General features: G+C 35.7%; 4 protein-coding genes across 9 annotated transcripts; 2 read left to right on the top strand and 2 right to left on the bottom strand.

Annotated features, from left to right (window-relative positions):
- Positions 1 to 4,767: 4,767 nt before the first annotated feature.
- Positions 4,768 to 9,929, bottom strand: LOC112287887 (uncharacterized). Its single transcript, XM_024531484.3, has 5 exons — positions 9,525 to 9,929; positions 7,242 to 9,001; positions 6,952 to 7,109; positions 6,467 to 6,853; positions 4,768 to 6,317 (listed from the first exon to the last, which is right to left on the bottom strand). Exons 2-5 carry the CDS (start codon positions 8,629 to 8,631, stop codon positions 5,721 to 5,723), a joined length of 2,532 nt encoding a protein of 843 aa, XP_024387252.1. The 5' UTR covers positions 8,632 to 9,001; positions 9,525 to 9,929; the 3' UTR covers positions 4,768 to 5,720.
- Positions 9,930 to 22,532: 12,603 nt separating this feature from the next.
- Positions 22,533 to 25,774, top strand: LOC112287260 (oligopeptide transporter 7). Its single transcript, XM_024530106.3, has 5 exons — positions 22,533 to 23,169; positions 23,444 to 23,541; positions 23,763 to 24,326; positions 24,433 to 24,688; positions 24,856 to 25,774. Exons 1-5 carry the CDS (start codon positions 22,654 to 22,656, stop codon positions 25,651 to 25,653), a joined length of 2,232 nt encoding a protein of 743 aa, XP_024385874.1. The 5' UTR covers positions 22,533 to 22,653; the 3' UTR covers positions 25,654 to 25,774.
- A 797-nt stretch (positions 25,775 to 26,571) lies between these two features.
- LOC112287261 (uncharacterized) lies at positions 26,572 to 31,607 on the top strand. The gene is made up of 14 exons (XM_024530108.3): positions 26,572 to 27,217; positions 27,575 to 27,690; positions 27,829 to 27,933; positions 28,084 to 28,233; positions 28,391 to 28,507; positions 28,657 to 28,767; positions 28,928 to 28,987; positions 29,266 to 29,392; positions 29,620 to 29,702; positions 29,838 to 30,054; positions 30,224 to 30,351; positions 30,513 to 30,587; positions 30,880 to 31,000; positions 31,178 to 31,607. Exons 1-14 carry the CDS (start codon positions 27,169 to 27,171, stop codon positions 31,282 to 31,284), a joined length of 1,566 nt encoding a protein of 521 aa, XP_024385876.1. The 5' UTR covers positions 26,572 to 27,168; the 3' UTR covers positions 31,285 to 31,607.
- A 1,597-nt stretch (positions 31,608 to 33,204) lies between these two features.
- Positions 33,205 to 36,316, bottom strand: LOC112287983 (chaperone protein dnaJ 20, chloroplastic). 6 transcript variants are annotated; one of them, XM_024531694.3, is made up of 4 exons: positions 35,823 to 36,298; positions 35,490 to 35,612; positions 34,688 to 35,209; positions 33,205 to 33,970 (listed from the first exon to the last, which is right to left on the bottom strand). In XM_024531694.3, exons 3-4 carry the CDS (start codon positions 34,944 to 34,946, stop codon positions 33,600 to 33,602), a joined length of 630 nt encoding a protein of 209 aa, XP_024387462.1. In that variant the 5' UTR covers positions 34,947 to 35,209; positions 35,490 to 35,612; positions 35,823 to 36,298; the 3' UTR covers positions 33,205 to 33,599. The 6 variants fall into 6 exon arrangements, with proteins under 6 accessions (XP_024387462.1, XP_024387465.1, XP_090109855.1 ...); XM_024531697.3 differs by lacking the exon at positions 35,490 to 35,612 and having other exon boundaries at positions 36,166 to 36,316; XM_090253729.1 differs by having other exon boundaries at positions 35,490 to 36,298.
- Positions 36,317 to 54,128: the final 17,812 nt, after the last annotated feature.

The following is a 54,128-nucleotide window of genomic DNA, read 5'->3' as shown; positions in this document are numbered from 1 at the left end:
TGTCATATTAGGTGCAGTAACCACATATTAAAATACACCAATGGACTAGGATTCTGTAGAAAGTTAGTATTTATTGATTTTAATAATTGAAATCTTATTTTTTCTTAAGGTTCGTTTTAACCAAGTTTTCCTTGATAGTAATAAATTTAATACTAACTAATATTTGAAAATTAATCAATTATTACAAAATTATAATAAACTGCAAAGGTTTATGCTAAAATTTACTGCAATTCTAAGCAACTGCCATTTTCTAATTAAGCACAATGGTTTCAAAATAACATAATTATTTGAGTGGGTTATTCATGGGAGTTACTTTTATACTTACAAATATCATTTTTGGGCATTTCAATATCCAAATTTTCATATTCAGTAAGTTTTAAAATATGTTTTTAAAAGTCATTATCAATCAATAAGTTCAAGTTGAATTTACATTCTGGCGAAACCATATTCAGTTCAAGCTCACAATCATCCACATTCGATGAGATAATTTTTTTTCGTAATATTCAATGACCATTTTTTATTGGGAGTAAATATGGATAAATGGATTTTTAATTTTCAATTCTTGTTTCATTTAGTTAATACACATTAAAGATCAAGCTATAATTTAAAGCTTAGAATTAATTCTAAATGTAGAATCTAAGATACATTCAACTTAATAAATTGTCTTTTGCATTATCAAAGAACTCAAAGACTAATTGTTTAAATTCTTCTATTACTGAAGATAATGTTTTTGTATTAGATGTAATTAATAAGCTAAATTACAATAATAAAGGTGGTGAGGTTTTTATGAGCTGAATAACAAATGAGTTGTGCTTTGAGCTTTTGCAGCTAATGTGGTACCAGTCTAGCCAAATGTGGCATGTGAATAGAAAGATTAGTTTTGCATTTATAACAAGAATTTGTATTAGAAGCATTAGTCACTTAAGTAGGTGATTGGTTTTGTGTGATGTAGCTTTGTTATCCTTAAATAATTGATAGATTTAAAGGCAAATGACTTGTATTAGATACTTCAAAATGATACTATTATCATAGACTTTGTTATGTGGGTGTGCTATTGAAGAATAATTTTTTTGCAATATAGCTTTGATTTGATTATAAAAGAGACTTAATGGAGGTTATTGGTCTATCATAAAACTATTTTAGGTGAAGATTGGTATGCTTTAATTGACCTCTAAATTTTTTTAATAATCCATAGCAATTATTGTAATTAGAGTGTCTTGCTTGGCTCATCTATTAAGTTGTATTTGCCTTAGACCAAAATAAAGCCCTTAGAGTCTACTACTAGTTGTACCTTATTAAGTAACTTTGGGATTTCATAAAATGGATGCTTATTGTCTAAGAGGACTTTTCTTTTTGGTGGTTTAATAGGTTGTAGTAATAATATGGAGTTCTATAGACCTAATCATTTTTAGATTGGTAATAGTTTGGCAAATTTTTGTCCTCTAAATTATATGCTATTTAAAAAAAATATATAGAATGATTTCAATATTTTTGATTTTCTTTTCTTATTTTTGTAGAGAAATTTTTGTATTGAGATTAAAAGTCTCATGTTTTGGTCCTTATAACATTCAAATATAATGTGACATGTGGTCTAATGTGGCATGTGCCAATGTGATATATAAGCTATGTGGTATTTATAGGAAGCATGTTTTTTAATTTTAAATATATAATTTAATTGTATAAAAGTTTTATGATACATATGTTTTATATTATATATTTTAGAGAATTTATAATAGATTTATTAATATAATATGAAAATCTAAGATTTAGATATTGAGTCTAAAATATAGATTTTAGGATTAAGATTTGAATTAAGAAATATACAACACTTAAGATAAAAGCATCAAAGTTCAAATTCTACTCTCTTATGATGCAAATACCATAAGATAATCTAGAAGAATTAAACAATAGATATTTTTTTACAATTTTTATGTATTTAGTTTGAAATATGCTAAAAAGATCTATTTATCTTAAAAATATATATATATATATATATATATATTCATTCTATATTGAAAAAAAGAATATTCTAAAGAAATATATAAGGATTTAACATCTACAAATTTTTAGAATAATCATGGATCATTTTAAAGAATTAATCTCTTATTTTACTACTTTAACAACATTTTTAAGAATACAATTTAAATATTAAAATACCAGACATCCAAAACTTCTAATAAACTCTATTGAAAGTTTTTCTTAAAAATTAATTAAAATAATTTAATTTATCTTATATTTTTTAAAATTAACTTTTCTATTAGTGAGCCTTTTTAAATATTGTGAAAGAACTAGATTACATCTACAAAAGCTCAATTTATTCTATATTATCGTCATGTTTATTCTTTTTTGCAATTGTATTAGCAATGTCTTTTCTAAAGACTAATTAACTAGATGTATATTTTAATTATTCTAATGTATATATTTTATTAAATATCAAGCCTAAGTTTGCATTTATTTTGATAAGATTTAAAAGTCTTGTGTTCCTATTCTTCAATGGTTTTATTATGCTTTTTAGATTCAAATGCTAAAACTAAGGTGAGATTGATTAACAAATAAATAAATAAATTAGATTGAGCCACTAATACTAGATAATAGATAATACTGGATAATAATGATAATAATAATAATTCTCATCTAGATAATACTAGATAATAATACTAGATAATAATAGATAATAGATAATACTAGATAATAGATTAGTAATATTAATATAGTTTTTATATTTCTTTAAAATTTAAATTATTTAAAATAAAGAAATTATGATAACATTATTGAAGGATAATTAAGCAAAAGATCTTTATCCTATGATTCTATTTATGGATGGTAATGTAATAGGTCTAAATAAGACTTTGAAACATAAAAAATGTGGCTTTTTTAAAAATGCTAATTGTGCATTTTATAATTCTTTTTAATTTAATATTATATTTATATTAATATTTTTAAATTTTTCTTACATTAAAATAGTCTAAGTTGTACATATTTCAATGAATCTACTTGAATGAGATTGAAAAATAATAATCTTACTATTATGGGAATATATACAAAATCAAATATGATAATAATATTATAGCACATGAATTCTAATAATATTAAACACACTATTAATATTTTAAAAATTAACATATTCAATAACTCATTATTTCTATCATTTTTTTAAAAAAATTTGTAATTTATTTCAGAATACCTTCCCTTTAAAAAAAATAGATCATTTTAGCTGATGATATCTACTTATTCAGTATGTTTTGTTTCAAGTAACTAGTTGTAAAAATACTTCCAATCTTTTTTTAAATAGTTAAACTATTGAATAAATTATACATTTTAATTAAAAGAATAAAATTATATATATATATATATATATATATATATACAAATACATAAACATATTAGATTTTTTAATTTATAAAAAATATACTTAAAATAGGTAAATTTATGAATATTTAAAATTTAAAAAATATGTTTCAAAAACATCATATTTTATTATAAATTTTATATAAGAATTTAATTATATAATAATTCTAAAATATGTGTATTGAAGGTTTAAAATTTGATCTAAAATAAATTCGTTTAATAATACTTATATTCTATATATATATATATATATATATATATATATATATATATATGTATTAGTTTGAAAATATCATATAGCCTTATCAATAGATATGATATTTTTAAAGTCTTAGTTTTAGTGCCTAATGTGTTTAATTAGTCTCCACTTAGATTACTAGTAGGTTGCTAGTAATTTAGTTCATGCCAAATAGGTTATTAGCATTTGATTATAGTTGAAACAACTATAATACTAATTAGTTAGGTAATCCCATTAGGAAAAATACACTTAAGTTTCAGAGATATCATTAACCAGAAAGGGTTGGGAATTTTTTAAATGAATATATCTTCTTTCTTAAATAATGAGTTTTTTCATTGTGTTTATGTTTGTGTTTTAAGCTTAATAGCTTAGGAAATTCACATGGTTGTCCAGAAAGGCAATATTGTGACTAGTCGGATTGTGTGCCTGAAGTTGATAACCATGGTGTTTATTCTTGAGAAGACAATATTATAAGGTCAAAAGTTAAGAGGTCATCCTATTTGTATTGTTTAGAACTCAAGGTTCAAATTTAAGTTAATGCATTTTGTCACTCAACTGGTTTTTTAGAAAATTGTTAGAGTAGATTTGATTAGATTGATGTTGCTAATTGATAGTTTTGCATATAAATAAAGGTTACTTAAGGTTGTATTGACCATTAGGCAAGCTAGTTTCTACGAAATTTAAACCAGGTGGTGTAAATAACTATTATTGAGGTTGAATTATGGTAATAACTATTATTGTAAATAACTACTACTGTTAATAACTATTGTAAGTCCTGTATCATTTATCTGAAGTACTAAATCATTAATCATTACTAAAAAAAAATTAAAATTAAAATAATAGAACAATTTGTATGAATCATTTTAACATTTGACTTTTATTTTTCAATCTCAACGCGCCATTCAGTTACAAAAAAACCAAAACTGACTACTGCAACTTAACAACATCATATATTAATCTATTTCTTTCAATTTCCCAAAGTTTATTGTCTTTCAAAACTTTGAAAAGACAGGCATGTCCACCATCTTACACAATTTTAATCTCCAATATATCATATATGCTACAAGTGACCTGCAAAAAATCCACTAGGCTACAGGAACACATTATTCGAAGTAAAATGTTATCAACATCTCAATAATCCAAAGAAAGACTATATACGAATTTTTCAACCAAGTGGGATGTTCTCGGTAAGATGTATGTTTCGTTGTGGAATTCAAACTATAAGTATAACAGGCAGCAACAGACGTTCATATACCGCAACAAGAAAGGAAAACATGCTAGAAAAGCCAGATACTCATACGTGATACAACAGGAATACATCGAGCATCTCCGACATCATCTAACATCGAGGTTGAACACTCCACTAGTGCCTGCAATTAGTAGAGCCTAGTGTGTAATTTGCGAGGTAATCGTCTACTGAGTTGCCGTCAATAATCTCTTCAACAGAACCATTTCGAACTTGATGTTGAATGCCACCCTCACCGTTAACCAACACCTGATTTATTGTATCATAAGGATTGGAATGACCGCTTGGAGGTACCAGAGTAGCATGTAGAAGCTCGGGACTCCCCATAGCTGTCCCACCTTAAACATGTCCCTCAATTGCCAGTCATACCCCCATCGCCTTCCTGATGTATGATAGAACATAGGTGAGCAGCATCAGGGTTGGATCTCTGCGTTAAATACGAGTCGATGTGGTACGCCAGTGCAGGTCGGCAAGAGGAGAGTCTGCTCAAGGGTGTAGAAAATTCCTGGATTGACGCAGCATGTCGACAAACCGGGGCTGGCGTTCGTCGCCTTCGTTACCTCTGCTGAACGGCGTGCGAGAAGTAGTTGATGTAGAGTTTCAGCTCCTACGATCAGACAGGCCTTCAAGAGCACCTATTACCCTGCCGCTACCCACACCTATTCCGACCCCCCTAGGAACGGGTAGTAGTAGCTTATAGAGCTAGTCGTCGACAGTCAGCTGGTGTCTCTCTCCTGAACTGAATGTGGCCGAACCCAAAAAAAATCCAAGTTGAAGGCTACTCATCACTTCCGCTAGGCTGTACACGACCAATCTCTAAGGATTAACCAGCTGAAGTGCCCCAGTCTTATTCGCGATGACACGCTATTGTACAGAGGAGCAAGGGTCTTAGAACTTCTTATCCTCAACGTTGGGTGCGAAGCTGACTGTCTTGCCAATTGGCACGTAGTCCTCTCCACCGAGATTGACAGGTTTGCTGTAGCGACCAGGTGGAGGGGGTGGGGCGCCCATAAACCCACTCATACCATTATTGGGAAGGCCAGACCTCGGGGGAGCATATGAAGAGACTTTCTTGCTACTGCTTCTGTACGCACCAGGAAAGTCAGAACTCTCCTTATCTGGATCGTATTCACCACTTGTGAATTTCGGGGGATGGAATTGTTGGGTGCCAAACACAGGTGGCTTGAAGGCGTGGATTCCCGAGGATTCACTCCTAACGTACTCCATCGTCTGATCATCAGGTTCTTCAGCAATCGAGTGTTCAGCGCTTTCAATCCTCGGCAGATGGTTGGCGCCTTGCTTGTGAAATGGACGAGGCCCCGAATTGGAACTGTGATCATTCTGATCAAACTCGCCACTATCACCTCCATATCTGCTGGTCCCACCGTACTCACTGCCATACTGAGAATCACTATCCATGCTCTGCCCAGGTTTCATTCCCTGGTAAAGACCTGCTCTGTCTTCACTTTCAAGTGCTCGCACAACCTGGAAATCAACAGGCAAGCCCACACCGAGCTTCACATAGGTGACTGGCGAATCAAACAATGAAACAGAGATTGTGATTGCTCAGATTACAAGCGGCCTAAGATGTGTACTGATGTGTAATGAAAGCAGTGTCGGTTTGGTCCCCATACCTGTGCCATCCTTGGACGCTTGACAGCAGAATGTCGCACACACGCAGCTGCAGTTTCGATGACACGAAACATTTCGTCGCGGTCATAGTTGCCGTCCAAGTTAGGGTCCACGAGATCCTCGAGGTGTCCATCTTCAAGAATGCGCATCGCCACAGGTCTTGCCCATTCCACCAAACTCTCAAATCCTGCTTCTTGGCTCATGTCTATCGGCCTTCTCCCGGTTACCAATTCCAACAGGACAACGCCGAACGAGAAAACATCTGATCTGTCTGTGAGCTTCCCACTAGCAGCATACTCTGGGGCCAAATAACCGAATGTTCCCATCACTCTAGTCGATACGTGGGTGTTAGTGTCAGAGGAAAGCTTTGCTAACCCAAAATCTGCGACCTGGTACACGTCCACAACAGCTCAGGTTAGCTTAAGACGTTCTAGAAGTCAAGTTGTAATTAAATGTACCTGACGGAGTGCCGTCACCAGAAACATACCTTAGCTTCAAAATTCTCCTCGAGAAGAATATTGGAGGATTTGATGTCTCTGTGTATGATTTTAGGGTGGCAATCCTCGTGTAGATATGCAAGACCCCGAGCACATCCAAGACCAATCTTCAGCCTTGTACTCCACTCCATAATGGGCATGTCAGTATCTGCAAAAAAAATTTGGGGATTAGATTCTCAAATTGGATCAAGTATATCAATATAAGTTAGAGAGCAATCACGTCTGAAATGTAATCCACGGAGCTTCAAGAGTGAAAAATAAAATAAAATGAGGTACTTACTATGCAAATTGTTCTCTAAGGTACCATTCGGTACAAATTCGTACACAAGCAGTCGCTGTCGATCAGCCACACAATACCCAACCAGTGAGACCAAGTGGCGATGATGCACCCTGCTGATAACTTCAACTTCAGCCCGAAACTCGCGCTCGCCCTGACCTCCACCGACAGTCAGCTGCTTCACAGCAACAACTGTCCCATTAGGCAGTATCCCTTTGTAAACACGGCCAAATCCACCTTCACCGAGTAGGTTGTCCTTTGAGAAGTTGTCGGTCGCGACAGCAAGTTCGTTGTAAGTGAAGTAGGATCTCGAGTTGCCCATTTTGTCTGAGCCCGAAGGCGGTGGAGGAATGTCAGATCCAGTACCAGTGCTGCTGGCAGAATGTATACCCCATGCATCGGATGGAGCATCTGAACTTTTGAATTGCGCACCCGTAAGAGGCATCGTGGCAATGGATGAACCCTTGTATGAGAATCCATCATCACTTATAGCTGACTTCCTCTTCTTCCTACAACAGCAAACCACAACACAAATTGCAACGAAAAGAACCGCAACTGCCCCGACTGCCCCACCAACGACCAGGGTGGAACTGGTTCCCTCTGATGAAGGTGGCGGCCCAGGAGCAGGTGGAGATCCTTGGGTGATGAACACAGGAGGGGGAGGGGAAAGGTCAGGAATCGTAGGAATCGTCAGAGTAGGAGCTTGCGATGGTGGCGCTTTTGGAGGAGGCACTGTTGGGGGCGGAGCGTTTTTTGGTGGAGGGGCCGGGGGTGAAACTGAAGGTGGAGTTGACCATGGCGGAGGAGGGGCTTTAGAAGGAGGACTAGCATTACTTGGAGGGGGTGTCGCAGTTGGAGGAGGTGATTGAATTGGCGGAGCCACTGGTGGCAAAATTGGGGGAGGGGCTTGCACTGGCGGGGGCGGTAAGATAGGTGGAGGTGTAGCTACTGGAACTGGAACAGGCGGGGGCACTGCTGGAGGTATAGCTGGGGGTGGGGTAGGCAGAGGAGGAGGAGCATATACTGGGGGTAACAATGGTGGAGACAGAGCAGGAGGTGGAGATGTCAGCAGTGGCGATGAAGGAACAGGAGCAGGAGGAGATGTAGCCCCGGGCGCAGGAGGAGGTACAATCCCAGGTGCCGGAGGCGATACAATCCCAGGTGCCGGAGGCGATACAATCCCAGGTGCCGGAGGCGATACAATCCCAGGTGCCGGAGGCGATACAATCCCAGGTGCCGGAGGCGATACACCATTCCCGAGGGGAGGAGGAGCTGGTGGTGTCAAGGCAGTGGGTGGAAGACCTTGCCCTGACGGAGCCACACCAGGCGCTGCTACAGGACCATTTGCAGCTGCCTTCATGTAACCGCTTGTGGTTGCAAAGGCTCGAACCATTCTGGATGACCTGTATCTGGTTCTAGGGATCTCTCTACTCTTCTCAATTTCTCACTACGATGTTACAATGCTTTCACCAGCATGGTACAATTGTACGTAGAACTGTGGACGAGACGGGAAAGAATCTGCACAGCCTTGGTATTTGCGTAGGAACTCAACGTGAACTGCCACTAAGAACAAAAACGCGCAGTTCCTTAGCTGTGTCCCATTCCACCATTTAGAACCCCTAAATCTGCATTCGCTTGAAAGTCAACCCCTGGGCAGAACCAATCCTGGTGAAAACATCACCCTTGATAATCGTCGTTGCGAAGCTTCTACATCTCAGTCGCTTGCTTCTTCACCGAGAAACCATGTTGCACGGCTCTGTAACCTGCGCCACCGTCACTTGTTAAGAGCGATACCCAAACGTGTTGTACATGCGTTTTTTAATGAGCGTGAAGACTCCGTCAAAATCCTCAAACCGCAGCTTGTTGCTCGCTTCTCATTTCCGGCCTCCTCCCGTGAAGTTCGAAGAAAGCGTTGTATTCCAATCTCGAATAGCCTAGTTTTCAACCATTAGACATCCGAGAAGAAAAAAGTGCATGGAATGTGACTGTGTGTGTAAAGCCATGCCAGTCCCCACCATTTAATCACGAACTCGATCTAACTGTCGAGGTTCTGCTTGAAATTGGTTCTATTTGGAAGCTACCTTTCGCGAGTGCAGATACAGGAATGTGGCCAAACGAAGTGAAGAACCGTTGAATCTAATGCGTCGATACTATAAGGACCACGAAGCTAAAGCGAACAACTAAGTTCCAAATGGAGTGACAAACTATCGGATCCTGCGCTAGACAGTCACCTTGCGTCCCTGTTCGACCGAGCATTCCCGATCCATCACCAGGCAGGCTACTTACCTGGCATCCACAAGTCTTTCACAGACCAAAATCTCAGCACAAAGCTGCCTTGCTGCTGGGAGACGTCAAGCAGCCTGTGACGCATACACTGATTCCGCAGCAGCGACAGCATCCAGAGTCCGAAACCCAAGCTTCATTTCCCTCCAGCTAAGATCTTCAATGCACCCCCTCACCAACACAGCCACTCGAGTCCAGCGCTGAATGTTGGGAGAATGCCGAGGGGCCGTGACGCAAAGAAAACCCGGGAAATCCCGCATCCCTACTTTGAGGTTCACGCAGCTGGAAGCCCAAAAGCAACTTGGAGGGTGCGCCACAAATAGCATTCAGATCACCACTTCTGAGGGAAACGAAGGCGGAAATACAAAAACAAAAAGACAAAAGAAACAAGACTGCATCATGCCCAATTTCGGAAAACCGCGTGCCATTTCAACCCCACACTAATTTTGGATCCGCACTCCCAATCAATGCATGCGATTCTGCCCAGTCGCGCGATTGCCCATCCGCTGTGCTCCCTCCCCGCATTGGTTCCGCGGTCTTCGTGGAGCTGTTATCGGCGCAACTTTCAGCAACCTGCATGCAATAAAATAAGCACGTAAAAGAAAAACCAAAACTGCAGAAACATTATTTCGAATGGGAATGGGTAGAGCGCACTGATGACACCACCACCACTGCAGGTCAAGCCTTCCAAAGTGTATCCTCTGGTGCTAACTGGTCCGGCTACAGCGTATTTCCCTTCTTTTTCTGTTATGCCCCGAGCTCACGTGTCAGGTTCTTTGCAGGTTCGGTCCGCCTCGCTGCTGTTCGCCGCTCTAACAATGGCGTAGCACGAGGTCTATCACCGTCTGGCATCGCTGTGGTGATAACGGAAAAAGTCAATTATGGCTCCGAGGCAAGCTCCCCTGCCCTGGTCCCATGCCATGGAAAAGAAACACAGCGGTTAACGCCCACAACAGAAAAACAACAAACATACCCCCACACACACACACACACACACACACTCAGGTTTGGACTTGGTAAAAGACTTCCGGTTAGAATCCATGTTTTTGGAGAGTTGAATGGTGGTTGTGTTAATATGCTTTCTTTTGTTCTGGATGATCGAGACAATTATGCAGTTTGAAGGTTTCTGAACTACGACATTGTGTCACTTTACTGTAATTAAATATAGTTGTTGCATTCTGCAAGAGTTGATATGAGAAAAAAATACCTTTTTTTTATTTTTTTATTCCTGTGGTGAGTTGGAATATGGCAAGGGAAGCCGTGTACAATGATTTCTTTGTTTGAGTAGCTAAAAATCCTGAAACTTTTGACTTACAAATGCATTAATCTACAAGCCCATTGTCTATACAAGCTGGCTTTGTCAGAAGTTTAGTCTGTCGAGCCATTCCAAATAATCCTTAGGTTTAAAATTATCTTTAAGACTCTATCCTTATGTCTCCACATTGACATTGATTCATGTAATGTTTTTGCATTTTGCTAAAGACTAATGGCATATTTCTTAGGCTAGTCTTGGTGTGACTTGTAAAACACCTGGCAAGGTTGATTTGAAGATTTTTTGAGGAATATATTGCATGGGTTAAGATATTACCACAAATATCAATATATATATATATATATATATATATAGACATATAAGAGATATTTTTTGCTTAGAAAAAGTCATAACAAATAGAGTTATGTAAATAGTCAAGCTTTGTGGTAAATCTGTGGTTCTAAAAACCTTTGACAAATGGTAAATCTATACTACTTGCATTCAAAAAAACTATATATATCTTCATTCATATATTATTTTAGTATGTTATACCAAAATAGTAACAAGCCATGTATGAGTTGGTAAATTTTGATATTATTAAAGAATTATCAAGTAAGGTATTGAAGGTTGAGATATTATCTTTAAAAGTTGTTTTCTATACATTATTGTTTTATTTTATTTTATTATGATCTTGTAATAAATAATAAAACAAATTACTAAAATAGTATTTGAAATTATTCCAATAAATGATCTTACTTAAAGTAGATCTCAGCACTTCTCTTTAACATCCATTTAATCAAATTGAAAGAAAAGTCATGGAATAATTTTATCAAAAATTATATCTTTTTCAATCTAAAAACAGAAATTTCTTAACTAAAAAAATATGCATGTTTTTGTTAATATGGATATATTCAAAGTACATAAAGTCTAAGGAGATCAATGCTTTTGCATAAATTATGAAATCAAAATATTTATATATTAATTGCATTGACATACCAAAAATCTGAGCAATTACAGTGAATATATATGATCAAGGTGTTGTGTTAGAACACCTTTTAATAAAAAGACGTAATTTAATTTTTATTGAGAATAATATTTTAAAAGTTAGAATTGTAGCTATTTTTGAAGAATAATCTTTACCATATTAGATGATTAAAGAAATCCATATTTATTTTACTGATATATGTATATAAGAAAATATAAAACAAATATAAGTGGATGTTTATTAACAAGAAACAAGAGAATTTAGTTAACAACAAGGCAAGGACAAGAACTCGATGAAAAAAGTAATTCAGACAAGTGAGCCTTCACTCAAAGAAAGATAACAAAATATAAATAACTGAGTATGTATATTGAAAGAGAAACTAGAATGGCTATTGCCAAAAGACAAGAAAACTAGAGACCCTTGAAACTAGACTAGAAGCAAGAAAGAAGTTGACAAGAGTGAAGAAGGCTTCACTCTTGTCTCTATATATACTATCTAACTAAGAGCTACGTGGCGACGTTCTATAGGACCTCCAATATGTGTTGACTTTGTACGACACATGCCTTGACTTACAAGGCAAGTTTTTCTACGTGTGGGCCACATAGTTAGCTTCATCTTCAAGTTAACAACATGTGTGGCACATGGCCAACTTATTGACCACGTTTCTAATCCAAAAAGTCAATTAAAGATACTTATGAAGTCAAAGCAGCGTCTATGAAGCTTCTAGGAAGCTTCTATATTAAATACTATAGAATTAACTTACTTTTACCTACTTTTATTTACATCCACCTATTTGTATATGTAATTACTAGCTTACATGAGTATGTCCGTGACATTATCCTCTCTTCTAGAGACGAGTTCCATGAGTAGTGGTCATCATATGTTGAGGAAATCAATGATGCGACGAATTGTATTCGCCACATACTCTGATCTTTGTTCTCTTCGAAGATGATTGATAGGCCCTCTTAACCATCGGTAGTGTCCCATATCAGGGTGGGAATACCACCCAATTATTTGATCATTGTTGAGGCCTTCATAACTTCCTTCGAATAGAACATTTGGAACACCATCAGGAGTTGTTCCTACCTCTAGCAAAATCACCAAACATCGGGAGTCCCTTCCCAAATCGTGATACCAAATGCATTATATCTTGCCATCTATTCGAGGAAGAACATGTCGTTCTTGAAGATCTTCATCTCCATTGCGTCGTCTTGAAGGTTGTGACAATCGTAATGTCTCGTCTAGTAGGTCAACAAATGAAGGTTCTTGAGTCGAATCCACTAGTTATTGATTTTCCATCTCCTGAGCGTCACAACTACAAAGAAGCTACGAACAAAGATTGAAAGTAGAATGTTATCTTGTCTAGATGTTGTTTTTTTTATAAAAAAAGTTTTCATCTTGATTTTGATGGATGTCGTCGATGAAAAGCCTCCACCACCTTTGTTGCATTTACAAGATTCTTTATTGGCTCTCATGTGCATTCACTAATATCATATCCACGCCAATGGACAAGATATTCTTATTTATTTCAACACTGCCTTGAATCTAAGACTTCTTCTACTTCAAACTCTTCATTATTATTCACGTCTATAGGAGGAGGTGGAGCTTGTCGTCTTTTTGGTATGTCCACTATCTTGTATGGTTTAAGAAGAGACATGTGGAATATTAGATGGATTTTCATTGACTCCGGTAGATGTAAACGATATGCAACTGGATTGATTTGTACAAAAATAGAAAATGGTCCAAGTCTTCGATAGTCCAACTTGTCACAAGGACGAGTGGTCTTGATATTGTGACAAAGTAGCCATACCTTATCACCCAAGAGGAATGGTGGTTGTTCCTTTCGATAGACATCAGCATTGTCCTTTTGTTATTCTTGAGCCTCTTTTAACTGCGCCTTCATCGTTGCATGTAGCTCTGATAAATGAATCACCAAATCTTTCGCAGCAGGATTATCAACTTTTGAAAAGTCAAAAGTATCAAGTCATGGATGATAACCATAATTAGCAAAAAAAGGTGTTTGTTTTGTAGAAGAATGTACCGTGTTATTGTAAGCAAACTCTGCCAATGGCAAAAGAGTTGTCCAATAATCTTGTTGGTAGTTAATGATACATCTTAAATATTGCTCCAAAACTTGATTAACATGCTCTGTTCGTCCATCAATTTGAGGATGGAATGCTGAAGATAGTTTTATATCCACTTTTAGAATCTTAAAAGGAGTCCGCGGAAATCTTGATACAAATTGAGTTCTTCTATCTAATATAATATCCTTGGGTAATCCATGATAGCGATAGATATTGTCAAGAAAGAGCTTAGCTATTTTTTCACCTATGATAGATTTTGTATATGGTACAAAATGTGCCATCTTAGTAAAACGATCTACTATCATGAATATAGAGTCATAAGAACCAGAGATTGGAAGATCCGTGATGGAGTCTATAAATACAAAAGACCATGGTTGTTCTGGAATGGATAATGGCTGAAGAAGTCCAATAGATCGATGACAAGGAGATTTTGATCTCAAGCAAACATCACTAGGTTGTACAAAATCTTTAACTGCTTTCTACATTTGTGGCCACCAAAAATCCCTAGATATTAGTTGCAAAGTTTTATTGTACCTAAAATGTCTTGCTGCTGGAAAGTCGTGACGAGCTTGAAGAATACATAAACATGCTTCTCCTTCTAGAACATATAGACGTCCTTCAAAATTGAGTAAGTTGTTCTTGAATTCAAATTTAGAGTGATCATGAGATTTAGAAGAATTATTCTTGATATCATGAACAAGAGGGTTTGAAGACATACTTAATTGGACTTGCTTAAAAAAAGTTAAATCAACAGTTAATGTTGATTTTATTGCTCGAAGATAAAATTGCTCCGGCTTCAAGAAGACTGTTCTTTATTGCTCAAAAGCTGCATCTCCTTCTTTTGGTGCAAGATAAGAATGTCTAAACAAGGCATCGGACAAACCTTGTTATTTTTCTGGCCAATAAGTGATGATGAACTCGAATCTTGATAAAGACATGCTCCAACGAGCTTGACGACGATTTAATATGCGTGTTGACATAAAATACTCGAGGTTCTTTTGATTTGTATACAGGGTGACCTGACTGGAAGCACCTTCTAGATAATGACACCATTCTTGAAAAGAATCCATGATTGCAAGAAGTTTTTTGTCATGGATCTCATAATTGATTTCTGCTACTGAGAATTTTCTTGAATGAAAGGCTACTGGATGAAGTTTGTCATCTGTTCCCATTTCTGATAAAACCACACACAGAGCAAAGTCTAATGCATCTATTTCTATAAAGAATGCTTTAGAAGAATCAACATGATACAAGATTGGTACAGAAACAAACGTTGTCTTCAAAGATTCAAAAGCAACTTCCACTTTTTGATTCCATTGAAATTTGTATTTATAAGTCAAGCGTGTAAGTAGAGCTACAACTCGAGAGAAATCCTTGATGAAGATCCGATAGTAGTTGGCAAATCCTAAAAAGCATTAGACATCTCTTATCGTTTTTGGAATCTTCCAATCTATAATAGTTTGAACTTTCTTAGGATCCATCATAAGTCTATCATTTGAAATGATGTAACCTAAGAAATCGACTTGAGTAGTGTAGAATATACACTTTTCTATCTTGGCATAGAGACTTGCATGTCTTAATTTTTGCAATACACGATGAACATGAAGTTCATCTTCTTTTAGATTCTTAGAATAGATCAAGATGTCGTCTAGATAACATACCACAAAATTGTCCAAAAATTCTCAAAAAACATCATTCATTAGATGTTGAAAAGTTGGTGCATTTGTAAGTCCAAAAGGCATCACGTTATATTCAAAATGTTCATACCTAGTTTGAAACGTAGACTTCTATTCATCTCCTTCTTTGATGCATACTAGATTGTATGCTCCTCGGAGTTCTATTTTTGTATAGATCTTAGCTTGATTCAGCTAATCAAGAAGTCCAGATATTAAAGTTAGTAGATACATGTTCTTGATGGTAATCTTGTTGAGTCCTCGATAATCAACACACATCCGTAATGATCCATCTTTTTTCTTCACAAATAAAATTGGAGCTCCTGCCGAAGATTTAGAATGGCATATGAAATTCTTGGCTAGATTTTCTTCAATATATTCCTTGAGTTCAGTCAACTCATTTTGTGATAAACTGTAGATTGGTCCGAATGGCGGTTGTGCTCCTTCTTGAAGGTCAATTGAGCAATCATAGGATCGATGTTTCAGGAGTGTATCCACATTCTTTTTTTTGAATACATCTTGAAATTCTTGATATTGGCTTGGAATACCACTTGAATTCTTTCCACCATTAGAAATAGGTGTGGCATAAATAATATATGGTGATTCTTTCATAGCATTATGCAAGAAAGCTTTTGCACCTATAAATACGGATTTAATTGAATTGGACTTATGACTATCTACTTGATTAACTACATTGTTAGTTATACTTTTAGAGAAAATAAGAGTCAAGAAACCCAATCTATTTGAGGGTTGTATTTTTCTAACCACAATAAACCTAAAATGATTGGATTAGAGGGAGATCTAATGATAATAAATACTACAAAGCTATTATGACCATTGATTATTACTTCTATAGGAAGTGTTTCGTGAGTAATATCTCCAGAAGACAATGGACGACCATCTATGACTTCTACATGAACAGGTTTAGTTTTCTTTATTAAAGATATGCTATGTCTTTTAGTAAATTCTTCATCTAAGAAACATGCTGAGGCTCTTGAATCTAACAAGGCAGAGGCTTTGTAATATTTAGGTCCTAAAATAACATTTAATGTAAAACAAGGAGAGGGCTGTGAGGAGAGAATAGGACCTTTACTGGATGTTGTGCAAGGTTCCAACCGCACGGTCCCTATTGTAGCTAGACAAACTCGTTTTTCGACATATTATCTTCTTTCACAGCCATACTCTTTATTTTGTGATTGCGTCATTTCTTTGGACAATGTTGAGCAGTGTGCTTTGATTCTCCACAATATAAACATAATCCTTCTTGACGACGACAAGTCTTTTTTTACTCAGTAAGAGGTTTAAAACGTTCTACATCATTTTGCATATCCTCTACTTTTGAATATATGTGTTTAAGACGGATTGGTGTTGCCATTGAATTATAGTAACGTTGAGGTCCACTTGTACGGTTCTCAGATCAAAATTCAAAAAGGCGATTGTCGCACTTCACAGCAAAGTCAATTGCCTGACTCAATGTTTGAGGATCAGGTAAGTTGAGCATTAATTTTTTTACCTCATATTGTAATCCGTAGAAAAATTGCCTAATAAGTGCAACATCATCCTACTTGATGTTAGTTGCAAGTTGTCAAAATTGTAAAGCATACAATGTTACTGATCGATTGCCTTGTCGTAAAATATGAATCTTATTGGTTGCAACACAAATTGCATCATGTTCTTCATACATGGATCAAAACTCTACCAGAAAAGCCTCTAGATTATCCAATATTGGATCTCGTCGTTCAAGAAAAGATGAAAACCATGATAATGCTGAACCTGAAAGAAGCATACCAATGAATCTAACTTGTGATCCTGGAGTTGGATAGCTTTGAGGTTGAAGTTCAATCACAAGTTGCACTTGATTGATAAATCCTCGAAACTTGGATCTAGTGCCATCAAACTTCTCGGGTAGGGCAATTCTTGGTTCTCTAACACTGGAAGGACGTTCCACCATAGGAGAAAAGATATGGTTTGGTGCAGATGTTAAAGCAGCTCCAACCATTTCTATATCTTCACTTCCTACCAATCTTGTTGCTCCTTGTGGTTGTAAATTGAGTTGATGCATCGCAAGCATTAACTCCCTCAATTGCTCTTGCCTTTGTGCCATTGTATTCTTCATTTCAATAAGTTCTGCCATGATAACACTTAGAAAAGAGAAGATGTTTAATATCACTCAAGACAAATAGAATAGAGGACTTGAGAACAAAGAAAATACTAAGGACAATATCAGTTTAGAAGAGGGTAATCTGCAACTTCTAATATGCTTATATTTTATTAAGAAAAAGGGGTAATCCACTCTTAATCAAGATTAGACAAAGCTCTGATATTGTAGGTGTACTCTTGTCAATCTGTCAAGGACAAGAACTCGATGAGAAAAGCAATTCAAACAAGTGAGCCTTCACTCAAAGAAAGGTAATAAAATATAAATAACCAAGTATGTATATTGAAAGAGAAACTGGAATGGCTATTGCCAAAAGATAAGAAAACTGGAGACCCTTGAAACTAGACTGGAAGCAAGAAAGGAGTTGACAAGAGTGAAGAAGGCTTCACTCTTGTCTCTATATATACTATCTAACTAAGAGCTACATGGCGGCATTCTATAGGACCTCGAATATGTGTTGACTTTGTACGACACATGCCTTGACTTACAAGGCAAGTTTTTCTACTTATGGGCCACATAGTTACCTTGATCTTCAAGCTAACAACATGTGTGGCACATGGCCTACTTGTTGACTACGTTTCTAATCCAAAAAGTCAATTAAAGACACCTATGAAGTCAAAGGAATATCTATGAAGCTTCTAGGAAGCTTCTATATTAAATACTATAGAATTAACTTACTTTTACCTACTTTTATTTACTTCCACCTATTTGTATATGTAATTACTAGCTTACATGAGTATGTCCGTGACACAACACAATTTTATTTAACAAGAATTATTTAAATATGTTTGGACAAATTAAGGAACTTCAAATGCAATAATAAAGTAAAAGTAAAAATTTGGAAGTATCTTGAATATATTAAAGCATATTTTTAAATTATCTAGGTTCAAAAGAAAAATAATTTATGGAAGTGATAAGAACTAGTATAAAATAAAGTTAATTCTATCTTTCTTTTTTTAATTGGATTAACTTTTTGCTTTAAAATGAAATTGATGTTCTTACAATTAAATTACATTAAAAATGCTTATTAATTTATTAATTCTTTTATTTTTTAAAATCTAGCATTATTATAATAGATTTCATGAAAAATTATACATAAATTAATTATACATATGTTATGCACTATTTTATTATGTATAATTAATTTATCAATTGATATATTTTAATTTGAAACCATTGGCTTTCATGTGAATACACACAAAGAAAAAGAAAAAAAAGAAAAGAAAAAGAGAAATATTTACTTAATTGTTGATATTATTTTTTCATTTCCCTCTTGCAACAATAGTAGAACCAAAGTAGTATAAACCACATATCATTTTATCTCATAGAATGTAATATCTAACTCCTGCTCCAACATGAGCCCTACAAACCAAAAAGATTGTTTTTATCATATTAAACGTGATTGGTATTTGTTGGTAAGTGTGCATTAATGAATGCAATAAATTGCAAAGCCCATTAAAGCCTTGCATGTAAATATGAACCAAGGTCTACCTCTTTTTCTATAACTAATATGCAACGCCCATTTTAATATTTAATTAATTATTTATTTCCTTTTGAGTTCAAAGGCTTGATCTATTTTGTGGTTTGACTTTCCTCCCCTTTCTACCCCATTGCCTCGAACTTTCTATAAAGCAGGATTTATCTTCCATCGAGACCGTTCATAGGGGTCAGGAGATCGACGGCTCATGTCGAATCGCATAGTGTCCGAAGAAGTCTTCGCATCGTCGAGATTGGCTTTCCAGCAATCCAGGTTTAGCGATCACTGTTGCGAGGGAATTGCATGCAATCCCGCTGAGTGAGTGTCGATGAGTGAGAGATTCCTGGAGGCTCACGATCGGCGATGCGAGCATGTTGCGTCGTCGTGAGTTTGAGACTTTTTTCTCGGATTGTGGGAATGTGCCGTGAGTAGGGAAGGGTCCGTGTGATGAGAGCGGATTGTTGCCCTCAACTTGCAGGATTCCCACCAAACCCAAGAAGATGTTTGCTCGGTTTGGATTGAGGTTGGGTGTGAGACGTCCACGCCTCCTGATTAGATGTCTCCCTGATGGGTTTTCGCTACGAAGCCATAAATGTTGCAGTTGATTTGCATGATGTTTTAGTGAAGCATCCGCCTATCCATTTGAGCTGGAGGTTTCTATGAGAGCTCGAGGACCTCTCCTTGCCATGGTTTACCTCTTCATGGTTCTGTCCACATTGTTCACCCCCGAAGTTTTGGCCACAGCGACATTTGTTTGCGAGGAACGGGGGGGCTACAGTGTGGATTTCAGCTGGCATTCGGACCGTTTTTTAGGGCTCCAACAAGGTTGCCATTTGTGGGTGATTGGAGTGATAATCTATGCTTTCTACCCTGTTTTCTTCTTGGTTAGTCTCGATCCAGGGGTCCTCGTGTTTGCCAAGGGGTTTGCTCGAGTTACCGCTCTCTAGGCGACCACCGCATTGTTGACGAATTTGTTTCTGGGGTTTGAGAGGGATGAGAATCACTGCAAAGGCAGTAGCAGTCTTCGCGTTGCTTCTATTTGTCTTGTTCAGATTGGTTACCATCCCAGACATCTAAATGTGAAGACACTCGCTGATGAACTAGTGGAGCCTGAGCTAGCTGGTTAATCTTGACATCCTATTCGGGATTTCGAATTACTGGGATAATTTCAGGTCGTTGTCAGGCGAGGACAGCAACCAATTGCAAACATCGCCTAAATACTTTCTTAGAGGCTGATGTACTGGTTTCCAGCACGTACATTTTGCCGATTCTCGCTGAAACAAATGTCATAAAAGCTTTACATTTTCGAAGATAAATGAGTAGTAAAGAGGGCAGCATCAACGCTCTCTTACGGGTACTTTTGTAAGAATATGTGGAGCCAAAACAGTACTCTAGAATTTGGGATATTGATGTGCGTTTCACGAGGTGGATGCCACTTAATGGATTATGTCACTAGACGTCACAGTCATTGCTCCTTGCAACAGCGAAAGTTTCGCAATAACTACAACAGAGTTTGTCTCTACCGAAGTTGTCTACTTGTGGAAGTTGGTATGCATGGATCGGTGGAAGTAACTACGACTGCTCTTACCATGTTGAATTCAGAGTTGGCACATTGCTGACAAGCGAATGCGTGTGTACCGATTATTGGTTCACCGATCACTGGTCATGTTTAGGTGTGCCACAGCAGTCCTATGCGCCACTTTGAGCTGCTTGTTGTGATCACCAAAAGCCACCAGCAAGAAGGTAACAAGAAATTAGGTTGGTGGGACTTAAGTACAGCTTTCGAATTACTTGATCACATGACGAGGCCTTGGGACGAGGCCTTGGAGAGCTTTGACATTTAATGAACTAAGCGAAATTATACTGCATGACCAAAGAGGATTTCCTGAAATGTCGTCAACGCAGGCTATGCTTAATAAGACTGATCAGCATGCTTCGTGAAAGATAGTAAGTACGAGGGTACTTACGCGGACGTGTCTGCCACTGTGCCGTTCCTGCAGTCGACTGAACATGTGCATCCAGGGAATCAAATTTGTCTTCAAATCTAATGACAGACCCAGGACTACGTCGCAGAATATTGTTATTTCAAAGGACCAGGTTTTCTAAAAGACGAACCATTCCATTCGTGCAAGTTCGACAATGATGAGTGATCATAACATGAGAGTTGTAGGCTGGGGTCATGAAGCGCGGACACAGCGTGATGATAACAAGAACCTGCTTTTCACGCGTATCCTGGGTTTTGCCTGTGGTCGTCCCTGGCAAACTGGTACGACCAATGCAGTCTCTATTTTTTGTTATCAACATGAACTTGGCCAATGATCTCCACCCGAGCAGCAATTCTACAGATCATAGGCAGTTTCCTGTTCTTTACTTCAGCGCTGATATTGGTGGGAAGTACTCTGGAACCATTATATGGAGTGGGTGCAACCGGCAGGATTGATGTGTTAGTTGCACAGTATCTGGTGAATCCAGAAATTCCCTGAGGTGCTTGTTGACTCCCCTTAACTGATGCTACTATTCCAATCTGTCATTTCAACAACATCATTCCTTTCTCGCCTCAGTTTGAACGTATTTGAGCTGCGCATGCTTCAACAAGCTTCAGTTCTGACGTTTACTATGAACGATTCTCATCACATCGTCTGGCGCTCGCACTTGTAGAATCCGACTTGTGGCGCTTATAATGCATTCAAGTGCCGATACACATCACACGATTTGTGTGTAAATTAACATCAAGTATCAGCCCCGAGGTTCCACACTGTTACATTGTAATTGCTTCTCGAGGCAGATGAAAGCGAAATTTCAAATGCGTGATCCGTAGTGCAAATCGTGAGTAGGGTAACCAGACGATAGTCATTCTGCAAGCCATCACACGAATTACTCGGTTTCGAATACAACCAGGCATTGGAACAAGGTAGAATGAAAATTTGCAAGTACAGCAAATGATGGCCTACACGAATGAGCTGAAGCTGTCGGAAGGATGGCCATGAGATGTTGACAGACATGGACATGTGCGGAAGGCAGTGCGTTCACTGCAGTGAGATTACTCAGTGAAAAAAAGATTTTCCTGACAATAAAGGGTGAGTGTTGTCGTATAGCAGTGGTTGGTATACTTTAGATGTGTGTCCCATGACACCAGTGCATCAAACTTGGAATGGATTATCTGATATCAATTAACATCTCAGAGCCCAAGCAGCTCCTCACACTTCATTCTTTACCCACAGTCCTCTCAGTACTTCCTTGATAGCGAACACTTCGATACATTTTCATTTCCACTCGTTCTCTCCTGTAGATCGGTTGAAACTGTAGGTGCAGAGTGAGTGTTTGTATATGCTTGTTCCTAATCTATATACATGCCTTCTCAAACTGAACTTGTATAGCCAAAACTGGCCTGGTTGCTGGTGTAAGGTTTGTGTCCGTGAGGAGCATTAAGTTGATGCGCTCCAACCAATCTGCTCAGTTGAGGCTGATGCGGTGAAATTCGTGAACTCTGTTAAGTACATCCAATGTGTCCAGGAAAAGTTGAAGAAGGTACTAAAGCATGTGTAGATGCGACGAAGAATCAACTTCTTCTCAAGAACGAACCAACTCGTGCTCCTTGTTCGATTGAAGAGGTGCAACTGACGGTGGCCACCACCGATGACCCCAGCCTACCATGTCTGACGTTCAGAACGCTTGTGCTTGGAACTCTGGCGAATGTTGTTCTTACAGTGACCAACACATTCTTTAGCTATCGCTCAGAACCGCTTCATGTTTCCGCGATTGCCGTTCAGATTATGGCCCTCCCGCTTGGCCGTTTGATGTCCCGCTTGCTACCAGGAGAACCCATCGGCTTTCCCTTGATTCCAAGGAGGTTCTCGCTCAATCCTGGGCCCTTCAACGTCAAAGAGCACGTACTGATCACCATCTTTGCTAACACAGGGTCCGGGGCAATGGGCGCCATGTTGGTCAATGTCGTGAAAGCGTTTTACAAGCAGAGGTTGGACTTCGTTCCAGCTATTCTCTTCGTGTTAGCAACTCAAGTAAGTAAAACATATCAACTGGCCTTCTTCGTTGGGTTGCATCATGACCACGTGCACCCAGTTCCTTTTTGCAGTTCTCCAAACAGAGGCTGCACTTCACTTTGAAGCACCAGCACACACTACTTTACAGCTTGATTTCTTTCCGTGCGCTGCCATCGACACATTTTATGTAGTGCAGCATATTTTTTCATTGCCATGACCATCCAGAAGTGTTAGAAGAGGTTACGATAATATCGAGCCAGTATTAAACGAGTGCAGTGTACATGGATACCAGATTATGGGGTATGGTTCTGCAGGGCTGTACCGCAAGCTGTTGGTGGAGCCGGCTCAAATGTGGTGGCCACACACGTTGGTGAATGTGTCTCTCTTCCGGTAACTTCCCTTGCCCCATGATTCTCTTCTATATTTGCACCAAATTGAATCCGGCAAGAGATCATTTTGTTGAGTCTTGGAATTCTGTGTACAGTTTTAGCTCAACCTCATGAGCCACTCGATCGACTGCATTTCGTTGGGTGCTAGAAAAAACCGAAGGTGGATAATTCAAGTGATCCCATATACGGTGAGATTATTAACTAGGATGAGTGGCTGTGCAGGACATTGCACGAGAAGGAAGAGAAACGGACACTGTCTCGAGTCCAATTTTTCTGCATTTGCCTTGTGGCAAGCTTCGCGTACTACGTTCTCCCAGGGTACCTCTTCAGCTCCTTGACCACCATCTCAGTGGCGTGTATCTTATATCCCAGATCCGTCACTGCTCAGCAAGTAGGATCTGGACTCAGGGGCTTGGGTGTTGGCTCGTTCTCCTTGGATTGGGCAACGATCTCGGCGTTTCGTGGGAGCCCGCTTGGAGTTCCTTTCTTCGCTCTTGCGAACGCCGCAGTGGGGTTCGTCTTTTACCTGTATGTCATAATCCCAATTACGTATTGGTTTAATGTATACGACGCCAGAAAGTTTCCAATCTTCTCGAGCAAGTCGTTTGCTGATAATGGCTCTCCGTTTGACATCCACCGAGTTGTGAACCACGACTTGACCTTGAATCCGAAAGCTTATGAAGGTTACAGTCAGCTGCACTTGAGCATTCTGTATGCAATGACAAACGCCATGGGCTTCGCTGTCATTGGAGCAGCGATAACACACGTCGTCCTCTTCCATGGAAAGTGAGTGTTCCAGCTCCAAAAAAACCATTGTTCCTAGATCTAGACGTGATTGCATTCTGAATCAGCCAGTGATAAGGACTCATGGTGAAGCACCTACTTGATGCAGGGACATTGTACAAGGATCAAGAGCAGCTTTCAGGGACAAGACGCAAGACATCCATACCCAGCTTATGCAGACCTACAAGCCTGTTCCACAGAAATGGTTTTGGATACTGCTGAGCGTTTCCCTGGTTCTATCCATAGTCGGTACTGAAGTATATAAAGATCAGCTGCAGCTACCTTGGTGGGGCGTTTTGTTGGGGTTTGTTTTAGCCACCGCCTTCGCACTTCCTTTCGGTGTGCTTGTGGCCACCGCAAATCAGGTAAATTGCTCCTGCATCCCAAGATATCTCATCTAAAATAGCCAATTCTGACAAACAGGACCAATTCCCAAGAACCAATTGGACCACTGCAGTCAGGAATAAATCTGTCAATCATCTAACTGAGCCTTGTAAACCTGATGATAACGGCTTCAATTCTTCCCCTGTAGGCACCAGGAATTAACGTTTTGTCCGAAATGGTAATGGGGTATATAATGCCTGAGAAGCCAGTGGCCAATATCTGCTTCAGAATATACGGCAGCAGCAACTTGATGCACACAATATCCTTCTTAAGCGATTTCAAGCTGGGTCATTACATGAAGATCCCTCCGCGCACCATGTTCATTGTACAGGTTTGGGGGTCCATTCTCTCGGCACTGGTGTGCTTGGGTACAACATGGTATCTTCTAGATGCAATCCCTAACATCTGTAATCCAGCGCTACTCCCACCTGGAAGTCCTTGGACATGCCCCAACGACAGTGTCCAATTCACAGCTTCTGTAATCTGGGGACTCATAGGCCCATCGAGCACATTCGGAACGCGAGGCATCTACGGCAAACTCAACTGGTTCTTTGTCATCGGGATCTTCGCCCCAGTTCCAATCTACATCGCTGTGAAAGTTTTCCCCAAAGCTACTTGGCTCAAGTGGGTCAACATGCCAATCATACTCATTGGAGGCCTCACCATGCCGCCAGCATCTCCTGTAAATAATGTGATGTGGCTATCCGTGGGTATGTTCTTCAATGGCTTCATCTTCCGCCGACACAAAACGTGGTGGAAGCGTTACAACTATCTTCTGTCGGCGGCCTTAGACACAGGAACTGCCTTCATGGGATTACTTTTATGGGTCTGCTTTGATCAGGGTCTTGGCACATTAGAGTGGTGGGGAAACCAAGGTGATCACTGCCCACTAGCACACTGCCCGACTGCTGCTGGCATCTCAATCAAAGGGTGCCCAGTTTTCTAAAGAATAAGCGATTCAAATCTAAGACATACCTGATTACTTCTGTGTAGCTCCAATTCAAAAACCTTGATGGTTTCATTAATCAGAAAACGTCAACGGAATAAGAGGTTCTAGTTTGGATACATGTAATGTTGTTGTGTAGGGCTATACTTGAAAGAGCCGCACCGGTTCTGTAACAGTAGCCAGAAGGTTTGTTCGCTCATCTCTGAGAAGCGTGGAGGCTACAAAGGTTGAGCAGAGGCAATACATACATGAGGCAATCAATCCTCTCTCTCACACACACACACACATATATGTGTTCCATGGGTCCAGCCGTAAAGAGAAAACTAGGTCCATTTTTAAGTGTAATATTGTGAAAATATGACTGCTACTTACCAAGTCAGTAATAATCAGGACAAAGTAAACCTGTTCCTTGGAAAGAAGCCTCCAGGTGCTCAGCTATTACACCCTACAGTGACCATGACTATGGTGCTCGCACGATACAGTTACATTGTGCATGATTAATCAGCTATCTATGCTGAAATATAAATCAATGCTCTGCTTACGAGGCTCCAGAATCTAAAATAAAATTGACATATTAGTTGTCCATGGTGGTTTAAACGTAATGCAACGTCTATTTAAGAATAAGGATCAATCTTTTTTACTTTCACGTTGATAACAGACGGATTTGCTTCTTAAGGCTCAGATTAATTGACACATACAGCTTCTTTGTGAGAGCTCAACCTGGAACTTTGCAGAATCAGAGTAGCATACAGATTAGAATTATGTATCCTGCAGCCTTCATTCGCCTCACTTGTTGCAACATAAAACACTTCAGGAAATCCAGCACATGTAATAACGGAGAGAACAGGTACAGTATCTGGTCACTAAAAGACTAGTAAAACCAATTCGGCAGTGGCACTGCTACCATTTGAGAAAGGATCAAGTTATAGGAAATTGACGGCCTGCAAAAGGTTTACTACTCTTCAAGAAATAAACTCGATTCGGACTCTAATTACATTCTTTGCTCAAAGGAAGTAATGGCCAATCTCCGAAACTCAAAACGTGTACGCAAGATTCCACATACAAAACCACACATCTTTCACCTCCCGAAACTCTCCCTCACACGGCTAAGTTTAACAGCACATGAGGCTGTAATCGGGGCTTGTCTGCCTTCATCGTGACTACCCAAGTTGTGGTTCGGTCACAGTTCAAAGCTAAAACTAAACCCCACACGCACCCGTTTAACACCAAACATTAAACCCAAACCCTAAACCTGGGAATTTGAGGACGAATGAAATTTCCTCTGTCTTTTGGATCTTCCAGTCGAGCATTGAGTATTTGCTTGCCCCTTCTTACTGTTGGGAATTCCACAGTTCACTCCCTGAACTTATCTTGACGTGAATTTAGAGGTCGGGAGCACTTTTGAAAGCGTCTGCGTTGATCCCAATTAGATTTCGGATGACATTTCGCATGTTCAGGCCCTCGGTGGGAATGCTCCGAAGCCCATCTTTGTCCTCGTATTCTCTTGTGTGAGCTATGGCGTTGCTGCACAGCTCTTCGCGCCTTCTTTTTCATACTTCGAGCAGTAAGTCATTCTCAATCTCTTTCTAAATCAAGCATGTAATTTGATTTGGAACACTTTCTGATCTAAGAAGGCAATTATGGGCTTGATAAGGATTCAGGTTTGTGGTGAGAAATATGGATGTATCCTGAATTTTTGTAGTTGGGGTGTAGAGTTGAACATGAATTCTTGTACCAAAACTGAGGTCTTTTCTTCACTGAATGTTGAAGACAAATTTAGGTCTCAAGTTCTGTCAACTATATGAGGAGTCAGTTTGTTAAGCTCTTCTGATATAATATCTTTTTGCTTGTAGTGATTAGTAACTTGCCATTTTTGTGGTGGCATTGCGTCTGTGGCTATGTTTGTGGTGTGAAAATGCAGTTCTTTATACTCTCAATAACCGGAAGGGTGAGAAACAAAGATCAAGCCGGGGAAACTCGGTCGTAATGTGCCTTGCGAAGGATAGTCGTCAAGATCTAAATGGAGAGACTGTGGCTGTAAGCACATTACTTCTCAATCAGCATGGAAAGAAGAATGGTTGTTTATTTTATTTTTCTCACAATTTCATGCAACTGAACCTAACTGGGTGGAAATGGTAGTAGGCACTCAAGTTTTAACCGCTGTGACGATTGCAGGTGATAGGATTAGGGGTATCCGGACGCTCAGTTGTGAAGTTAGCCTTGTCTCGCGGAGCAAATGTGCTGGCTTTGGATTCAAATCCTTCATGTGTCCCGCTGGAGGTTAGATTTTCTCCTTTCGTGACATGTCGTTGATGACTAGCAGATAATTTTATAAGTCGCATTCTGTTACAAAGTGCCTAGATTCAAACTAAGCTGAAGCTGAAATGCGCGTTCCAAAGCAGTGATTTAACTTATTCAAACACATCACAGGAAGACTCAGGTTTTGAAGGATATGATCTGAATCGAGTTCAAACAGAACTTGGCCCACATAAACGAGAGACCTTGCTTAAGGCTTCACAATTAGTCCTCTCTCCTGGCGTGCCAGTCACACATCCTGACATTGCTGCTGCTATTCAAGCTGTGAGTATGAGCATTCCTAATACTAACCTGGCATTAAATCTATGTCCATTAAAATGTGCAAGATCTTTTTCCCTTGATGATTTGAAAGGGCCGAAATTTCGATGTATTTCGATGTCTACTATACTACCGGGACCAAGCATTGGTATGAAACTTGCAGGGCGTGCCAGCTTTTTCAGAATTGGGATTTGCAGCAGCTGCCCTACCAGGAAACATAAAAGTCGCAGCCGTCACAGGAACGAATGGCAAGTCCACAGTTACCACGTTTACTAGCCAGGTTGGTAATATCAAATTCCTTTGAAAGTCATTGAAAGACAAATCTATTGAACTAACACACTAAGTGATTATTGGATTGCGAGTTAGATAAGGATGTTTTTACAAATTATATCTTCCTTTTTTCACTCCTGCTTGTGTTGGCTGCTTCAGATTTTAAGAAATGCAGGAGTGCGGACATTCGTAGGGGGCAATCTTGGCACTCCACTTTCAGATGGTGTTTTGCAATGTCTGGCATTCCCTGCAGAGGATCCTCCTTTTAGTGTAAACTTAGTTTGACCCATTCAAAGATTTGATTGTCTCCCACTGTGCGTTATATTAGTTGCCAATGTTGCTAGATGGAGTGAAATCGGCCATGTGTAAGAATAATTTATATTAATATAAGTTGTTATAGGAGACACTTACGAAAAAATTTACTGTCCAGGTAGCAGTAGTGGAGGTGAGCAGTTACCAGTTGGAACTTCCTGGTTCTTTTCACCCTAAGGTAATACTCACTGCACCCATCTATACATCTTTTGCAGTTTATGACATTAATTCTACATGCACATTTTACTCCTGTTCTGATTCTCAAACCTACATGTGTCAAGGAGAACTTTCTAATTACGCCTCATTCAAAAACCTACATGTAAACTTATATGTAAAGTTTTGAAGATATCAAGAAATGATTAGAAGTTTCTACATGCTAGTGAACGCAGTAGCTAAACCCAACACGCCGGTCACGAATTTATGATAGTGCTCTACTGAATGCATGGTAATTACCAGGCGGCGGTGATACTTAATTTGACACCAGATCATTTGGAAAGGCATAAGAGCATGGAGGCATATGGCTCGATAAAATGCCGAGTATTCTCGCGCATGGAAGCTTCTGATGTTGCCATCATACCTCAGTGTGAGTTTCATATGCTCAACTATTCGAACCGCTATTTCAATGAAGACTAAGTTTTCAATTAAGTTTGTAGCTGCATTGTGCCGAATACTCCTTGTTTTCGAATAGAGGATTCAGAAGTTACGCAAGTGCCCCTCACAAATACATATAGATGTGCAAGGGTATCAGTTATTGAGGAAGGCTGAAAAATGTTTTCATTTGAATTTTCTCACGAGATACCTTCTTCACAGCTGATGTGTTATTGAGGCGGTTGGCTGCTATGAGTGGGTCACAAGCAACCAGAGCATGGATGGGGGGCCTTCCTGGTGTACAGGTCGGTATAGTGCGTACTCTTGTCTTTAGCGTTCTTGCTTGTTACCTCAACCTGCTGATGTTAAGGTTCTAATGATTTCACCAGTCTTCTTGTGTATCATTGGATAAGTGTCTAAGATTACTTCTGGATATACAGTTGGACAAGGATGCTAGAAGGGCTATTGTTGTAGTGCCAACCACAGGTGTTGAGGCACGCCTTTACCTAAGTAGTCTTCAAGCTGTCGGAACGCACAATGCTCACAATGCAGGAACAGCAGCTCTTCTTGCCCTATCTTTAGATGTTGGACTGCAGTCAGAAGATATTCAAGCGGCTATTCCCCACTTAAAGGCTCCTCCACATCGTATGGAAATTGGTATGCTATGTATTTCCTGAATTCCTAATTCTTTTTGTCTAACCCATATGCTGTCACCTTGACATCTACATTCAACTACATGGTCTACATAAGTCACTAATTTCCTCAACCATTATGGACTGTAACTTTTGCCAATGACCAATCTGATTTGTTTCGTGTTGCTGACCAGTGCATCAAGACGACCAAGGGGTGGTGTGGGTGAATGATAGCAAAGCCACGAATGTGGATTCCACTTCAGTTGGCATAAGAAGCATTGTGGGAAAGAAAGCAGTGGTGTTGTTAGGGGGCCAAGCAAAGGTTGCTGTTTCCTCGCTCTATGTGCTCATCAATGGCAATTTATGAGCTCCATGCTGTAAATTGTACGAGTTATTTTTAGAAAATACTTTTGATAACGATGTTGCGTTATTCAGTTGCAGTATATAAATGAAAACATTCCACTTCAATTATTACATGAGCAGGTTGGAGTAGGAAGCGGAGGACTTGGATTCGGTGTTCTAGTTGAATCCCTACAATCTCATCGGGCTGTTGTACTTGTGAGTACAACTTTTTCCCTTTTTTTCTTGTTTTTGGCTTTTTAGAAAATTCAATTTTAATATGAAGAAATCACTAAATTTGACTGGCCTTAAATTGTAGTCTTAAGTCCAGTAGTGATTGAGTCCGTGTGTGTGAAACTATTTGGTTAAGTAGATTTTTGAGTGATAATGCATACTCATTCCGACCAAATTGAGAAACCAAACATAATTGGTGAGTGAAGGTATTCTCTGCTTGTGGCCTTGGGTACTTTTTTGCAAGTCACTGTATCTAATGACTTATAATCGATTGTAGTTTGGAGCATCGGGCCTTGCGATTGAACAGGAGTTGCGTCACGCAGGTTTGAGTATCACATGCACATATACAGAACTTTTTGCAGATGCAGTGCAACTTGCTGGCTCTTTGGCACAACCTGGTATATGTCAATCTTCTCTTCTTGCAAAAACTCATCTTTGTAACATATTCCTTATTCCTCTCTATGTTTCTCTGCATCTCTTGATACTCTCAGATAGATTCGTTATGATGTACCCTCAAATTCTTGAATGGGGACATTGTAATAGATGTTGATTAATGTGAGTGTTAATCTTTGCAGGAGATGCTGTTCTTCTGAGTCCTGGCTGCGCTAGCTTTGACCAGTTCAAAAATTTTGAGCATCGTGGGCAAGTTTTTGCCGACCTTGCAAAAGTGGTATCTACTTGATGTAATCCTACAATATTTAGGATACTTTGTATACAGGGCAGCGGTTGTATTGAGTGATCTTAAATGAGCTCAGTGAGGTGAATCTATTGCAAACAATAGCAATGGTAGTCATCTCCACTAAAAACCATCTTGCAAAATTCGTTCGTAACAAGTTCACTCAGTGGCTTGACGTTTGGGGAGGCATTTTTACTAGATAATACTACAGGATTTATTATCTAGTAGAATTTTGTAGAAAATGGGCTGAAGAAAAAATCACCAATTGGCAATGATAAACTAAAACTTAAGTGTATTTTATTAATTAATCTTTATTTAAATTATATAATTATTTGTGGTTATTAAAGAAATGTATGGCACATGTTACAAAAGATACATTTTATATGGCTTATATAAGATGTATCTTTTGTATGATATATTCTAAAGTAAATCATAAGTAATTTTGATAGTAATAAATATTTTATTTTTTCTACTTAATAGATAATGCAAAATTTTATATAATTAAAATTTATTAGATCTTTAAAAAATTTAAAAATAAAAAGTAGTTCATAAATATGTTTCTTAAAAATTAATGTGAATATGTTGGATAAATCAATTCATGGAAAAATCTAAATTTGAGTCTAAAACTAGCTAGGAATAATGAATCTTTGGTTCCATATGGACAAGACTCCAAAATTTATGCTTCGATTATTAAATGTATATCTATCTATTTATACAAAAAATCTAATTTCCTACATAGTCTCTTATATATTTCGTTTTTATCCTTATAGATAATAATCTATCAAGCACTATTCATCAATATGTCAATTTTAGAGTTGGTTTCAAGAAATTCGGTCTTATAAAACTCACTCTATAATACACAATATGGGTAATAGGATATTACTACCTTAAATCACTACTAAAAAAATTTGAGATAATTATTTTGGAAAAAAAAAAAAAAAAAAAAAAAAATCTATTTTTTAAAAAAATTGCTAAAAACTTCATTTTTCTAGAAAAATTAAATTTATTCTTGTTCATTTACTAGGTATATTAGCAATTTGAAAAGTAAACTCAATAACTAAAACAACCAGAAGTATTTACAAAAAAGAGCCTAATTTTATATTATAAAATATTAATTAATAATTTATTAGATAAAAAATAAATAATCTTACAATTACTTATTAAAAATAAGTAAAATTTTAATATTAAAAATATATCTTTCATATTTGATATATTTTAAATCTATAATTAGTGTATTTTTAAAATAAATTAGAATATAAATTAGAAACATGAAATATATTGAAACATATAAAGAATTACATGTAATTTTTAATATTGTAAACTACATAAGTTTATATCTAAAAACTATTCCTAAAAATTAAACTATACAAGATATAATATGCAACTTTATATAACTAATATATATAAATAACAATAAAAAATCAGATATGTAATATATTATTTCTTTTTTACTTGCCATTCATGCATATATATATATATATATATATATATATATGTTTTGCAAAATATTGTTGTAAAATACTGAATCATTTGTTTATCTTACAACAAACATCCTATTTTCATCAACAACAAAATAATGATTAATCAAGATAAAAATCTTGTTTATTTTTTGAATTTGGCAATATCAAAAGTGAATATAGATTCATGAAGTTTAAGACTTCATTTTTATTTTATTTTATTTTATTTTATTGAAATTGTATTGTAATATTGTAAGTCACCTTAGCATCATGTGTTACGTTTTTTTCATTAATTCTATACATATATACATGCACACAAACATACATCAAATACTGAAAAATGCATGTTTATTTCCCTTCATGGATTTCGGGTGGCCTTCCCAACTTCTCTTTTTCCGTCCTCTCCTTCCATTTTTATCTTGTTTTAGTTTATGTGTTTAATAAACATAAAAATAAAAGTTGCACCAAATGAAGTACAAATGTTTAGAGTTTCAAGAATATGGTCCCAAATTCAGGAAATAGAACCTTTCAGAATTCAGCTTGAAACTCGACCTGAAGTGGGCTTCACTCAGGGTCCTAAGAGCCTGGCATCGCATGCAGAAAAGAAGAAGTGCGGTATCATATCTCCATCTCCATCCAAATACATAGTCTGATTTCTGCACGCAGGCAGTATGATACATGTCAAAATTGGGTTACTTAACTACATCTTTACACCAACTGCTACACAACTTGTGCCGCTAATAGTGATTATTTTGGATCCATATTATGTGTTATTCCTGCATATCACTGCTAGTTCAGAAACGTGTGGGGGGTTTTGAGTCTCTTAGCTTCGAGCAGATGCGAGTATCACATTATTGGTGATACTTACTCGACTTCACGTTTCTTCCTCATCCTAGATGCCCAAGATTCTTCTTTAACACCTCTACCTTCTCTACGTCTAAGCTCTTGCAACTGAGACTTCCAATGGTCCCTCCAATCGTCACTCACATCCATGTCAAATTTTCCTGTTCTTCTGCGATTTCCTGCTCTAAAACCAGCTGAGAGGGTTTTAGCGTTCAAAGGGTTCTGCAACCAGAGGTCATAATCTGCTCGTAGGTGAGGATCTGAGAGCGTATCATACGCTTCTTGAACCTGCATGAAGCGCCTCGTACATTCCTCTTTCTCAGTTGGGGGGCACACATCTGGGTGGTAACGTCGTGCCATTTGCCTGTATGCGAGCTTAATTTCCGGCAACCCTAGAGACATCGTATGTCAAACATTATGATTCAAAGAACAAAGTACATATATGGCTACAAACAAAAAATGTTTTCATGAGGGTAGGAATTACATCCAGAGACCACCTCAAACCATATAAAGCAAGTTAGATACAGTATACACTATGCATTGTCAACCTGGCTAGTCCAGTCTAGTACGCATATATGAAGACCTACAACTTTTCTAGTGTAGATTTATTAAGTGTTGTGTCTAGAAATTTCGCAGAATATAAGATAAATTCATGCCAAAAGCAACAGCTGAGTACGCCTGAGCACTAAGAAAAAATATTCTAAAATTACCGGGAACAATGCTGCCAATCACTAGAACACTTGAACAATATACAAGTTACTGTAATCATTCATTTGTCTGTTAATCGTCTTATTTCAACAATAGCGAGGTCTTAAACACATCAACCAAGTTGAAAACATAGGGAGGTTCTTAGAAAAAATTAAAATTTGTCACCTACATAAAACAGCCATCTGGTGGGACAGATTGAGTGGATTTAGCAAAACGCATTCCCTTCATTGCAGTCCCCTTTGCAATTTATAGTTGATGGCTTTTAAAGTTGTGTCAGTCAATAATGATCAATAGTTTTCACGCAGCAGCGATTATGTTTCAATATCATTGTCGTAAAGAGGAGAATTAAGGAGCTAATAACATTCCGTGACAATTGAAGCAGCAGGATGTTAAATACTCACCAACATGCTGCGGAATCTCAAGGAGCTCGTAAAGAGTCGGGAAAGGCATACAACTATCCCGCGAGGCATCCGCAGTCGAGCTGCATCGCACTTGAAAGATTGCTAGCCGCTGGGATTGAGGAAATGGTAGTGACTTTAATCGGATCACAAATAGGTTGCCGGTTTTTACATGTGCGCACGCACACAAATTTCTACTAGTGATGGATACAGGAGGATGTCTAAAACAAAAAACAGATTCCAAACGCACTGCCACCGCCATAATCACAAACAACCCAGCAATGGCAACTACCGAGAACACTCGGAACACCAATCTTACTACAACATCACTAAAATTTGATCCCACAACTCTTTTCCCCTCCCCCCCCCCCCCCCCCGGCGGGGAGTGAGGTTATGCGTGGAATCGTGTAGCTAAAACCTTAAGCCATATGAAGGAGCTTCACATCACGTGTACGAGGAGTGAGGCGGCCAAAAGTTCAACCGCTTTCGATGCAATTCCACCAACAGAGTTCAAAAAAATCCCATCTGCACGGTCATTAAGCATTGTAAGGGTTACTATGTACTGTGATAATCCTTTTTTAAATCGAACGACGGTGTCGACTCTTCAGGATCCTCATCAGAACTTATGATCATCAAACCCATCAGTAGGCAAGGCGTCTACAATCAAAAAGTGAGACTGTAATCCCTTCCGTGGCAGCTCAAAGAGAGCTGCAGAGCCGAAACTCGCCTACATTTACAACGAAAATGTATTTATATATATATATATATATATATATATAGCACACAATAAGCTTGGACCACCAACCAAGGCGAACTTCAAAAATTAGAACCTCTCCTCTTCCATCTCTCCACCGACGCTCCCAAGCCCGTCGCCATGACACACAGCACCCGGCCAAAGAAGAGCTTCTCAATCCATCAACTGAAGAAACTGTGTTGCTCAAAATTCAAATTAATCACTGCTTCGGCATCCTATCTTCATATAACGTCAGAGAGAAGCTTTGAGGAAATAGATAAGAATACTACATAAAAAGATGTGATCCAGAACTAAAGCGAAGCCCCGCCGGGTGCACACGAATTCAGATACTAATTCCAATGAAAAGATAAATCCAAAGCAAGACACCATTGCAATTCCTCATACCACTGTTCTAAATTTTTTCAGATTTTCTCAGTCTCGCATAATCTCTTCCCAACTCGCAACTCCAAACTTGATCATCATACCGTCCTGTCAGCAAGTGGGACTGACGACTATAGTGCACGCAACAAAGTGGATAAGAAGGGAAAAGGTGGCCACATCGACAGTTCAACAGGTGCAGATCTTACTTCTGACAAACAGAAACCGACTGCTTCACTAACGCAATCTTCAGTTCTCGAAGCTACCTGCTACATTTGTGGAAGGAAAGCGGACTCAGATTTTTGGGATTTCCTACTCTGCCGCGACAACAAAGTGGCAAAGGTGTGGTCAATCGCACAGAAACGCTTACTCGAGAATAGTAATTCTTCATCGTACGGCACAGATGTCCAACGAGGAGGAAAATTATGGACTTTGTAAACCTAATTCCTTCATAAGATCATCGATCACCGCAATAGGATGCAATACCCACCCCCCGCTTTACGGAAAATCGTCTCTGTGAGTAAAGCGTGCAAGAACGAGTCGATGAGCATATGCGCCGCAGACAGACGGCGTCAGTCACCGTTCGATGGCATCCGTTGGCGTTCGTTGGCGTTCGTTGGCGTTCGTTGGCGTTCGTCAGCAGTTTTCAGCGGCAGGTGGCGGGAGGTGGATTCAGCGTGAGGTGGTTTGCGGCACATGTGGCGTGATGGCTTTGTCATGTATATGGCTATGCAAATTCCACACCTGATTGATTGATTGGAATATATATATATATATAGATATATATATATGTATAAAAAGAGAGAGGGAACCGTTAGGTGGATATCCTCTATTAGTGATTGGACGCTCCCCCCATATCACACATCTTTGCATATATACAATAAAAAAATTATTTACTCTAAAAACTTCTTAAGGTAAATTTGTAGTAAAGATTTGTGTGCAATTTCTAATGGTATATTATTATTATTTTTTAATTTAAAAAAAATCATAATGCATTCTATGTAATATTTTCATTCACTTTAAAAAGCTTATTAATTTCATTTAGGAAGATTTTTATTGTAAATTTACTTTAAAATATTTAGTGTAAATAAGAGTTTCACTATGTGAATGGAGAGATGCAAGGCACAAGGGGGTGTGCATGTAATAAAAGGAGGGTATATATATATATATAACTGTAGTTTGAATATATGTAAAAGTATACATGAATTAGATTGTATCATTTGCTCATTTTTAAACAAATCACTTGAAAATGGAAAACAGATATGTAAAATAAAAATAAGAAGTTAAATTAAGCAGTTCTTAAATTCAGAAATAAAAATTGAATTAAAAATACATAACAAAATTTTTAAAATCCCTTTAACCAACATGGGTTGAAAAAAAAAACAATTAGAAAATTTATGCATATTAGTACAAAGAAATTGTAGATTAATATGTTATATGCATAAATTAGATATTCAAATGAATAAAACTTGGGATTATTTTTGTATAGTGAAGACGTTTTTAAATTAATAATATAATTTTTGGTTTGTATTTGAGGTAATATTGTTAACATTAGATTAAGAAAGAGATTATATTAATAAAATAAATATGAATAAGATCTAATAGAAGGCAATCAAAAATAAATTAAAGCTAGCAACTCTAAGATAGATAAATTTGTAAATATTAAATTTATTACTATTAAATTCATCACATAGCTATAAAAACTTTAGGATTTTTTAAAACTTTAGAATCATAGTATAGAATGCATTAAAAATGAATATATTAAATCATAAATAAAATATTTTATCTTAAATTGACAAAATTTAAACATGACATTATAGTATTAATTATATTTTTTTAATGTTAATTGATATGCACCTCATCTTTAGAAATTATATACATTACTAAGGATATGAATGAAATCTAAAAGAAAAATTAAATTCTAATTAAGCATCCATAAAAACAAGATATATATATATATATATATATATATATAATATTTACAATTAAAAATACCAAATAGATAATTTGATTGATTAAAATTATAAAAAAACCATATATTTCTAAAAGTGAAATTTTTTAAAAAAGAATTAAGAAGTACAATTCTTTAAAAAAATGCATAATTTTTAAAAAAATTTAATATATAAAAATATATTTATATTATTTTATCATTTTTATATATAATAATTACAAAATATTCATAAAAAATATCCAAAGATTATAATATATATATATATATATATATATATATATATATTTTAATAAAATTAAACTACATAAATTTAAAAAACTTCAATTTTTTTAATATGCATTATAAATACATAATGGATTGTCACTTCAAATACTTTCCAAAATTTTTTAAAACCATCTAGATATTTGTGTTACTTTTTGCAGATCTTAAAAACCTTTCAAAACTTTCCAAAATCTTTTCTAGTCATTTATATGTTTTAACAAATCTTCTATTATCTTCTACAAATTTTTGTATACTTATTAACATTTTTTTTTATTCTTCATAATATTCATTAAAATTATATCTATTTTTTTATCAAAATATAATCAAATGGTTGAATTATTTTATATGTAAAAGAAAATAATTATACATCTATTTTTATTTGTACTATAATTTCTAATTAACAAAAATTTAATAAAACTTGATACTTTCTTGGTTTAAGTTTGTAAATATAAGCTTATTTTAAACAGCTTCTAAAACACCAACACATAGGACTATTAATGTTTAAAACATACAAAAAATTGGTGATAACATTAACATTCATTATAATACTATTCATTACAGGATTTTTTACTATAAAGATTCAAAAAGTTATAATGGCAATCAATTTAAATAATTGGTCTAAATTAATATTTATCTAAATGGTAATTAAATTTTACTTAAAAGCCTCTTTAAAAATTCACATCAATTATATCACCAAAAAATGCATAATTGGTTTAAGATTGTAATTCTGTTTATGGATTTATATATAAATTACTATGTTCCTTTTGACTTCACTTCTTCAAATACACTGTGCAAATGTTATAGGTACAAAAAGTTGATATGATTTCATGTTGATGAAATAATTGACGTTTTTAGAGGGGAAATATATATATATATATATATATATATATATGTTTTTCATGTAAATTAAACTCTATTACTCAATATAAAATATGATTAATTAACTGGATGCATGTAGGCGATGCTGAAAATGAGCTATGAATGATCAAGATCGTGTTATTTGTCATTAAAGATGATGACCACCGCTGAAAGTTGTGGGCTATTACAACATCAGAAACGTTGGATTTGCTGGAGAATGCAAACTTTTACAACGTCAAGGAAGCTGAAGCAAGAAAACTAACATCTGGAAGGTTGCAACACTTCACAACATTTGAGATTGTTTTCAGGTGCAAATTTGAGTAGTGGAATTTGTAAATTTTAGTAATCTGTCAAGTCAAGATTGTGCTGACAAAACCATAGGAAAGATGGTGCCATGTCTTCTGTTGCTAAACAACCCACTTCCAAGTCTCTGCAGGTGACCCATGAACACCACCATTGGAAGTTCTTTCGAATGTGTGCACGTCATGGAGAGGTACTTTTGTGCTCGGATTGGTTTAGAAAAAAATTTAATTGAAGATGCTGCAGCAGTTACCAACAATAATAGAGTTGTGAAATGAAACCATCCAAAGGCAACAGTGCCATTCATAACTTGGTCAAAGATCCTACTGCACAGAATGATCCAGCAGAAGTTGATACAGCTTGAAACAAGTGCAGAGTGCAGACCTGGAAATGGAATGCCGTAAAGACAATGGGTGCGATCAGCATATCTCCTAATGAAGAAAATGTTAAGTATAATAATGTGATTTACAGAACTATTTCATTTACACATCTAAACTACTAGAATCATCTGTGAAGAGAAGATCGTTCAGTGCTTGTGTTCTTTGCCATCGACATCTCAGTTTCTGAAACCACACCGCCCTCTCTAAATGGATGTGAAACGTCAGCCTAGCCCCATGTTTACTATATCCTGTGTCTGGAGGTTCGACATTTTGTTCTTGAGAAGCCGTCCTGCTGGACATGGAGGACAGGGTGGATCAATTAAATCCTGTGATGCGTCGATCTCACGGTATTTACAAGACTTCGTGCGTCGGACCAAGCTCCCTCAGTTTCTGTAAATGATGCCTGCATGCTAGAAACCGTAGGGTGTGTGATACAACAGGACTTTTCGGCGAGACAGAGCGGGCTGATTGAACTGTCAACTGTAGATATGGGTTCCACTTCGTTGATCTCACGAGCCCAGGTGCGATTCTTCAACATCCACCAAGATCATTCATCAGACTTGTACCGCAAGATCCAGCCTCGACACCTCCGCATTCAACATCCACGGTTCCTGCAAACAGTGCATGACATGCTAGCGAGTCAGTTGACATGTCCCTCAGCGGAGCTAACAGATTACGAATCTGTGAGCTTAACTTGTATTCGACGTCTGAACAACGCCGATGCAGAAACTAGCAAACAATCGCACTTCTGATACTTGCTGGGGCAACATCGTTTTCTCCGCCACTGTAGTTGATCTTCCAATCGTCGAGCCAAACACGTCGTGCATGGTGCTGGGTGCAGTAACAGTTGAAATCTTGTGTTACATGTTCTTGAGATGGAGTGTATTATCCTCCACTCCATGGCCGCTGTCAACGACGATTGTTGTGTTGTTTCAATGGAAAATGGAGCATGTATTTTTTACTCTTTCTAAAGAATTGTTCTTCTTTGCTCACTTTATAAGCATTGAAAAGATCATGTGTGTGTAATTGGAGAATTTGGCTTGTGAAGTAAGTTGATTATACAAGGGTGGTAGCAATGTAGATGTAAAGTAGACTTGTGGTGCAATTCTATCTTCTCTAATTTTTAATAGTTAGAACTCAATTTAGTCTTAAATAGTTCTATATACAATTAAATACATGGTCAATTTAAATTGATGGCAATGAACAAGATGCTAGTATGGTATAAGGTTTTGTATAATTAGTTATTTAAGGTTCAAAGATAAGAAATCACCAATCCTACAAAAATGAAGATGTTACTTGAAGTATCTAATATATTGTCTTTTAAGGTTCTAATATAGAATATAACTAATTTTCTAAAATAAACTCACTCTTGAAAACATCCAACACAAAATATTATAACAAAGCTTGTAGTACTTTTGGATAGTTATACATTATGATAGTTTAAATCAAATATAAACTAAATATGTAATGATGGAATTTAGGATCAAACATGCTATTATTGTATCTAAAATTTCAAAGAAATATATATTGAATCTCAAATTTTTAGTATTAGCTTGTCTAAAGCATTATTAATTGCTACCATTTTTTATTTCAAAAAAAATCTATCTTTTAAAATAAAGCTCTTAGTTCTTTATTCTACCAATTTATAATTTTCTATTTACTTTTAAATTATATGAAATATTTCTGTAAAGCACATATCAATCAATATTTGTATTTGAGGATGTAAACGCATGTGCAACATTGTATTGATGGATATTTTTTCAAAACTATCTTAATCTTGCATCTTGGTCCTCAAATAAGCATCGTAAAAGCAAAAGTGGGAAAGATAGAGATAGTAGAAAAACCTTTCTTTAAAGACAACATTATCCAAATAATAGCAACTCTAATAGTTACATTTTCTCAACTATAATAGTTACACCCTTTCTTTGACCTCTCTCTTGATTTCTATGACTTTGTTGAATAACTGTTCTATAATAAACACTTTTGTCCTCGTTTGTAAATGTTTTAGATTTTCTTTATGTTCTCCTATGTTCCCTATATTATTATTCAGCAACTACTTTCTAATTAATTTTGAACATTATTATTGCTAGACCATTAAAAATAGCAAAGATTCAACTAAACAAATTCAAGGAGTTTGTTACAAAAAATAAAAAAATAAAATTATGAGCATCAAAAATATATTTTTATAAAATTCTAATAAAACTAAATTGCTTAAGTATTTGAATAAGATTACATATCTTTGTCAAAATATATTTTAATTAATGCTCTGCTTAATCAATTATATTTTGATAGAGATAGTTGATTAATTATGCACAATGTAACTATATTATATATATAATTTTTGTATATGTAACTATATAACATTTATATATAACTATGTAATATATATATGTAACTATATATTATGTATTAATTAAAAAAAAATCATATTTTTTATGAAGAATTAATAATTTCACATTTAATTTCATATTTAATTCAAGATAAACTTTTTAACTTTATGTTCTTACTTTGAATTCATTTTTGATGGAAATTTTACAAATTATATAAAATATATATATATATATATATATATATTTTTTAATAAATTTACCATAATAGAAATTAAAAACATTGCTTGTAATTCAAAATGCTTAGCAAGATATGATAAGGATTTTGATTTTAGTTATAAGCACTTCAATTATTAACAAGATCTACTTGCAAGAATTTTGCATTGAAGAAAATCAAATAACTTATCAATCCAAATATGTCAATATTACACTCAAAAATTATTTAAAAGCCGCTCAATACTAATGCATGAAGTAGTTTTTTTAGATTATAAAACAATATTCTATCTTCAATCAATATTTTATAATAAGTGTAATAATGATGGATTATGATAGTCATGGATATATGAAGATGCAAAGTTGTAGCTTTGATTGTACCAAGGACATGAATCTCAAAGAAAGAAAACCTCAATATATTCTTGTATCACTCAGAAGGCTAAAAAATCATTCAAAGTTGATATAATATTAAATTAGAATAATTATTTCTAAAAATAAGAATATTAGAAAGTCTTGAAAATAAGACTTAGGAGTAGAGAGGCATTGATAAGAGTGAAGAAGGCTTTACTTTTCCCTCTATATATACTCTTTAATAGGAACTATGTGGCAATATCTTTTAAGACCTCCAAAATATGTTGACTTTGCAATACAAGTATCTTAACTTGCAAAGCAAGTTTTTTATATGTACGCCACATAGTTAGCTTATTTTGCAAGCTATTAACATGTGATTAACTTATTGACTAATTTTCTAACCTAAGAATCAACTGCAAACACATGTAAAGTCAAAATAGCATTGATGGAGCTTCTAAGAAGCTTTTCTAAAAAATATTATGAAATAAATCTACTTTTATCTACTTCTACTTAATCAAATAGGTAAATATTAGAATAAATATGTATACTTGTGACATTATTGTTTCTTTTAAGAATAAGTTTTATAAATAACATTCATCATATGTTGAAGATGTAATGAATTATATTTGCTATATACTTTGATCTTTGTTCTCTTTGAAGATGGTTGATAGATTGTCTCAACCATCAATAGTATCTCATATCAAAGCAAGAAAACTATCTTTTTATTTGATTATTCTTAAAGCCTTTATAACTCCATCCAAATAAAATATTCGGAATACCATCAAGAATCTTTTCTATCTCTAATAAAATCATCAAACATCAAGAGCCTCTTCCAAGGTCGTGATATCAAGCACATTATATTTTGCCATTTATTTGAGAAAGGACATATTGTTCTTGAAGATCTTCATCTTCATTACATCGTCTTCAAGGTTGTGACAAACACAATGTCTTCTTTGATAAGTCAACAAGTGATAGCTCTTAAGTTGAATCTGTTGATTATTGATTCTCTATCTTTTTAACGTCACAAATACAAAAAAGTTACAAACAAGAGTAGAAGATACAATGCTATCTATTTTGGATCTTATTTCTTTTATAGCAAAGATTTGTTATTCTTTATCTTACTTTTGATAGATGTTGTTGATGAAAAGTCTCAACCTTCTTTGCTACATTTGCAAGATTCTTTGTTGGCTCTCATGTGTATTTACTAATATCATATCTATGCCAATGAATAAGATATTTTAATCTATTTTGGTGCTGCTTTAAATCTAAGACTTCTTCCATCTCAAATTCTTGGTTATTATCCACTTTTATAAGAAAAAGTGGTATTTGTCTTCTTTTCAAGATATTCATTATTTTATATGGCTCAAAAAGAAATACATGGAATAAAAGATAGATCTTCATAGATTTTAGTACATATAATCATTAAGCAACATGATTGATTTGTTCACAAATAGGAAAAGGTCCAAGCCTACAATAGTCCAACTTTTCACAAGGACAAGTAATCTTCATATTGAATTATTATATGCAAACTTTGCTAATAGTAAAAGATTTGTCTTATCATTATTATGATAATTGATAGTAAAGCTTAAATACTCCTTCAAAATTTAATTCATCTATTCTATTTGTATTTGTTTGGGGATGAAAAGCCAAAGAAAGCTTTATATCTACCTTTAAAAAATCAAAAAAGATTCTCTAAAATCTTGATAAAAATTGAATCTCTCTATTGAATATAATATCATCAGAGAATCCATGATAGCAATAGATATTTTCAAGAAAAAGTTTAGCCATTTTTTTATTTGTGATAAATTTTGTATATGGTATAAAATATATCATTTTAGTAAAATAATATACTATCACAAATATAAAATAATACAAACGTGAGATTGTAAGATGCATGATAAAATCCATAAAAATAGAAGTCCATGGTTGTTTTGGAATAAATAATGGATGAAGAAGTCCATAAAGTCAATGAGAAGGAGTTTCGGATTTTGAAAAAATATGACATGATTGTACAAAGTCTTTGATTATCTTTTATATTTGAAGCCACCAAAAATCTATAGATATTAGTTTCAAAGTCTGGTTGTATCCAAAATATCTAGTTGCTAGAGAGTCATGATAAGCTTAAAGAATATGTAATTGTGCTTTACCTTCTAGAATGTATTATTGGTCCTTGAAGTAGAGTAGATTATTCTTGAACTCAAACTTTGAAGTATCATGAGACTTAAAAGAATTATTTTTGATATCATGAATAAGAAGATCAAAAGACATACTTGATTGAATTTTTTTGATAAAGATTGAATCAACAATCAATGTTGATTTTATTGCTCAAAGATGAAAATCTTCTACTTCAAGAAAATCATTCTTTGTTGATCAAAAGCTACATCTCTTTCTTTTGGTGTAAGATAAGAATATATAAAAAAGACATTTCATAAATCTTCTTATTTTTTGGATCTATATATGATCTTGTAATTAAATCTTAATAAAAATACATTTCAATAGGCTTGGTAATGATTAAAAAGATATGTCAACATGAAGTACTTGAGATTCGTGTGATTTCTATACAAAATAATAGGACTAAAAGTGTCTTCTAAATAATGACACTATTCTTGAAATGAATCTATAAGTACAAAAAGTTCTTTGTTTTGGATCTTATAGTCAATCTCGATTACTAAAAATTTCTTGGAATAAAAAGCTATTGAATGGAGCTTATTATTTACTTATATTTTTAATAAAATAATATCCATAAAAAATTCCAATACATCTATTTTTATATAAAAAAATAAAAATAAAAAATATTAAAAAAATCAATGTAATATAAAATTAGTAAAAAAATAAATGATATGTTAAAAGCTTCAAAAGACATTTCTACTTCTTTGCTTCACTCAAGTTTGTATTTACATACTAGAAGTATAAGCGGAGCTACAACTTGAGAAAAATTCTTGATGAAGATTTGATAACAATTACCATATCTCAAAAAGAATTGCATATCTCTAATTGTTTTTGGGACCTTCTAATCTATAATAATCTGCACATTCTTAGGATCCATCATTAATCCTTTGTTACAAATAATGTATCTTAGAAAATCAACTTGAGTAGTGTAGAATATACACTTTTCTATCTTTATATATAATCTTGCATCTTCAAATTTTTGTAATATACAACAAACATAAAATTCATATTCTTCTATATTTTTAGAGTAAATTAGAATATTTTCTAAATAACACACAACAAAATCATCAAGAAAGTCAAAAAAGACATCATTTATGAAATGTTGAAAAGTAACTAATTTATTTATGAGTCCAAAAGATATGAAATTATATTCAAAATATCCATACCTAGTTTAAAAATAATTCTCTCATTTATCTCCTCTTTTAATGTAGACAAGGTTGTATGCTCTTCGTAGATCTATTTTTGTATAGATCTTTGCTTGATTGAATTGGTCAACAAATTTGAAATCAAAAATAAATGATACCTATTTTTTATGGTGATCTTGTTAAGTTCTCAATAATCTACGAACATCCATAAAGATTCATCTTTTTTTTTTACAAATAAGATATGAGCTCTTTTTGGAAATTTTAAATAGTATATGAAGTTCTTAGCTAAGTTCTTATTAATGTATTCATTTAGTGCAATCAACTCATTTTGTAATAAGCTATAGATTGATCCAACTAGTGGTTGATCTCTTTTTTGTAGATCAATAGTATAATCATAGGATTGATTATGTGGAAGAATATTTGCATTTTTTTTTGAAAATGCTATGAAAGTCTTGATATTGGCTACGAATGCCTCTTGACATCTTTCTACCATGAATAATAGATGTATCAATACATTCTTGTATCATTTGAAAAGACTAGAAAATCACTTGAAAATGATATAATATTAAAATAAAATGGCTTTTGACAAAAATAAAAATACTTAAAAAATCGAGAGAGAAGATTAAGGATTAAAAAGGTGTTGACAAGAATAAAGAAGGCTTTACTCTTGCATCTATATATACTCTTAAAGAAGAGTTATATGGCAATGTCTTATAGGACCTCCAAAGAGCTACATGGAAATATCTTATAAGATATTTATCTTAACTTGAACTTATCAATCAACTAAAAATACATATAGAAGTCAAAGTAGCATCTATGAAACTTTTAAGAAGTTTTTTTAAAAAATATTATGAAATAAATCTACTCTTATCTACTTCTACTTAATGTCAAGGACAAGAACTTGATGAAAAAACAATTCAGACAAGTGAGCCTTCACTCAAAGAAAGGTAACAAAGTATAAATAAACAAGTATGTATATTGAAAGAGAAATTGGAATGGCTATTGCCAAAAGACAAGAAAACACGAGACCCTTGAAACTAAATTGGAAGCAAGAAAGGAATTGACAAGAGTGAAGAAGCCCACTCTTGTCTCTATATATACTATCTAACTAGGGGCTACGTGGCGACGTTCTATAGGACCTTCAATATGTGTTGACTTTGTAGGACACATGCCTTGACTTACAAGGCAAGTTTTTCTACGTGTGGGCCACATAGTTAGCTTGATCTTCAAGCTAACAACATGTGTGGCACATGGCCAACTTGTTGACCACGTTTCTAATCCAAAAAGTCAATTAAAGACACCTATGAAGTCAAAGCAGCGTCTAAGAAGTTTCTAGGAAGCTTCCATATTAAATATTATAGAATTAACTTACTTTTATCTATTTTTACTTACTTCTACCTATTTCTATATGTAATTATTAGCTTACATGATTATGGCCGTGACATTACCCCCCCTTCTAGGAACGAGTTCCACGAGGAGTGGTCATCATATGTTGAGGAAATCTATGATGCAACGAATTGTATTCGCTACATACTCTAATCTCTGTTCTCTTCAAAGATGATTGATAGGGCCACTCAGCCATCGGTAGTGTCCCATACCATGGCGGAAAGACCACCCAGTTATTTGATCATTGTTGAGGCCTTCGTAACTTCCTTCGAATAGAATATTTGGAACACCATCAGGAGTTGTTCCTACCTCTAACAAAATCACCAAACATCGGGAGTCCCTTCCCAAATCATGATACCAAACGCGTTGTATCTCACCATCTATTCGAGGAAGAACATGTCGTTCTTGAAGATCTTCATCTCGATTGCGTCGTCTTGAAGGTTGTGACAATCGTAATGTCTCGTCCGACAGATCAGCAAATGAAGGCTCTTGAGTTGAATCCGCTGGTTGTTGGTTCTCCATCTCATGAGCGCCACTACTACAATGAAGCTACGAACAAGAATTGAAAGTAGAATGTTATCTTGCCTAGATGTTGTTTCTTTTATAAAGAAGGTTTTCATCTCGATTTTGATGGATGTCGTCGATGAAAAGCCTCCACCGCCTTTGCTGCATTTGCAAGATTCTTTATTGGCTCCCATGTGTGTTCACTAATACCATATCCGTGTTAATGGACAAGATATTCTAATTTATTTCGACGCCGCCTTGAATCTAAGATTTCTTCTACTTCAAACTCTTCATTATTGTCCACTTCTATAGGAAGAGGTGGAGCTTGTCGTCTTCTTGGTATGTCCACTGTCTTGTATAGTTCAAGAAGAAACACGTGAAATACTGGATGGATTTTCATTGACTCTGGTAGATCTAAACGATATGCAACTGAATTGATTTGTGCAGAAATAGGAAATGGTCCGAGCCTTCGATAGTCCAACTTGTCACAAGGACGAGTGGTCTTGATATTGCGACGAAGTAACCATATCTTATCACCCAAGATGAATGATGGTTGTTCCTTTCGATAGACATCCGCATTGGCCTTTTGTTGTTCTTGAGCCTCTTTTAACTGCACCTTCATCGTTGCATGTAACTCTGATAAATGAATTGCCAAATCTTTCGCAGCAGGATTATCAACTATTGAAAAGTCAAAAGTATCAAGTCATGGATGATAACCATAATTAGTAAAAAAAGGTGTTTGTTTTGTAGAAGAGTGTACCGTGTTATTGTAAGCAAACTCTGCCAATGGCAAAAGAGTTGTCCAATCATCTTGTTGGTAATTAATGATACATCTTAAATATTGTTCCAAAACTTGATTAACACGCTCCGTTTGTCCATCAGTTTGAGGATGGAATGCCAAAGATAGTTTTATATCCACTTTAAGAATCTTGAAAAGAGTCCGCCAAAATCTTGATACAAATTGAGTTCTCCTATCTGATATAATATCCTTGGGTAATCCATGATAGTGATAGATATTGTCAAGAAAGAGCTTAGCTGTTTCTTCACCTGTGATAGATTTTGTACATGGTAAAAAATGTGCCATATTGGTAAAATGATCTACTATCACGAATATAGAGTCATAAGAACCTGAGATTGGAAGATCCATGATGAAGTCCATAGAAACAGAAGACCATGGTTGTTCTGTAATGGGTAATGGCTGAAGAAGTCCAAAAGGTCGATGACGAGGAGTTTTCGATCTTGAGCAAACATCACATGATTGTACAAAATCTTTAACTGCCTTCCACATTTGAGGCCACCAAAAATCCCTGGATATCAGCTCCAAAGTCTTATTATATCCGAAATGTCCTGCTGCTGGGAAGTCGTGACAAGCTTAAAGAACACGTAAATGTGCTTCTCCTTCTGGAACATATAGGCTTCCTTCGAAATAGAATAGATTGTTCTTGAATTCAAATTAAGATAGATCATGAGATTTAGAAGAGTTGTTCTTGATATCATGAACAAGAGGATCTGAAGACATACTTAACTGGACTTGCTTAAGGAAAGTTAAATCAACAGTCAATGTTGATTTTATTGCTCGAAGATAAAATTGTTTCGGCTTCAAGAGAACCATTCTTTGTTGCTCAAAAGCTGCATCTCCTTCTTTTGGTGCAAGATAAGAACGTCTAGACAAGGCATCGGATAAACCTTGTTGTTTTCTTGACCGATAAGTGATGATGAACTCGAATCATGATAAAGACATGCTCCAATGAGCTTGGCGACGATTTAATACACGTGTTGACATAAAATATTCAAGGTTCTTATGATCCGTATACACGGTGACTGGACTAGAAGTGCCTTCTAGATAATGACGCCATTCTTGAAAAGAATCCACAACTGCAAGAAGTTCTTTGTCGTGGATCTCATAATTGATTTCTGCTACTTAGAATTTTCTTGAATGAAAGGCTACTGGATGAAGTTTGTCATCTGTTCCCATTTCTGATAAAACCACACTGAGAGCAAAGTCTAATGCATCTATTTCTATAAAGAATGCTTTAGAAGAATCAACATGATACAAGATTGGTACAAAAATAAATGTTGTCTTCAAAGATTCAAAAGTAACTTCCGCTTCTTGATTCCATTGGAGTTTGTCTTTACAAGTCAAACGTGTAAGTGAAGCTGCAACTCGAGAGAAGTCTTTGATGAAGATCCGATAGTAGTTGGCAAATCCCAAAAAACATTAGACATCTCTTACCGTTTTTGGGATCTTCCAGTCTATAATAGTTTGAACTTTCTTAGGATCCATCATAAGTCTATCATTTGAAATGATGTAACCTAAGAAATCGACTTGAGTAGTGTGGAATACACACTTTTTTATCTTGGCATAGAGTCCTGCATCTCTTAATTTTTGTAACACACGACGAACATGAAGTTCATCTTCTTTTGGATTCTTAGAATAGATCAAGATGTCGTCTAGATAACATACCACAAAATTGTCCAAAAATTCTCAAAAAACATCATTCATTAGATGTTGAAAAGCTGTTGGTGCATTTGTAAGTCCAAAAGGCATGACGTTGTATTCAAAATGTCCATACCTAGTTCAAAACGCAGTCTTCCATTCATCTCCTTCTTTGATGCGTACTAGATTGTATGCTCTCCGGAGATCTATTTTTGTATAGATCTTAGCTTGATTCAGCTGATCAAGAAGTCCAGATATTAAAGGTAGTGGATACCTGTTTTTGATGGTAATCTTGTTGAGTCCTCGATAATCAACACACATCCGCAATGATCCATCTTTTTTCTTCACAAATAGAATGGGATCTCCTGCCGGAGATTTAGAATGGCGTATGAAATTCTTGCCTAGATTTCTTCAATATACTCCTTGAGTTCAGCCAACTCATTTTGTGATAAATTATAGAGTGGTCCGAATGGCGGTTGTGCTCCTTCTTAAAGGTCAATTGAGCAATCACAGGGACGATGTTCCAGGAGTGTATCCGCATTCTTTTTTTCAAATACATCTTGAAATTCTTGATATTGGCTTGGAATGCCACTTGAAGTCTTTTCACCAATAGAAACGGGTGTAGTATAAATAATGTATGGTGATTCTTTCATAGCAGCATGCAAGCAAGCTTTTACACCTATAAATAGGGGTTTAATTGAACTGGACTTATGACTCTCTACTTGCTTAACTACACTGTTAGTTATACTTTTAAAGAAAGTAAGAGTTCCGGAAATCCAGTCTATTTGAGGGTTGTATTTTTTTAATCACGATAAACCTAAAATGACTGGATTAGAGGGAGATCTAATGATATTAAATACTACAAAACTATTATGACCATTGATTATTACTTCTATAGGAAGGGTTTCGTGAGTAATATCTCCAGAAGACAATGGACGACCATCTATGACTTCTACATGAACAGGTTTAGTTTTCTTTACTATAGATATGCCATGTCTTTTAGTAAATTCTTCATCTAAAAAACACGCTGAGGCTCCTGAATCTAACAAGGAAAAGACTTTGTAATGTTTAGGTCCTAAAATAACATTTAATGTAAAACAAGGAGAGGGCTGTGGGGAGAGAATAGGACCTTTACTAGATGTTGTGCAAGGTTCCAGCCACACGGTCCCTATTGTAGCTAGACAAACTCGTTTTCCGACATATTATCTTCTTTCACAGCCATACTCCTCATTTTGTAATTGCATCATTTCTTTGGACAATGTTGAGCAATGTGCTTTGGTTCTTCACAATATAAACATAATCCTTCTTGACGACGACGAGTCTTTTCTTGCTCAGTAAGAGATTTGAAACGTACTGCATCAATTTGCATATCCTCTACTTTCGAATGTATGTGTTGAACAGGTGTTGGTATTGCCATTGAATTATAGTAACGTTGAGGTCCACTTGTACGGTTCTCAAATCAGAATTCAAAAAGATGATTGTCGCACTTCACAGCAAAGTCAATTGCTAGACTCAATGTTTGAGGATCAGGTAAGTTGAGCATTAATTTTTTTACCTCATATTGTAATCCGTAGAGAAATTGGCTAATAAGTGCAGCATCATCCCACTTAATATCAGTTACAAGTTGTCGAAATTGTGAAGCATATAACGTTACTGATCGATTGCCTTGTCGTAAAATACGGATCTTATTGGTTGCAACACGAATTACATCATGTTCTCCATACGTGGATTGAAACTCTGCCAAAAAAGTCTCTAGATTATCCAATATTAGATCTTGTCGTTCAAGAAAAGATGAAAACCACGATAGTGTCGAACTTGAAAGAAGCGTACCAATGAATCTAACTTGTGATCCTGGAGTTGGATAGCTTTGGGGTTGAAGTTCAATCACAAGTTGCACTTGATTGATAAATCCTCGAAACTTGGATCTGGTGCCATCAAACTTCTCGGATAGGGCAATTCTTGGTTCTCTAACATTTGAAGGACGTTCCACCATAGGAGAAAGGACATGGTTTGGTACAGATGTTGAAGCAGCTCTAATCATTTCTATATCTTCACTTCCTACCAATCTTGTTGCTCCTCGTGGTGGTAAATTGAGTTGATGCATTGTAAGCATTAACTCCCTCAATTGCTCTTGCATTTGTGCCATTGCACTCTTCATTTCAAGAAGTTCTGCCATGATAACACTTAGAAGAGAGAAGATGTCTAATATCACTCAAGACAAATAGAAGAGAGGACTTGCGGACAAAGAAAATACTAAGGACAATATTAGTTTAGAAGAAGGTAATCCGCAACTTCTAATACGCTTATATCTTATGAAGAAAAAAGGGGTAATCCACTCTTAATCAAGATTAGACAAAGCTCTGATATTGTAGGTGTACTCTTGTCAATCTGTCATGGATAAGAACTTGATGAAAAACAATTCAGACAAGTGAGCCTTCACCCAAAGAAAGGTAACAAAGTATAAATAAATAAGTATGTATATTGAAAGAAAAACTGGAATGGCTATTGCCAAAAGACAAGAAAACTAGAGACCCTTGAAACTAAACTGGAAGCAAGAAAAGAGTTGACAAGAGTGAAGAAGGCTTCACTCTTGTCTCTATGTATACTATCTAACTAGGGGCTACGTGGCGGCATTCTATAGGACCTCGAATATGTGTTGACTTTGTAGGACACATGCCTTGACTTACAAGGCAAGTTTTTCTACATGTGGGCCACATAGTTACCTTGATCTTCAAGCTATCAACATGTGTGGCACATGGCCAACTTGTTGACCACGTTTCTAATCCAAAAAGTCAATTAAAGACACCTATGAAGTCAAAGCAGCATCTAGGAAGTTTTTAGGAAGCTTCCATATTAAATACTATAGAATTAACTTACTTTTATCTACTTTTACTTACTTCTACCTATTTCTATATGTAATTATTAGCTTACATGATTATGGCCGTGACACTTAATCATATAAGTAAATATTAGAATTAATATATATGTTCATGACAGGTTGTCTCCAAATGACTAGCAAACTTTTATAAAAATTTGGTCAATTTTATACTTTATAACTTGAATTGAGTTATTAAAGAAGATTAATTTCAAACACTTATTAATTCCATGATGTAAAAAATGATTCAAAAGATGTATGCAATTTAGGTCAAAAAATGTAAGCCATCTAAATAATTCCATTGCATGTATATCAAATTTCATTGCATGTAATTATAAATGTGGTGATTCTTCGCAAAATGAGTTAAGCATACAATTCTCACAAATAATAGAAAATATAGAATTTGAGCAATATTTGAAAGCATGGAAATATTAAAGCAGTTAATCATTGAGATAATAATCAGGAATCCAACTAAGAGTTCAAATATAATATAAGAAATATTTGAGTACAATGTAATAGTATAATTTAATTTAGTTAAAATTACTTGAACTTGTTGGTCTTGATGGACGAAAAGAAAAGTATATTTTATCTCAATATTGTAGCTTGAGGTTTCAATAGATATATAAAAACAAACAAAGTATCATATAAATTATAGTAAAAACAAATACATGAACAAAGTAAGTAGATTAAATGAAATCTAATTCTATTGGTAAATTAATAGAGATTTAAATAAGTCAAAAAAATCAAATTTTACTTTACTACATGTGATGTAGAAAGCTGCAAGTTGTTCCTTTGTTATATTTCAAATGCTTTTGAATTTGTTCATATTTGTCAATGTCTTTGAAATTCCACACATAAAATGTACCAACATATAATTAACCATAGCCAAAAGAATAAAAATATGCTAATAATTTCATTGTTAGGTACAACTTTAAATAAAATGAGTACCAGTGATTATCTTCCTTGAAGATGCCTTTCTAATACTTTCTCTTTGGGAGCTAGAGAGTTGATGAAAATATATGTTTCATTTTAAGCACTCTTCTTTATTGCTTGAGCTTTTTGGACATTGACAATTAAAATATAGAAATACATCATTTTTTTTTTTTTTTTTTTTTTTTTTTTTAAAAAAAGAAGAATGAATCCTTTAATTCAATGTTTGTAATTGCAAGTATGGAA

Source organism: Physcomitrium patens, chromosome 10 (genome assembly GCF_059467195.1).
Source record: "Physcomitrium patens ecotype Gransden chromosome 10, ASM5946719v1, whole genome shotgun sequence".
Taxonomy (NCBI): domain Eukaryota; kingdom Viridiplantae; phylum Streptophyta; class Bryopsida; order Funariales; family Funariaceae; genus Physcomitrium; species Physcomitrium patens.
This window is presented reverse-complemented; position numbering and strand designations above follow the sequence as displayed.

Coding starts and splice junctions, on each gene's coding strand:
- LOC112287887 (XM_024531484.3), bottom strand. CDS start 8,631: ATGGTTCGAGCCTTTGCAACCACAAGCGGTTACATGAAGGCAGCTGCA. Junction 7,110..7,241: donor CTTAGAGAACAATTTGCATA/GTAAGTACCTCA, acceptor TTTTTTTTGCAG/ATACTGACATGCCCATTATG. Junction 6,854..6,951: donor AGGAGAATTTTGAAGCTAAG/GTATGTTTCTGG, acceptor GACGTGTACCAG/GTCGCAGATTTTGGGTTAGC.
- LOC112287261 (XM_024530108.3), top strand. CDS start 27,169: ATGGCGTTGCTGCACAGCTCTTCGCGCCTTCTTTTTCATACTTCGAGC. Junction 29,393..29,619: donor TGTTGCCATCATACCTCAGT/GTGAGTTTCATA, acceptor CCTTCTTCACAG/CTGATGTGTTATTGAGGCGG. Junction 30,588..30,879: donor CTCATCGGGCTGTTGTACTT/GTGAGTACAACT, acceptor AATCGATTGTAG/TTTGGAGCATCGGGCCTTGC.
- LOC112287983 (XM_024531697.3), bottom strand. CDS start 34,946: ATGGCGGTGGCAGTGCGTTTGGAATCTGTTTTTTGTTTTAGACATCCT. Junction 33,971..34,687: donor TGAGATTCCGCAGCATGTTG/GTGAGTATTTAA, acceptor CGATGTCTCTAG/GGTTGCCGGAAATTAAGCTC.
- LOC112287260 (XM_024530106.3), top strand. CDS start 22,654: ATGTGTCCAGGAAAAGTTGAAGAAGGTACTAAAGCATGTGTAGATGCG. Junction 23,170..23,443: donor TCTTCGTGTTAGCAACTCAA/GTAAGTAAAACA, acceptor CATGGATACCAG/ATTATGGGGTATGGTTCTGC. Junction 24,689..24,855: donor TTGTGGCCACCGCAAATCAG/GTAAATTGCTCC, acceptor CTTCCCCTGTAG/GCACCAGGAATTAACGTTTT.